The 72089-nt window shown below is 39.5% G+C and overlaps 1 protein-coding gene across 4 annotated transcripts; it reads right to left on the minus strand.

The window, feature by feature from the left end:
- Window positions 1–6566: 6566 nt before the first annotated feature.
- LOC113119442 (protein CBFA2T1) lies at window positions 6567–57667 on the minus strand. Of its 4 annotated transcripts, none has more exons than XM_026288947.1 (11): window positions 57225–57667; window positions 26015–26152; window positions 23559–23800; window positions 21563–21652; window positions 18163–18344; window positions 14150–14400; window positions 13382–13470; window positions 12623–12824; window positions 12334–12402; window positions 9438–9628; window positions 6567–8425 (listed from the first exon to the last, which is right to left on the minus strand). In XM_026288947.1, the coding sequence occupies exons 1-11, from the start codon at window positions 57250–57252 to the stop codon at window positions 8147–8149; spliced, it is 1761 nt and encodes a 586-aa protein (XP_026144732.1). In that variant the 5' UTR covers window positions 57253–57667; the 3' UTR covers window positions 6567–8146. The 4 variants fall into 4 exon arrangements, with proteins under 4 accessions (XP_026144732.1, XP_026144731.1, XP_026144730.1 ...); XM_026288946.1 differs by having other exon boundaries at window positions 9438–9625; window positions 13373–13470; XM_026288945.1 differs by having other exon boundaries at window positions 13373–13470.
- Window positions 57668–72089: the final 14422 nt, after the last annotated feature.

A 72089-nucleotide genomic window follows, 5' to 3' on the forward strand; every position in this document is an offset into this window, starting at 1 on the left:
TTATTAAAAAGATTTACATTTACATATTATATATATATTGTCACGCCCCTGGACTTCCCTCCATGTGTTCAGTGTCCCATGTTTATTGTGTTATTCCTAGGACCTGTGTTTTCCCAATTATCCTGTGTTCATAAGCCCCCGTCCTTTCAGTTTGTGTTGGTCGGAGATTGTATATATTTATATACATATATGAATCTTCAAAATAAGACACTGAGTACCTTTACATGGACAACAATACTCTGATTTTAATACGATTAAGACAATACTCTGAATAAGAATCTACCATGTAAACAGAGATGTTTGATTACCTTAATCCGGCTAAAGTCATAATCGAAGTAAACACTAATCGAATTAAGACATGTGGAGTATTCCTTTTTGAGTCGCATTATTAAAGTGCTGAATAGACATCTACTGAAAATATCATAATCACATTACTACCATCGTTTAAGACTTCGCCTCATTTGGTACAGGATACACACACGGCGGTGGTCAATCGTTTGAGGGTAAATAAAAGAGCTTCAACACCATCCGCCATCATCTGAATGCATGTACAAATAATGTAGTTTTTCCAACATTTAAAATAAAACACCCATGGCATCATCACGAAGACGGACTATATGTTTGTATGTGAAATTACGTGGGGATGAAATGACGTGTGGTATCATCACGAAGACGAACTATATGTTTGTATGTGAAATTACGTGGGGATGAAATGACGTGTGGTATCATCACGAAGACGAACTATATGTTTGTATGTGAAATGACGTGGGGATGAAATGACGTGTGCCATTAATCGAACTATGTACTATTTCACGAGTTCACGCTTACATTTAATTAGCTGAGGTATGGTATGCATATTTGGCGTGCTGTCCGGGGAAGGGCTCCGAGCTCGGGAATGGCCCGAACCTAGAGTACCCCCCCCTTCCCCGTCTTTTTATAAAGTGAACTCAAAGTGATGAAATGGGGTGGAGGAGGGATGCTGATAAACCGTTGATGGATAGAGGTAAGTCAGCGATATTTATACTATGGGATTGATTACTTGATTATGGTCCACCTGTGTTGATTAGGCTAAGTATCTGATGCGCTCCTCCCGAATCTTGTTAATAAAACATCATAACAAGAAAAACAGGAACATGAAAGGAATATTCTAAAAACAATGTAGACGTTGTTTGATTTCGTTGTGACTCGTATACATACCTTCCTATAGCCTAAATTTAAAATGTAAATTACCCGACCTAGATCCTAGGTTGAAATGGATGATTTTAGTTGAGATTTTATGTCCACCACGAACTGGATTACACATTTTCTCAATGTGGCAGATTTTAAGACAGTGTGAGAAAGAGCAGTGTTGTTTTATTTTTCACCGGATAAATATAGGCTTGAGCTCTTCAGCCCCTGGAGATAAACGATAGATATATTTCTGCTCTTTTTTTTCCTTCCTTTCTCGCCCTGTTCATCAGCAGGGTGCTGTGGAACCATTAGCTGACATTTAAGCAGTGCTTTTGTCACTGTCAGGCAGCCTTTTTCTCCTTCTCTCTCCATCTCGGCCCACTTCCTCTGTCTAGGATGATGAAGGGTCGGCTACATGCATCATTCAGGCCTGGGTGGAGATGCAGTACTCCACTTCCTTAATAATGTCATTTTGCTTGAATGGTATTAACAGATTATCCAGGCCCGGGGCAGTGAGGCATGTGCTGGGGAAAGATAACCTTGTGTTCTGTAATTTAATCAAAAATGTTTTCTCCATGGAGTCACTTTGCCCCCACCATAACAGGCCTAATATGCTCTCGTACCCCCTAGTTGTATTCCTCTGTAGTTGCAGGAAAAAAAAAACCTATTACAAGAGAGTTTTGCGAAGCTTTTTCAACGAGGTGTTTCGAATCACTCAGCGCCTCATCCGTGGACATGGGACTATAAACAGGCTTAGATGAAATCAGATTTAAAACCTCAAATTTAGCTGGGCTGCATATCAAAGAGACACTCTCGCTCGACTCTCAAAGGCAGAGTGTTATTTTCTCCTCCGTCACTGTGGGCATACTACAGTAATATTCCTCGCCGCATATCGGGTTCAAAAAAGCACGGTGAAATTCTGCGACACAGTTTGATTTAGAGGCAAAAAATGTAAACCATTTAGAGCCGAACTCTTTATGGAGTTTAATCCTGCGTTCTACCCCTGGAAGCCAAATTTATATCCCGCATTAGCTATCGTCTCGTCAGAGTATTGCTCTTCTTCGTGCGATCGTCTCGGAGGCAGACGGCGGCCCTATCGCTCATGAGCACATGCACACATGGGCATTATGGGCTTATCTCATCTCGCGCAGCCCGCGCTAGGCCGCGGCTTGGTCCTCCGGGCTACTTTACTAATAACCTTTTTCTTATCAGGCACTCTGCACCTCTGCCTGTGATCAAAGACCCAATTAATCGAGCGGGGAAAGGTGAAGCATTCAAATAATAGAGACAGCTGTTTTTCTCTGTTTGAAAGAATCCATTTGTATTGTTATCGGTTGAGAACAGTTCTCTAGGCCTCGCTTAATTGAGGGTCTGTCAGTTCCCGCCACTTGATAAAAAACGAGAGTTGAAACGCGAAAGGTGGTAAGTGACAGGAATATCGCAGTGTTTCAACTCATCCTCGGCTTTATGATCTCTTAAACGGTAATAAACGCAGATAAGAGGCACGAGAGCTTCACAAAGGCATAGACCTCTCGGAAGATTTGTGCGATTCTCTGAAGGTTTTGTCACGGCTGAGCAAACGACGAATCCCGGGGTTCATTTTGGTGTGGGGTGGGGGGCGGTCGCATTTATAAAGGCTTTCGGTCCGGGACGAAGGTAATTGCTGGACTAAATGTGTTGCCTTGTCAATGTTGCTGTCACATTTCTGGACAAAGTGGGCTGAATATTGGACGTATTAACATTTCGACATTAGGTAAAATGTAAAATGGGGGACATGGGAATTAAGTGACACTTTAAATACAGACCTTCCACGCTAATAGCTTCCCTTCAGAGAGCATTTACTCTTCAATTCCCAAGGCCACTTATGTTGGGTGTAGCCGGCATTTCAAAGGGCTTTTCAAAGCCTAATTTCACCTCAAGCTTTTCTCCATTCACGTATACATATATACTGAAGTACAATTTACTCACTCTTTAACTGTAGGTCTCTTACTTGAAGTAAAGTTTTAGGTTTGGACACATTTGTTGTAAAAAGGCCATTTGAATTGAGCTTAGAAGTGCTTTAAGGTATATAATTTCCACATATTTTGACCAGTTCCATCACATTTGTAGTCCTTTGAGGTTTCTGTAGAGATTACACATGAAAAAAAATAAAATAATGCTTGGTAAAACTAATAATAATTTGATATTAAGACATAAATCAAAAAAATAATTAAAATTAATTAAATTAATCAAAATTTAAAACTGGCAAGCAATTATAGGATAAAAGGACAACAAAATTGGTTAAGATGAAAAGTCATAATTATGACAAAAACAATTATAAAAAAAAGGTTGAAATTATGACAAAGTCAGTTCTGACTTGGCAAAACTCAAAATTCTGAGATAAAAGGTCACAATTGTGTTATTATGTATACTTTATATGTCATAATAACTATGATTTACCAAAGTGCAAATAGGCTGGCATAATGGTGAAATTTGTAGCCTGTGGCATATCTAATATATCTGAATATTCAATAATGCAGAAAATTTAAAAAAAAAATGTTTTTAAGATTTATCCAAATGCATCTTGGAAATCACAATGATAACACTCTTACATATTTTCCTGCTTCACAGATACCATAGGAACATACTTTTACTGGTGCTTACTTTCTTACTTTACCATTTCGAACAATCTGGAAACTTTGTATTATAGCACTTCTCAGGTTCCTGCTGCTTTAGAACTAATTTCTGTTGTTATTTATAAGTTGCTTAACGAATGAATGCAAACGATGCATCTGAACAGAATGTACTGTATGCATGTAGAGTATTTAAAACAAATACAAAAAGAAATCTTGAATGCAGGTATGAACATATTTATTACACAGTAAAGAGTACAACAATACCAGAATCATACTGCAAAGATTCACAGACTGACAGACCATGTACTACAGCCCCCAAAAATGAGACAATAAAATAAAGAAAACAGATTAAACAAGAAACCACAGTTCTAACAGTAGACTCAAAAACCATATTTGGAAAAGGTGTGAGAGAGTCCACACCCTCCCAGCCCACCTGTAACCTGTGGTTCATGTTTACATTAAGTATTGCACAACAACTTTTTAATGAGCTTTTTTTCACAATAAAGATTTTCGAAGAATCCTACGACTGCCCATCCTGAACCCACCCGACCAATTCATTACACTTAATGTTTCCACTGTCCCTTTATTATCCCAAAGTTTAATTCACTTTACAAACTGGAGAAAAAAAATCAAGGTAACACCTGGCAAACAAGGCTTGCGCGAATTCACCAGCCGTTACTTTTCGCTCACGTTTGGTGTGAATCCCCCATAAACACGAACCTAAACGACACTGACGAGCGGCCAAGCGTGTCTCACAATAGAAGACAGAAATGGGGGGAAAGGGGGTGCAGGAGAAGAGGAGGGCAATAGGAATATATCACTTTTCTCATCTTTGACCATGGATTGAATTAAAGTGTATATCAAATGGGGTCAACACTCTGAAACTTTTTTTTTTTTACTTTGAGTTGACTCAAAGCGATTTGTACACGTGACAAACTTAAAATGAACAAAACATTTTTTTTTTACGTATTCTATTAATAATTTTTTTTTTTTTCATGAGGTCTGCATTGTTACCAAGTAGTGATATGGTTTGCAGCTATATGAGCTTTTAACTTTGGGTTTAAGTCCTGCTCTCATGTGCCCATTTGGTTTGACTAGACCAGTGTCCGCTCAGCGACTGGTGCTCCTAACGTGCTGTCAGAGGTAGAGTGAGACTTTTTGCCACCGAGGAAAAAAGGTTGTAGCAAAACAGACGTACTAGATTGGGAAGGAGAAGGAGGAGTTACTTAACGCTTTGTCCACGCATATTTTATTCAGGTCACCCTGATCGAACTCACTGCACTAACTATATGTGTTTTTCAAAAATAGTGTTTCAAGACAGCTTAGCTGGCAGGTTCTCTACCGATGTGGACAGGTGTCTTACACCCATGTTTTTTTGGATTATTTAACCGTAGCATGCTGGAGTAGGCCCCGAGTGCATTCAGAGCCAGCCGCTCCTCGTAAGAGGTCAAATGCACAGCATTTAGCACCATGGGATGTGAGCCATCAGATTGCAGTTAAAGGGTTAGTTCAGCCAAAAATGAAAATTAAGCCATAAATTACTCACCCTGAAATCATCCAAGGTGTATATGACTTTCTTCTTTCAGACAAATCCAGTCGGAGTTATGAAAAAAAAAATGTCTTTGATCTTTCAAGCTGTTTTATGCCACTCAGCGGGTGTTACACTCAATCGGTACATGAGAAGTTTAATAAAAAGCTCATCCATTTAAAAAATGTGTCTCACACGGCTCCGGGGGTGTAAAAAGGCCTTCTGTAGTGAATCGATGCATAAGTAAAATATCCATATTAAAAACATAATAATCACTTTAATCTAGCTTGCGCTCACTGTTGTAAACGAAGCAACAATTTTAAAAATAACTCCAACTAAATTTGTCTGAAAGGAGAAAGTCATATACACCTAGGATGACTTCAGGGTGAGTAATTTATGGCCTAATTTCCATTTTTGGGCTGAACTAACCCTTTAAGTGCCCGTTTAGACCCCTCTTCCTCTTAAGCCATTGACGAGGTTGTTTAGTTTTAGATTCTCACATGGCTTTTAATCTTGAGCTGAAACACTTGAAGGTTTGGTTATGTGCCGTTCATGAACAAGAAGAGCTTCAGTTCGGTTGGTCTGGTTGCCTTTTGGAGCGGCGTTCTTATGACCAATCTGTTTCGAGGAATGATACGGAAAGAAAAACGACGACAATGACACTCGCCCTGTAGGATCTACAATATGGGATCTGCCTATTCGATTATTGCTCGATCACTCAGACCGCCTCATCCACATGTGAAACCCTCTTTTCTTGCTACATGGTTTGAGTGGCTGCTCCTCCCTATGAGCTGAATAGGGCTGGTCTTGGCTCTGAACAGGGGAGAGTTAAAGGTTTTCGAATGGAAACATTGCTCTGTGTGGCTTCCCCTGATAAACACGTGGAGAAAACAAGAATGCATTGGAGTGAGTCATTTTTGTCATGTTTAAATCTTGGATAAAATCAGGTTTTGGTCCTTCATGTCTGTCTTTGGCTGTCTTCCATGTTAATTCCTTTGTAATACTGTGTATCCTGGTGCTCTGCAGTGTTAAAGCTGTCTGTTTTTCACCTCTGCATTTGGAAAGTTAGTCTCTTTTTGTACATTTTATCTTTTTTTTTGTAGAAAACAAAAACAACATATACCATAGCATTCAGTATGCATGTGCATGCACTGTCCTTAACTATTCAAAGCAAAAATGTTTAGAAAAAAATGTTAACAAAAGCAGATTGTGATACTTCTGTTTTCTTTTTTTTCTGTTTTCTTTTTTTTCCCCTTTTTTTTCATAGATTTTTCTTCATTTTTTAACAAGAAAAGGAAATCACAGATATGTAACGAAGCACTCCAAAGATAACCTATGAAGATTTTCCCTATGGAAAAAAAAAAAAACTGCCAAAAGAAGCATGCCGAGAGAAACCGTGACAGTGCAAATACATTTATGTACGTCCCATGTACAAAAACATTTATGTTAGCATTCCATGTAACATGCTAGTTCTCAGAAAAAAAAACATCTGAATGAGACTGGAGTAGCAGCTTTGAGAGATAGCATATGTCTTTTGAGGACAATGGGAAAAGTGTTTTTTCTTAGAGAACTACAAGAGGGACTAGCACAAACACATACGAATAGAAAAGCAGCTTGCGAGAGAGAAAGAGAGAGCGAGAGAGAGAAAAAAGAGAAAATATGTTCTTCCTTTCTGCACCTAGAAAGACTAAAAAGTTGTGACCGTGATTTCAACTATTAATGCGTCGTCACAATTGTCCATCACATGTACAATAAATAACCATTGGAGACGGCACAGGACACAAGTGTTTAACACAATGAGATCTAGAAGGGCAAAAAGAAGCCGAACGAGGACGGGTGACGGGGTTAGAGATAGGCAGGACAGGAGAGGGCTCCAACAGCCAGTGATTTATGGGTAATTTCTCAGCCCTTTGTTTCCCAGCGGCTGTCACATTGAGGTTCTGACAGTCCTGCTCTGGTGGGCCGATGACTTCACTTCCTGTTTTGGGAGCTGATGGAGTGCATTTGGGATCAGGGCTCAGAGCGCATCCTTCATTACGCTGTGCGGTACTCAACATCCAGCACGGGCCCTTCTCGTCCCTACATTCCTCAGTGAAACAGCTTTTTATTTCTTAGACCAATGACCTGGATATAATCCTGCAGAAAAGGGACGAACATCTGCGTTCCTTCACAATCTGCTGCACATCTGCAGAGTTCAGCGCGCGGGCCAGAAACGCCATCCGCCGTCTACTCCACCACGTCCAATGCAGATGCCCTTCATGGGCGTGTTTTGTTCTCATCAACATTGTGTTGTCTTCTTTACAAGGAACGCTGTTTTTTTGTCTTAATAATATTCAGTCTTTGCTTACATCAGCTATGAAGTATATCCTTGGTTTTTGTCATTTAAAGTGTCTTTTAATGAGGTCAAATAGTTTCATATCCCAGCTACTGGATAAAGAGCTTTGAAAACGGAACGAAGGAGGAAAAAAAACGACAAACAAACATAACAAAGGGCAGGTCAGATATACTCATCAAGAGGTCCCGGCTGTCTACTCCACTTGTCTTCTTATTTACAAGAATGTAAGAGAGCCACAACAACAATAAATGACATTATCAACAGTAAGCGATAATAGCTGTAGTAACAATAAAGAACAATGAGAATTTCGAACAAAGAATATCTTTGCGTTCTCTATCATGGCAAGTCAATATGACCCGAAATGGACCTCCTGGGGGGTGATCGCCCTAAGTACAGTCTCTTCTTTGTTAGTGCGCTAGATTTAGCGTTTTGCAGCGAGTGAGGCAGGTGAGTCAGTCCCCGGCCGGCTGAGGCATCAGGACCGGCCCGCTCGGGGCTCTAGCGCGGCGTGGTCTCTATGGTGGAGGGCGTGCCGGGCGTGGCCGAGCGAGGGGTAGCGGCGGATGGTGTGTCCGCAGGGCTGCCGGCGCCGCTGCTGGGGGTGGCAGAGGAGCTGACGGTGGCGGGGGTCTCGCCCTGCTGCTGAGCCTGCAGAGTCTGGCCACATACGTGGTGGTGCTTTTCCCAGTCCTTGTGCTGGCAGAAGGAACCGCAGTAACGCGCCGTGTTGCAGCCGCTGCAGGTCTCGCTCGCCTTGCGCCCGCAATTCCAGCAGCTCTGCACGAAAGAGAGGGGGAAGGAGGTTTAAGCTGTGATATATATATATATATATATATATAAAAACATGCATTTCTTTCCATGGGTATTATCCCAATTAGGAAATAATGGATCCACAGACCTTTGAGAAAAACGAGCGAAAGTCTCGGCTCATTAGCAGCAAACATTTCCCATTTGACTTTAAGTCTAAATAGAGAATTCTGCTTTATTTTTCTTTGGATCTCCCTGCTTTGAAAACACGGAAATAATGAGCTAGCTAGGGAAAAACGCAGTCATTTTACCCAGTTCCACATGGCACTGTGTGAAGACACATTTGTAACAGGTTAACTACAAAACGCTCAAAGATCACACAGAAACTCAGGTTACCACTGTGGCCTCTTTGTGTTTGTCTCCAGGCCAAATAGGAGCAATTATCACAAAGTCTCGAATGCGTCCCAGAGACAAGAATCCAGAGTTATAAATGGCTACCGACGCAATCCTCCAGGGGGAGGTGCATAAACATGGCTCGTGCAATTAAACTCAGATGCGTGCCACCTTTCTCTGCTAACTGATTAAACGAGCCGTACCCCCGCTGTGCGCAGACACTCGGCGCTCCCTTCCCAATTTCCCTCATCCAAATCAGTACCACCTTAACTGTCCACATGTTTCATTTAGAGGAGGAAAAGTGCCGCTCTGCCTGCAGTGATAAATGCAATGTTATATTCCTCAGCTCTGCATGACACCGGGCTGCATGAGGAATTATCTGGGACACTTTCTTTTCCCCCTGTGCTTTTCATATGATATCCATGTTTTCTAAAGATTTCCACACTAAAGAGAACGAATGTAAGCAATGGGACTAAAACAGCCTAGCCAAGTGAATCAGGCATGTACATATTACATAAAATAAAATAAAATCCCCAAGATGATATATAATGCAAAATATAATCAATTATGGAATGTATTACCATCCTAATGAATCATTCAGCTGTTCGCTAACACAATAACAATGTGCAGTAGGCACTCAAGCTGTTACCTCACTAGAGTCCTCCTGCTGGTTGATGACTGACAGCGCGTCCTCTGCCGCTTGTCGCTTGGCTTCGGCCACAGTGCGCTCCATCTTGGCTCGCTCGGTGCTGATCATCTCATGGGCCTTGCGCTCGGCCTCTGACACGGCTTTCTGCAACTCAGACATGGCCTGCCTCTTCACCTCATTCACAGCCTCTTCTGAAAGAAAGAGCACAGTGCTTTTAAGTGTCCGGGGCACAGCAACAGAAACCCAGCAAAGAGTTCAGAGAGAATAACTGATGTTAACATAGCTTTATCTGTCTGCTGTTCATTGCAAATCAGATTTTTCCATCGAAACTACAACATCTTAATTAACTGGTTTTACTGAAGTCCAAAATATTGTTTGATATGACTTAATCAACCTGACTAGATTGTTTTACATCAAGTAGATTTTAAGGGTCAGACCATGTAGAATTACATAGCTGCACATGCACTTGATATCTCACAACAACAGCCAAAGATGTATGTATATATGTATGCATGCCAGGGCTAAAAAAAAAACTATAGAAAACCACACTAATGCACATTCAATAAATTGAAAGTGCTCATGCCAAGAACGTCTCTCTATATATACAGGACATACACACAATCACCCAACATTAGTATCTGACATTTTAATTCATTTGAAAACGATTTTTATGTTGTTTAATTGATCCTGTTGGCTTGTTTTGTTCAAAAGCAGCTGAACGATTAATCTGGGGATTAATTAGAAACATCAATTTTTATTTGAATGGGCTCAGATGACTTTCTGTGTTTGCTGAACACAAATAAACAACAAAAAGTGCTTTAGTTTTGCCTCAAAACAAAGACTTGACTGTAGTGCACAAGGCAGATTACAGGTAATCCTTGATATTCTTCCCTCTGAAGTATAAATGTATTTCCTTGAACTCGTACTTTATCTGTACTTTTACATTGTTATCCCATTAACCGTAAATACTTCTGGCTGGAAAACTCATCTGAAGAGCAGACTAGGCTTTTTTGTGTGTGTGTGTGTGTGTGTGTATTTGTTTGTTTTCATTGTTCAAGGCTGCAGCCTGACTAATTGCATATGCAAATCGGGCAATTTATATTTAAATTATGCATTTCAATTGCACCCCCAAAGGCCCATACAGATCAGGATATGGCACGGTGTGAGAAAGGGCTTGAATATTCATCACATACTGTACATAATCTTTCTAAAAAAAAAAAAAAAAGGACATTCACCCCTTATTACACTGTGGCAACTTGTGAAGACCGCTTTAAGGCAGTTTTGACTCTTAAACACTTTTAGCTTGGGTTGTGTAACCATCACTAGAGGCGTACAATGGTTTTGAAAAAGCCATGCTGATCTTGAGGAGTTTTAATAGACTAAACTGTCGTGGCAGTCTCTTGTTCTGCAGAAATGGATGGCTGCGGTTGCACAGACCCTCCTCCCCAGTCTTAAATATGAAGGATTACAGAGCCAGGGACATTTTCATCAAGACTGGACTGAATTGTGAAACCATGGTGGTTTGGTGCACAAAGTCATCCCTTTTGATGGGCTGAGGTCACGGAAAATGCACCACATTCCCTGATACATTTTACTGCATTTATATATTACTATTCAGATGGAATTTCAATCTGTGGTGATTTGTTTAGGGTGTTACTACCGCCGTTGTGATGTAAAGGCAACGTATTAGCTAAAACGAGCAGACTTAGACTGTGTTTTGTAACGTCACTTTCATGGAAAGGCTTGTTTGCTTTTATAAAGCCTTTGGTAAGACCACACAGCAAAGACAAACTGCTTTAGCAGATGCCTTTATTGTGTATGAGGCCAAGATAAACAATCTGCTATTACAGAACCCATCACTTGTCATATTTCGCACAGATCAACTGCTCTTTAAACAAAGCCTTTTAATATCTTTATCCGTCTTTTAACCAGCTCCTCTGCTGTGATAAAACAGAGAGCCGTGGAGAGCTGAGAGCCTGTTGCACAGCTAATGGCCGTAGTGCTGAAGTGCTGTAAAGGCTGGGAGCACTTATGTGTCCTGTTCAGCCAGAGCAATAAAAGAGCTTTATGATCTGACATCACTGTTGGAATGTGTAGAGGTGCTTCCAGTGAAGCCAATCACTGAACTGCCCAACACACGACTCAGGGAACATTACAGGAGTCAGACAAAACGCCACAAAAACCCACTAAACCTTCCAAGTGTTTTATCAGCTTCTAAAGATTTTTCATAGTGTTTGCTTCAAATAATGTTTTAAATAAAATGCATAATGACTTAACCTTCCAAGTGTTATATCTGCTTCTCAAGATTTTTGTTAATGATTTTAAAATAAATGCATGATGACTAAATCTCTTTTTTGTCTATAAAAGATAGTTTTTTTCTATTGTCATTTTGTTGCAAATATGCATGAAAAGAAAAAAAAAACAGTAGCTTAAAAATCATTACAGGAATTCAATCTGTGAAACTGTTTATTTTTATTTATTAAATATATCCTTTATTTATTTATAAATATGCATTCATTTTTTCCCCTTTTTTTTTTACTAAGATATTAATATTTGTACTATTTTTTGTAGTGTTCCAACATCATTATATATGCATCCCTTCTTGTGCATATAATTTGAATTCCACCCCCCCTGATTTTACACAAGAACAACCGCAATCTCTGGAAAACAACTGTAATGTCGAGATCACACCCGAGTTTGGTGTGACACCGACCAAGTTCCCACCTGACTCCGCAGTTCTGCATACAAATAACTGACTGATTGAATTTCAGAGAGCTTTTAAATCACTGACAGTCTTTGAAAGAGCTCTGCCTGAATAATTTAGCTTTGATTTTCCACCTGCGCTTATGAGAGTGTGTGCACGTTCAAAAAAAAAGAAAAAAGATGGCATGCTAACCAGCTTTCTTCCAGATTTCTTCAGGTACGTATCCAGACACTGGCCTGTGAAGGAGCTCCCTATGGACATCTGGAAGAGAGAGCAAAAAGGACACTTCATTTACAATACATGGTACAACCATTTTCCCTTTCAAAATAACTGATAGATCATTACAACTGACATTAAATCTGTTCTTTTTAAGATCAGACATATCAGTTTTAAATAAACTAACTGATGTATGAAATAGAACATAAACTTTTCAGGTGATACAGACATCTCAGACGAACATCTTGAGATGAATAAGTGTTACCTAAAGCATTGGTGTCTTGGCTGGCAGGGCTCTGCTGTCTGGACTGACTGCTGCTGGAGCTGCTGGTCTTTTTAAGATCTTCAGCATCACTGTAACGACGGATCCAGTAGTTGAGCTCCTCCCGGTCGGCCTCCTGGCACCGACGCAACACCGTCAGAGAGCGGCGTGTCTTCTCCACCATATCCATAATGCAGTTCAGGAGCTGCGGGGGACAAGCAGGAAGAATGTTACCAACACAACATCTGCTCTAAATAGAAATAGATATAAAAACACAATGTTAAAGGCTGGCACTGAATGATGTCTCACACCTCTATATGTTTACAGTCACTAAAGCACTAATGCCAACCCCTGACAAAAAGGCAATGCTCTGAAGTTGCTCTTTTATAGCCCAGGAGACCTTACAGCTTAAATAACAACTGATGTGTCTCCTAAAACTTATTAGACAAAACTGTACACAAGTTAATATAGGTAATCATAAAAAAATAAAAAAAAACTTTGAAATAAATGTTTGCATTATAAAACAGGAGACTTAAAGCTAAAATCTCCAGTTGAGCTTAATATATTCTCTTGTTGTCTAGAAGATTGCCCCCAACCCCCCCCCCCAAAAAAAAACATGCAAACACAGAATCGTATCAGCAAACACACTTCTTATGTCATATTCTCTCTCTCTCTCTCTCTCTCTCTCTCTCTCTCTCTCTCTCACACACACACACACACACATACTTTGGATAGTAATAAAAATGTTATTACTTTTCTTACATGGTCAAGGTGCTTCCACTCTTCTGCCCATTCTCTGTCTGTAAGTCTGTGATCTATGACTTCCTCCTGGCGCGTACTCCCGTGCATCCCTGACACAGAACGAGAGAAAAAGAGAGAGTGAATGTTAAACGTGTTACTATTTGGGCCTCGGTTTTCCATTTCTCTTGCTTGCCCTCAGCGGCATGTCGTGGCCGTCTGTTTCACAGCCATAGCTCACCCGCTTCCTGACATCCTCCATCGCTCACACACTCTTCATTCCTCACACGCTCTCATCCCTCAGTCCTCTCTCCCATGCAGCCTGTGGGCATGCTCTCTCACTCTCTCCACACAGCACCAGAGCTGCCAGGCTTATGCATATCTCCTACATATATCACTGGCTAACGTGCTTGAATATTTTTAGCACACTTAAACCTGATATGGAGAGTTGGTTTCATGTAAACCTCAAATCATAAAAAAAAAAAAAAAAGTTTATGTTCCTATATATATTTGTAATTATTTTTAATTTAATTGACATTTTATTACCAGTTATTATTTATTTAAATAAGAACCTTTTCCTTTTACTGTGACTTTCTATATTTCCGGTGTCTATTAACTGAATTTGAGCCTCATTTTATTTGAAACTTGTTTTTACCCTCAACATTTATAGGAGTCTTGCATCAAAATGGAATATGTTATTTACAAAGTTTGAGGATTGGAGGCATTGGTGACCGCAGCCATGGAGCCACGTCTCAGACTCATTATTAATGACTGCTGTAATCTCTCTCTTACCCAGAGGCCGAGGGCGGTCGCGGAGCTCGCGGTGGTTGGGGTGGCGGTAGGAATCTCTGTAGTGGTGTGCGATGGCCATGTCGTCCAGACGGTAGTGCTGTGGTGGGGGCGGGGTGGGGTGCGGCAGGCCGTTGGGCTGGTAGGAGATCCCGTTGGAGGGGCTGAAGCGCTGGCCAGGGCTGATAGTGCAGGGCCTCTTGTTGGGGTGCTCGGGATGGAGCGGCTCCCGATCAAAGCCGTTCTCTTTGGTTCTGGAAGGAGATGGAAGAATCCAGAGTGAGGAACAGGAACATAGGAGCAGAAGTGAGACTGATATAAACTGATAGATAGAACAGTAGAATGATATAACGAACGAACGAACGAACGAACGATAGATAGATAGACAGATAGATAGATAGATAGATAGAATTAATGTACGTTAGAACAAACAATAGAATGATAGAAAGATAGAATGATAGATAGAAAGAAAGAGAATAAACAAATGAATGATAGAATGATACAGATAGACCGTTTGATAGAATGATCGATAAACAATAGTCAAGTCACCTTTATACAGTGCTTTTAACAAAACAGATTGTGTCGAATGACAGAAGGATAGATAGAACTATAGATAGATAGAACGATAGATAGAACAATAGATAGATAGATAAAAAGAAAGATAGAATGAACAAATAATAGATAGATAGAAAGAAAGAGAATGAACAATATATAGAACAACAACGATAGAAAAGACGATATATAATAGAAAGAATGAACGAACAACAGAAAGAACAACAGATAGATAGAACGACAATGGTAGAATGATGATTGATAGATAGTAAGATAGAATGAACGTATGATAAAACGAACAATAGAATGATAGACAGAAAAATAGAAGGAACGAACAATAGAATGAATGACAGAGGGATACATAGAAAGAAAGAGAATGAATGAATGAATGATAGAATGAACAATAAAATGATAGAACAGATAGACAGATAGAACGATAGATAGAACGATAGAACGATCGAATGATAGAACGATAGATAGATAGATAGATAGATATAGATAGATAGATAGATAGATAGATAGATAGATAGATAGATAGATAGATAGATAGATAGATAGATAGATTCTTCTAAACAACTGGTTGTCTTTCCAGACATGGTCAGGGAAAATGATGACTCCATCATTAGTGTCTTTTATTTTTGTGTTTTACCACTCCAACAAGACACTGAGATGTCTTCTGAGGACAGTGTGTTCTTTGATGTAATGTACTTTCCTCTGCTGTGGGTCGAGGGACAATGTCAAACTGCCCCTAAGGCAGCAGAAGTCTGACATTTAATGTGCTAAGTAGAAAAGCAGCTTCTATGCTTCTGTCGAGTACTTTGTTGTCAGTAAAAGGAGGTCTTGACAGAGCACACGAGAACAGTAAGAGATGTGCACTTACAGGACTCGCTCTGCGCACCTAAACCCTAGGGCTTTCACATTGCTCTGCCCTTCACTTTCATGTGTCACGGGTCCAGGTGTTCGCAGATGCTGGTACTTGTATGAGTCGCTGTGTGTGTGTTGTGAGGGGGTCGTCCCTCAGTTACCTCTGAAAACACTGAACTTCCTAATGAGCTGCTTTTATGAGCTGCTAATGTGCATCCATCACCGTCCATATGCTCCTCAAAGCCACCTCTCTCCTCCACCCACACCTCCAAAACACAGCTGCCTTTATTTTGCCCCTGTCTCATACATTTTAATACCAATTCTAATTCTATCTATTCTTCATGAACTTGTGTCTCTGATTCAGGTACGTTATGTGGTTTCCATGTGCTCATGTCTACCATGTCTTTTTTTCATCCACAAAATGACTTTTTTTTAACTATTAATTTATTTACTTTGCAATTTATTTATTGTATTTTATTACAAACGTCTGAAATTCCCAATATTAATTAGTAAAATTCATTTTTCGACTTTATATTTTCAATTGCGTAATTTAATTAAAACGTATTTAAAACTGGGTACTGTTCTTTTGACCTTTCTGTTCCTCAAAGGAACCTGAAAAAAATATCACATTTGCAAAAAAATATTAATCACCACAACTGTTTTCAACATTGATAGCAATAAGAAATGTATATAAATAAAAAATATAAAAATTCTCTACGTCAGTATATAGTGCATTATTTAATTTTGTGTTTTTCTTATATTAGCGTTATATTCCATCTCTACAGTGTTATGCCTAAGTATGTCTGGACTTTCATATATGTTACACTGTCTGTACTTTCTTCTGCACTGGAAGCTCCTGTCGTCAAGTCAAATGCCTTGTGTGTTGTGTGTAAACACTTGCTAATAAAGCTCTTTTTTGACTTCTGACTTATATTTTATATATATATATATATATATATATATATATATATATATATATATATATATATATATATATATATATATATATATATATATATATCAAAGAGAAAGCAGCTGTTTTATACCGCATTGTTGATCAAACAAATGGACCCTTGATGAATTTAAAGAGACTTCTTTCTAATGCATTAAATAAATGTTTTTTACTGTATACAACTAAGATCTCATTGACAGGCCTTGTGTGCAAGCATTTTAAAATCTAATGTAACATCTTAAAATGCCTTAGTTTACAAGACTGTGGGGATCACTGAAAGCAGTGAACTAAATCCGAACCTATTATTATTATTATTATTTTTTTTTTGAATTTTAAATATATAGTGGTTGTGCAGCACAATGGAATATTTTATTCAAATAAGTCTCGACACACATTTCTCTTCTAAATGAGGTGAGTCCTACTAAGAATGCATTGTGGGGTGCGCTGTTCTCCGTAGCCGTAGTTTCCCGATTCCTTTGATATTAATCAGACTGAAGTGACCGTACATTGTGCTCTGTGATTAAGGACGGCATTGCTCCCTTTCAAATTCCAATATTGCTTTCTCTTTATTTTGCACCTCCTCATTCTAAAGGCAGAGAGTTGAGTCGAGCTGAGCCGAGCTAAGCAGAAACAGAAGCGCTTAGCCAGCCGTATCTGAGCTGAGTCTCATCTGTATGTGTTATCAGCCATGTCCCCAGGCTCACCTAACGATACATAAGAGCTCATGCAAAAATGCAGGTATTACATAAAAAGAGACAGATATAAAGAAAGAGAAAAATAGAGAGCTGTATATTCTTCTCTAATAACCATAAGGGCCTGAGCTGATATGTATTCTTATAAGATAGCATATTAAAAATCATATTTCCTCACTGAAAAGAAGAAATAATTCTGAGCTCCGGGGAGTGAACTGATATATAAAAGCTTTTATATCTTTTCTCTCAGGCCGCAACAGACATGTAGCCTTGCTCTAGTTTTATACAGTAGTGCAAATTCTCACTCATGTTCATCTCAACAGGAAGCCTTCACAGAATCTGCATTCTCCAGATGTGTCTGGTTCCTCCTGGTTCTGCTCCATTAAAGGACGAGAATCCAAATGGTGCATGACAATATAGACACTCATAACCTGCTGCAACATTTCTACAGCCCTCCAGCTGTTTTACAAGCTTGCATTCCTAGTCTATAGTTGTGTGTGGCTGCCTAAAGTCCACTTGCTAACAAATGAATGCTTAAATAAACATTTATCGACAACTCCTCCCAAAAAATATTTATTATGAGCTTTTATGAGAGATTGTTCACTCACTTTCGTTGATTTTGGATTTTTTTTATACCTTGATAACTTTTCCAAACATTTGGTTTAGTGGTTTTGTGATAAATTGAACATGTTGTTGTGAATTTAAATTGGCATGAAATGTCATAATGACTTGTGATATTCTTCTTGTAAATTTGCGGTCTTTTTGTAAAGAAAACATAATATTAAATAAAAAAAGAAATGCATTTATTGCTATACTTATAAATTACAGAAAAATAAATGGTTTGTATTTTTTGTATTTTTTTTTTGTTATGGCAAGTGAAAATATAGTGTGACTCTTAGAATACCAACAACACTACATGACCGATTGATAATGATGTCCATTCACAGTTGGCTCACCTGTCAGGCGTTCTCCTCTTGCCGTTCTCGTTGACGTCCATCAAGAGTTCAGACGAGTCGACAGGTGACGTGGTGCTTGTGTCCAGCAGGAGTTGCTCATGTTGGGCGAGATACTGAGCCGGGTTCTGCTTGGCCAGCCGTGCACAGTGCACCAGCTCCCTCTGCAGTAGCGGCAGGTTGGCCTGTAGGGGGAGAAAGCGGTCAGGACGTGCTGAACAGATGTAGCACTATGAAACTGTCCACAGCCAGAGGCTCTAAACACCGTTTTTTGTTTACTCATTATTATCATTACAGGTACATTCTTCCAAAATAAAGACACTCTCGCACCGTTTCGAGCAGCACTCTATTGTGACCTGAAACATGCATTAGTGCCCTGCGCCCTTGATATGGGCAATCATGGTCAACATAGAAAGTGACATCTTCAAAGCAGATGGTTTGGGAGGGAGAGGGGGGCAACGTTCGCTTTCTTTCTGTCTCATTTCCTCTGCATCTCCGTCATGATTACTAGCTGGCTTGGCTTTCTCCGAAAGCACTTGGAGGCCTCGCCACTTCAAAGACACACTGAGGAGCATTTTCACGGCAGATGAAAGGTTTTTGTGAATCCCCATCCAGCAACAGTCAGACTATTGCAGCATCTAAACAGCACAAGGTGTTAGTTGGAGGATGATGTCTATTTTCTCTCTTTCTGTGCTTACTTCATCTCTGTTTTCTTTCTTTTCTTTCTCTACGGCCTGTGACTCTGATCTAAGACTACAATCAAACATCTTTTCAGCTCTGGAATATTCTTCAGTGTACTCCCACTGTGCGCCTTTTCAGTGATGTAATGGCTAAAATTAGGAGCGGTGCGTTGATTGAATATTGAACGAAGCACAACGAAAGCACAGATTTTAAGAAAGTGTGGCCAAAATTTTGCTGCTGGTCATGAAGCAGATTAAATGGCAAAAATAAAAAATAAATCTAAAAATGTAAATAAATAAAAGTCATTCTGATATATTTTAATGATGATAATGATTGGGGGTTGTTTATAAAGGACTGCCTGGTCGCCAGCTGTATGAGGTAATGGTCTGTTAGTAGTTTATGCTGATAATTACCAGAGGCTAGTGAAATTGCTTTGACCCTCAGTGACCTCAGACTTTCATTAAATGGAGGTCCTCATAGTTAGTGACAGTTCACATACACCATGTACACTGCAAAAATGATTTTGTCTTGCTTCCCAACATTTACTTAAGAAGCAAAATGACTTAAGAATTTCAAAAAAATTAACTTTATAAATAAGAAATACAATATCTGCCAATAGGGTAAAAAAATACAACTTTTTAGATTTTACACTATAGGCATATCTATTTTTTTGTTTAAACTCACCTAATTTTGACACATTGTATAGAAAACAAGACTTCATATCACTAGTAATTTTGCTTTTAATCTTAATTTCGTCTTGTTTTTAGAATGTTTAGATCTTTTACTGGAAAACAAGACAAAAAACTGAGGAAGAAAGTCGTTATTGCAGTGTATTTCAAGACAATGAATAAAAAAGCTTATTCGTCCATAAAAGTTAGAGCAGTCTAATTTGCAATTTTATTGTTTATCATCATCGATTTTTTTTAATTCAATCCAGTAAGACTACAAACACGCAAAGATTTGACATTTGCTATGATTATGTCTAAGTGTGTTCTCCAGCTCCTGTGTGGTCCATTAGCACACAGCTAGTTGGAAACCAGCATATCAAACACAAGCCGCAAAGCAGTTTGCCACGTATATGTAATCCTCACTTCCTCTGCACCGCTAGCATGTGGTGAAGCGCCGACTATGTCATGCTGAGTACGTCTCTGAGCAATGAGGCACAGAGCCGCAGAGGAACACATGTGCTTACAGGCTTTATGGAGCCTGCCGAACGAAACGGCGGCTAAATATTACAAATTTATCAGACGAGGAATCCATTTAGAGGAATCATAAACAAAAGCCATCAGCACAAAGGCCGTCAGCTGGCGTCGAATTTGGATTACATTATTAGAGTGATGCACGCTGCCCTTCCTGTAAACACTTCCCCGCAAAACCCAACTCTGACGGGAGGGTCGCTAGACAACATTAGCCTAATGAAAAAACGCTGCTAATGCACATTGTTGCAGCTGCGCTTCTGCACACTTATAAAAGCCCCTGTTCCCACAGCCATATGGTATTTGTCATTAAAGGCTCCTTTGAGGAAAACCACTAAAATTAGACGAAAGGGAGAGAGGAAGCGAAAAAAAAAAAAAAAAGATAACACAAGTTGCATCTTTGATACCACCCCTCCTGACTAGATGATACAGTAACCATATGGTTTAGTGCTGCGCGAGAGCGAGCGAGTCAGGGAAAGTGTCCCTGTATGCTTCTCTGCATCCGTCAGCGACCTGAGCAACCTCTAATGGGACCAATTTCTGTGCGACAGAGCCAGCCAGGACAAGCAGTGGACAAGATGAAATGCCTCCGAACGGTGCGCTGCGAAAACCGACGGCCTCTTTTCCATCATAGTCTAATGGAGTAAACAACACAGATTTGATCCATCTCCACTGGTCGCTTATTTCATTATTATGGAAAGGAAGATGGAAGAAAACAAAGCACGAGAGAAAGATGGGAAACGGGGAGGGGGGGTGAAGGTTAGACAAAGAGGGAGGGAACGGTTAGGTTGGAGCGCCGTGCGTAATAGCTGTCACTTACAAGCAGATGAAAACGAATGGCTAACGATTGAGGGTGGATGGATACAGCAGTCACCATATGCTCATGAGAATTTAATCTCTATCAAGCGCTGATGTCTATTTTGCAACAATATTTGCAACATATGTCATAAATTAACAAATTATACATTCGCTTTGCAGGCTACAGTCATTTATCTCGAACACGATAATGTGATACAATGTATGGCATGTGTAACTCAAATACTTCCCATGGTCGAAAGAATAATATGCAGAGTGTTTATTTGAATGGTTCGTGTTAAGTGCTCCAACATAAACAGGCCCTGAGACACATTTAACTGTAATGAAATAAGGGCCGCAGTGACAAATGGGCAGCAGAAAGGGCAAAGGTTGATATTCTCCCAGACAACAGATCATCTTACCGTGGTAATAGTTTCAGATGTGCCCTGCCCTTCAAAACTCGGAGTGTGAGAAAAGCGATGGCCGAACAAGGGTGTCCGTTGGAACGTATTAATAAATAGAGACAGTGTGTAGTGGGACAGGCCCGTATGGTGCTGTTATTCTGATTAATGTGGGTTCACATCATGACATATTAAAAAATAGCTCCCAGTGATCAAGAAACCTGATACTTCTTTGCTCATGAGGAAACCAGGATGAAAAAAATGGCTGGGAGAAATATGTACATCTGTGCCTCAGTTGTTTAAATGTTTTCCAGATTGCTTGTGCAATACCTTCAAAAAGGGGATGACAAAAGGTCGAAGTGGGAAGTTGGTCGCTTCTTGCAGTTTGGAGTGGAATTCCTCAATGGTGAGAGTGGAGTTCTGCAGGGAGAGAGGAAAAAAGATGGTGCACGCATGAATACATGTGGAAAGCATTATGTGATAATATTACTTATTGGAGGCAAAACTATATCCTGCTGAAGATTGAATGATTTGAAGACTGTAATGGGAGGCATATGGATGGCTGTGGTGAAAGGCCTTGTAAGGGGAAGTTTGATCTGGAGGCTTTTACGTGTGTATGATCCAACCGCATCAACAAGCACATGCACAAACATGTATGCAAACAAAACTACAGATGCAGTATCACACTGCGCAGCTTGCTCTGCAAGATAAAACATGGTATAAACATCGTAACACACACAGAAGATATGCAAAAATGTGTCATGTTCCCTACTGAACTGAAATATATCTTACCCCTTTTAAAAAAAGTGAAATGACTCATTTCAATCTTTCCTGCTCTCTGCTCTATCATCTTTTAACAGACTGATACAACTGATAGGGCACCATTTTCAATTTTCTCCATGTTTTTTTTCCAAGAGAGCTAGCGGAAGGAAAGATGGGAAAGAGAGCGGGGAGTCATACATTTGAGAAAAATACACCGCCTTTTTTTCTCCCCTCATTTCCCAGACCTGAATTTTGTTACATTAGGCTTACATCTGTTCGGCCAGATTGCAGCGGCCTGTTTTGACAGCCAGAAAGCCTCCTGAGCTTTTCTCCAGCATCGGTGGTGCTAATTAAGTGTGTCACTCTTTTCAATAAGGCAGAGTGGGGAGCGAATTAAAAAGAGCCATGGAAGCCAAGGGGACACAAGGAAGCCTCTGCGTGTAGACACAGCAAAAAATAAACAAATGCCCGCTGAAAAAAAGAGCTTTCCTTTGGAATGGCTAATTAAAGCAGCCCTCCTTTAGTACAGGCTGCTAATTCACCATTGTTTATTCCATAACTACATATTAACGAAAATAACACTGTGGTACAGCTTATGGTGCACATCTTGTCAACTTGATTTTTTTTTTTCTTTCTTCAGTTATGTTGCTATACTTAGCTACAGATGTGTTCTATTTGATTTATTGTTGTTGGACTAACCGTTATTTTCTATGATGGAAGCCAAACAAGATTTGGTGGCAAAACCTTTTTGGTGGCAAGAAAGCAAAACAAATCAATTTCCACTGTCTGTAAACTTTTCAGGAGACACAATAATTACTAGTATCTTGTCAGAGACAACTGTTTTTTTCTTAAAGACTATGAGTCAAAATATACACTTTATGCTATGCTAGAAAATCCTTTCCCATTAGTCTTGAAGAAATGGAAGTAGTGACAGATGTTTTCTTCCACATTGTGACATACATTAGAGTGAAACAGATTATCTAAAAGAATAAAATGTACTGTAGGGTGGGGACTTGGTTCAATTCATTGGTTGTTGTGTAAATTAAGGTAATTTGTAGATTGAAATACTTTCTAACATTATCATTGCTCACAGTTGTCAGCACTGTTTCATCTGGCTTTAAAGTAGTTGAAATCAGAGAGTCATTTGTGTTCTTTTCTGAATTCAAGCATTTCACACTGGATTTTACAGCATTGTTTAGTGCTAATGTGACCAAGATTAATCTGTGAATAAACGCATCTGTGCATCATAGTGGATAATGAATAAACAGTCCGTGTGGTTCAAATGAATAGTGCTGTTTCATTCCACTTTTGCTGCATAAACATTACATCGAACATTTAGCGTTTTGTCGAAGAAAATTAAATTGCAGTAATTATCGCTTTATCACCCAGCCCTATTTCAGAGATAGGTGAATGCAAACTTGCAAGGGTGAGGTTTAAGCTATCTGAATGATCAGAGAAGTCCTGCATATGTCACCAGAAAGAGGTTTATCATTTCACACAAGGATTAAGTTATGACAAAAAATGAAAACATGTAAGTGCCAAACACTTGTGACTGCAGACTTACCACAAGCCCCAACACCAGGGTACGCACACGTTCTCCGATCTCAGGTGAGATGTCATTGCCGAACTGCTGTAGTGTCGTGAGAAAGCGTTTGAGCTTGCTGAGCTGTCTTGCACCACAGGCCGGCGGCAGCTGTTGATTGGCCAGCGAGGATGAAGATGATGATGAAGGCCCATTGCTGAAACCATTGGGTGGAGATGGAGCTCCATTCAGTGCAGTGGGAGAGTGACTGGTGCCATTCGTTACTGGAAAACAGAAAGTTTATTATTTCTACACACCACAACTTTGGCATTTATTTTTAAGCCAAGCATTATGGAATGATCTAAACCCAAAAGATTCACATTAAACATTGCCAGGAACATTCCTTAAAAAGCAGCATCAAAAATGACACTGGCGTATGAATGCCTGTGACTGACGGTGCTTGAATGAGGCTCTTTTGACAGTGGAACATTTGTTTTGAATCAGCCACGGCAGCTTTGAGAAGGAAGCTGTTCGTTCTTGCTTCCATACATCAGACATATTAAGTCCAGAGGAGGAGAATACATGTGGTCGAGTGCCCCCCGTGCCACAATGAGAAACATACGCGGCGGAGGGATGCAGCTTGGAATCAACGTCTCTCTAATGAGATTAGGCTGCGTGATAGCCTCGTTTGCCTGGCCTCCCTCCAACAGAACAGAAACGAGATACTTGAGCTGCATCTGGTAACAATTACATGGAGGGGAAATCAAAGCAGTTGCTTTGTTAAACCTTCAGAATGTATAATTAGAGTCTGCCTTTAAAAAGGCTCCGGATTGCTTCAGACCCGGCTTGCTTTTCGTCTCTTTTTTTTCATAAGCGCTAATTGCAGAGTCCAACTGATCTGTTTTTAGGGATGTAACATCAGAGAGAGGAATGTGTTACTGCTGTTGACAGCACACCACTGCTCAATTACACTGACATGGTGCTGGGATGCTGTGGCACGGACGGCTTTGATAGAGAGCCGCTCTAGCGCTCCCCTGAGCTGGCATGTGTGATGCTCTTTGTGGCATCAGCCAGCGGGCAGAAGCAAAAATCTGCAGGTCAGAAGACAAGGGGAAATCCTGTCGACTGTAATGAGGGAAGCGCAAAACTGCATATTCTTTAAAAACATAAAAGTTGACTGATTATCTGAATGACTTGTCAACTAGTTGGCCCTAAACAGTATAATTTTACTACTTTACTTTAAATTTTTTATTTATTTTGTTTCTGTAATTGTTTTGCATTGTCATTTTCTGATCTGTTCTGTCATTCTTTGTGTTTGTAAAGTAACTTTGAGCATTAGAAAGGAGCTATTAGTAGTAGTAGTAGTAGTAGTAGTAACCATTAGGATAATTTATGACGCCTTTCATCTATCTCTGACATTTAATGATTGCTGTATTTCAGTAAGCAACCGTTAACCTGCAACTATTGACCATGGTAAAATGAGAGAATAAAACAAAACAAAACAAAGCAAAATAGAGTATGTAAAAAAAGTATATAATCATTTTGGGTATAATTATTAATAATCACCCATTTTACAGAACTAGTATTTAAAGAATAACATTTGACAACGAGACATAATATCCAGTTTAGCAGTCGTTTAGTCATGAAAATTCTAATATTTTAATGCAGTTGACCCTTTGCAGAGAGTTTGATTGACAGGCGATTTTTGAACACCATTTTTGTCCGACAAACATACCAGACAGGACAGTAGATTAATGTCAGTGTACTTGAACTTGAAAAATGGTGTACTGATATCTTTGCCCATTTGAAACGAGATACTGTTTGAACTGTGGCACTATAGCGATCTGTCACGTCACGACACATTAAAGAGCCATAAAATGGTATTTATTGTTTGAATTTCTTACAAAACGACTCAATTTGAAAGCTGAGATTTAGTTTTATACCAAAAGTAACCTACTCTGTCTTGTCTGTCAATCGAAGCTCAAATTAGATCCGAAAATTCAACTGGAACTACACACAGCTTTCGTACTACTCTCTATTGGACAGAAACATAACTGATTTAATATTTGAAGCACATTTCCTTCAAACCAACTTACTAGTCAACAATAATGACACTTCAAGAACTGTAAAAAGCTGGAAGATGGATTGGAAATCCGGGTTTCGGCATGAAAGTCCAATTTTTCAGCATGACAGAAATATGTAGCTCAATTTTTAAATGAAACATTGCATCTCCTTTAACTCCCTTTTTAATGAACCAAATGTAAAAATCTGTACTGCAATGATCTGGCTAGGCAGACTTGGTTAAAATAGTTTAGATTCTGGAAATTTATTCAGATATCCCCTCTTTTCAAGGAACAACAAAAACAGAACTGGCCTCATTTTAAGAAAGGTACTTCAGGTATTTTAGGACTGTTTTATACTTTCATGTCATTCAAATGCATTGGTCTTCTGTTGAGGTGTGCATGTACAGGCTGAGTACAGTGTGTGCTAGTACTCACATGCAGTGGGGGTGAAGGAGCTGGTCCTGGGAGCTCCCTGTGTGGTGGGGGGAGGAGGCATGGTGGGCGGAGTTAACCTGGACTGTGTTTTCACATCAGCAGGTGAGTCGGGCATGGTGGAGCGCTTCTCAGTGCGATCTGCAGAAGAAAAAGTGGAACAGTTCTTGTGAGACCCCAGTGATATCCCAACAGCTGCCTCTCCACAGCACCTGAGCTCTTGTAAGATATACACACACAGCTACATACACGGTACATGCCTTTAGAGAGTTCATAGATAGTAACACCAGTCAAATTCCAGCTGTCATCCCCATTTCCCTAATGATCAAAGACACCGGCAATACTCTCATTAAAATGTTTCAGAAATCTGGAGGAGCCCCACAGAGGTCTTCAGCATCTACAACAGACATGTAATGTCTAAAGTACCCCGTTTCAATGCAATGTCCTTATTTGCCAGGCCAAACCAAAAGATTCAATGTATATACAGAAAAACAAAAAGCAAAATATTCTGGCCACTTCTGTCTAACTGCATACAGGGTTAGAACCAGTGTTGTTATTGTTAACACACACAAAAAAAAATAAAGGAAAATAAAAATGACGGTTCGCTGAAAAAAATGTAACTGTTCGGTTCTCCACACTCATTTCGGCACGCGCTGGGACCACGGTTCAACTTAAATCTGACAAAACATTTGTAAAATGGGTTGCTATAAATAACACATAAAACAAACAGGGTTCAGCTAATATATATTTCTGTTGATGGATGCGCATTGTGGCTTCCCAGTTGATTACAGCAACAGTGATGAAAAAAAAAAAAAACCTGGACAAACCATTCTCTCTTGTTCAGTGCGAACGTACGCAAATTGTGTTTAAATGGACAAATACTGAATTTTCCGGACTATAAGTCACACTTTTTTTTATAGATTGACTGGTCCTGCGACTTATAGTCAGGTGCGACTTATTTATCAAAATTAATTTGACATGAACCAAGAGAAATTAACTAAGACAAGTGAACCAAGAGAAAACATTACCGTCTCCAGCCGCGAGAGGGCGCTCTATGCTGCTCAATACTCTTGTAGCCTACACGAGCAGCATAGAGCGCCCTCTCGCGGCTGTAGACGGTAATGTTTTCTCTTGGTTCTTGGCTCTTAATAAATGCGACTTATAGTCCAGTGCGACTTATATATGTTTTTTTCCTCATCATGACGTATTTTTGGACTGATGTGACTTATACTCAGGTGCGACTTATAGTCCGAAAAATATGGTACACAAAAAAATTATGTCAACATGCCTGTCCTTGTTAAGTATCCTACAGCAGACATAGACGGCTGAATGTAAGCCTACTGTATCAGTGCACTGGATCATTTTCTTAAAGTGACAGTCTTCATATTAAATGAACAGCAACAACAAAGAAATCTCTCACTGCTCTTGATAGAAAAGCTTTTTAATTTAAAGAATAATCTTTAATTTTTTCATAAACATAGCACATCCCAAACTGTAGCGAAACCGTGACTCTAAAACCGTGAAACAAACCAAACCGTGAAAAAGTTGAACCATTCTGCCCTTATTCACAACTAAAGATGTTAAACAGCTATTGTTTTGCTTGCTATGTACACATTGCAGTATGATCTGAAAAAAGGTGGGTGCTTTTAGATAACCACAGTCAGACCATGAAAGCACAAAAAAGGTGGGAATTTCAGCTCTGTATGGCTCCCATTCCCTAGGAACCTCTGTGGCTATGTGTGCACCAGATCCTAAACATATGTGCCTGTGTAGGCTTAATCTGCCCCATACTTGCTCCCCATGCACCTTCAATCCTTACCCCAATTGAGAACAGAGTCGTCCATACTAAAAACAAAGCTTAAACTTTATATATTACACATGCACGGATCCATCTATTCCCTCCGACCCTAACAGTTTATTTGTTCTGATAAAGAAATGACAGAATAATCAGCAGGGGTCTTTAGTCTCACACCTACACATGTGGTGATTAACTAAATGGTGATTTAATAATTTTTTTATGTTTTTTTATATGTTTTGTCAAAAAAAAAAAGAATGAAGATATAATGGACAGGCTACTGTGAAAAATCACTGCTGGTAATGTCAAATGTGACATATAATTATTTCTAATAAGGCAACTCTGCATTTGTTCCATGATATTCATTCAAAAACATGATAGAAATGAAAGATTCTTGAGTCAGTAAAAGGGATGAGGCAAAAGCAAGTGGCTTGATTCAACATTAAAATCTCAGTATGGGGCCAGTTATTACATTGAAATGTTAACAACGTGACAAGTCCAGGTACTATAATTCACAAGAGCCACAGCACAAGTCTGAAATGAATGAATAAAATAGCCCAAGCACTAGTGTGAAAGCTATTCTAAGTCAATATGCCTGTCAGATCGCTGTAATTGGAAAATATCACATAAAATAGTGAAAAATTATATTAATTGTCCAAAACAGATAAGGTCTACGGGAAATACTTTTATTCAGCTATGGTCTCAGAAAGAGCCCAGGGCCATATAAAAAGCAGCTTGTGGATCTACATGTGTAATTGAGGATTAACATCTGGGTCAAAGTTGGGATTGGATTGGGAATCGGGAAAAGAGAAACAACCCCGAAGCGTCTAAACCTCATCTTCTTTCCTTACCTGTCGGACAGAAATTGATGATAGGAGGTAAAAAAATAGGTTGTAATCTGTGAGCACACATACATGTGTGTTTTCACAGGCGTGCACAGCATACACAATGAGATTCTGACCCTCGAAAAAAAAAGTGGTGTAAATGTGTAATGTCCTCCATTTAGATGTGTCAGCACAACACATCCATTATGCTTCATATTTCCTTCACTGTTTCTTCTGAAATATTAGACATCAGACAACTAAAAAGCCTTGCACTTCCATAGTGTGCGTCATCCCATGTTCAAGTGAAATAATAATCACCATAATACATCTCAGTTTTATACTAGTGAATTCCACACAAAGAACAATCAATGAGTGTAAAAACCCATCTGAAGAAAAGGAAAAACAAAAACATTTAGATAAAAGCATTCTCTACTTTTTATATTCTATCCTCACTATTTCCATTAGACCAAGAGTGTCTGGAAAAACTAGGTATTACATACATGGTATGGAGTGTGGGGTGCATATGCACAATATTTATATATTTTATCTCCTATTAGTTAAAGTAAAAAGGACTGCTAATGAAACTGCATTGTACAAGAGCAGCATTAAACCCACCTAAAAGAGGTAGACTGCGCAAATATCTTATGGAAAAAAGGGATGCATAACTCAATTCAAATGAGCTCCCACTTCGAGTGGAAAAGAAGCAATTTTGCATTTTAAACAGGCTCAAAAACATACCAGAGTGCACATCCATCCTGCCCTGATTTCATAAAGTTAATCTGAGCAGTTAACGCACAGAGTGCATTTGTTTGGCAGTTACCTTGCCTTTCAAAACGAGAAATTGGCGGACGAGCAGCACAGATGACTATTAGGCGGGCCACCACGGATATTGATGCAGCAAGAGATTTAATGTGGCTCCCAGGAAGGACGATGAAGTGCTTTCCATTTTCCTGTTCGGCAAGGTCTTTTATTGCTTTTCAAAAGAGCTCTCGAGTAATATGGATCGCCATTAAACGGCACGCCAAACTGAGCATTAGAAAGCACCGACTCGCTCATCTTCATTCCACGCCTGGTCATTTTTCATGACCCAACAGTGGCAGTGAACACGTGACTGGCTCTTCTAGCTGCTCCCCTTATAAACCCTTATATAAAAACACACACAGAAGTCAAAAAAAGAATAAAAAGTTTTCACACTATTTTATGAGACCACTACTAAAGACCAGCCAGATTTGGTGCAGAACTGAGTCACATCCTTCAGATTCAGTTAGTTAGTTTGCCTCTAAGATCTAAACAGTCAGCTGTGCTTGCTGTCTCTTTCTACAGTCGTCCATGAAGTTGAATTTTTGCTTCAATTTTGCTTCCTGGAGACAATTATACTAAATAGTACATAATCTACATAGAGCATTACTTAGAAATCCAAAACAAACCAACCAAACAGCTAACCAACTATGGTCTGGTCAATGTGCTGGAACGGTCTGGCCAGCAATACCACCACTGAGGTGCCCTTGAGCAAGGCACCGAACCCCCAACTGCTCCCCGGGCACAGCAGCATACAGTATAATGGCTGCCCACTGCTCCGGGTGTGTGTTCACGGTGTGTGTGTGCACTTTGGATGGGTTAAATGCAGAGCACGAATTCTGAGTATGGGTCACCATACTTGGCTGTATGTCACATGTGTCACAATTTGTCTGGTTTAGCATATTATAAGCTTTAACCTGTTAGCCAGCACCCCCCATTATGGTACTCAAAGCTGAAAGTGCTCTACTTAACTTAGAATTGTAACAGTTTCATACTTCAGTGTGTTACAAACATAATTTTGGTGTCTTTGAAAAGAAGACCCTTTGGGCTTTACTGTTTATCAACCAGATTTGATAATGCTCAAAAATATTAAAAGTTATAGACACTGTAGTGCCTTGAATTTTTTTTTTACCACACTTAAATATGTTTTTATTTGATATCGTGGAGCAATCTAGAAAAGTAATGGGTTAAAAGTCACATGTCTCATAAGTTTCTATTTCAAATCTGAATAAGATATCATGAAAAATGAGACTCCAGCAAATAATTTTTATGAGACTATGTCTAGACCCCCCACCCCTCCAAATATATAAAAAAATATTTACCAAATGTATTGAAGGCCTCTAAAATCTATTTAAACATAGCACTGTATAGTTTTTTTCAATTATAAAACACTAGACAGAAACTTAGACATCATATGAGTGATTTATTTGAGCCCTAGAAAAATACAATAAGAATAATTTGAGTAAGAAAAACAAGAATAATACCAAAAAGAAAAAAAGAAAACAAGAGAGCACCAGAATTCAAATATACTATCTTCAGGTGAATGTATTTTTTTTTTTTTTTGTGGATCATCTCATTCTGTTTGTGACACTGTACGCTGCAAAACCATTCCGTTTTTTTACTACCAAGACGCAGTTTCGTGAGTTATCGTGAGTTATTCCATAATGGACACAAACAGTATTGTCGCTGAAGAACTGAAACGTAAACAAAGGAATTATGATCCGTATTACAATGTTATTGCTTCGTTGGACTAACGTGCTTCATGATATGTCGTTCAGTGGACCCTTACCTTTCTAACTAAACCGGGATTTACAGCTGTGGATGTGTTTTTGACTCGTTATTACGACAAATCTTGTATGTACGGCATTTCTAATGTTCATGTTTTTATGTGTACTGCTTACACAAATGTAGTAATTACAGTGTTTATAAGCTTTCCATTGAAAAACAGCGATCTGTCATCGATGCTTGAGGCTTAGATCTTTATAATGATACATAGTTTGTCAAGATTAATTTGTCCCGTTTCATTTAATCTATTCCTAAACACTGACACGTGCGAGTTGCAGGTTTTAAACTAATAGTCTCTACTTTTGTATCCTAGATATCAACATCACTCTTTAAAAATCCCATGTTATTTATCCATTAGTCTAGTTTGCTCCTTTCATACATGCACCCTGTGTTAGATCTTTTCGTCAGATAACATAACTAGAAAAAAACATAAGACCGTTGGTATATTTGACGCACACAGCTCGACTTACATGTCTCTTACATCACTCGCACAAAAAGTACTGTTCAGCTCATTCCACAGTGGGTAAAACAGACATCTGTGTGCACAATGCAGTTCATGAGGAAAAAGAGGGTCACGAATAATCTCGTTTTCTTCTTGTGTATTAAAAATCCTCCCTGTGTGCAAACACGTTATGAATTTAAGAATCAGACCAATGCATCTCTGCTTTTGTATCATTGTGAAAAACAGTAAAGCTGCAGCTACATTCATCCTCCCACACACCAGCTAAAGTTGCTTATTCACTTAGCGAGTTAGTATAGAAGCTTTCTGAAACCTAATCGGCTGTGATGATTCAGCCTTATATTTCTGTAGTGCCCGCAGCAATTCAGAAATCCACACGTTTATGTGTTTGCAGGAAGTTCAGGGAGCGTTTCTCCCCATAGGAACATTGTTTTCGCTCCTTGGAGAAAAGCTGTGCCCACTAACATTAAGCAAGATGTGCCAAAGCCACAGGAAGCCAGTCAGCTGCATACTAATGCCAACAAGATGTCTGCTTATAACGGACTCACACTCATCATATCAGGGTCACGAGGTATGGGAGGCAAAGACAGAGAACACCTTTCATGGGAGATGTCTCATGGGACAGATAGCGCCGTGAAAGTAGATGACGAAGGTGGCATTACAACCAGCTGCTGTGCTTCAGAGCCGCCGTGCATTAAAGATGAAGAAGTCAGTAATGTGGTTAGATCGAGAGAGAGAGAGAGAGAGAACATTGACTTCAGATAATTGGAATTCAGATGCGGTCTCAGGTATCCGAGGCCGAGGGTGAACTGAGAGAGCATGTTGCGCTGGTATGAATACATTATGAACTTGTGCACGCCTATGCACCATGCAATCATCTCGGCCAGATGGAACGGCGCACAGAGCGTGGCCCATCAAACCCTGCCGGCTTGTCAGGGAAGATGTATGGATGCCCCCACCCTTCGTGGAACTCATTCCCAACACTTATTCCGCTCATTCTCCTTGCAACAAAGCCTGTCCCTTTGGATCTCCATCTTCCTCTCTGTCTCGTTCTCTCTCTCCCTGAGCCCTCACTTTTCAAGGCTTCTCCCCAGGCGCAATTGTTTTCCTGAGCCCCACTTGGCCGGCGCCAGGTGGTGTGCCAACGTTCCATTCCATCCCATCAAATGGCGCGCACGCTGAAGGGACCTGCATCAGTCTGTGCTCACTCAAGAGTTACCAACCCACCCAACCACAAACCACAGCGCACAGCAACCTGTGCACTCCGATATTTAAAGAGATTGCACTCTTCCGTCGGGCTCTTTCCACAGCACGCCCAATCGAGATGTTATTTCTGGATTACAACAGATGTATGAATCATTCCACCTCTTAAACGCACCGTAAATGCCATCATCGGTTACCGATGGCAGTAACCTTTAAAAGAAAGTGATTTCACACTATAGCTACCCACTTTGATGCCAGTCGTGCCGACTTAAGTGGACACTGACGAGTGGGCACTGTTAGTTTTACAGTGTGGCTATAATGTGAGATAATGTGTTCCTGGAGCATTTCTCCAGTAAATAGGAAAGACCGGGAGCCATCTGCTGATCCAATTCAAAATATGGTCTTGCGTCAAAGAAAAAAAGACTGACCAATAAAACAGATGCAGCGTTTATAGTGGAAGTCACTCTTTTTTCCTTCGTCTTCTTCTTCGAAACGGATTTATCTTAACGTCTGTTTTAACCATCTGTTGAAATAAGGCCCCGTTGGCATGAAGCGCAGAGGAAGAAAACAAGTGTTGAGGAACAATAAAAGTGATTCACGGTTGCTGTTACGCATCCGTTGAAATCGCTGAGATTTGTGCAGTATCTTGTTGCCAGACTTTTATAAAAAGAGGAAAAGGATCATTCCTTAAAGGCTGTGAGAGTGCAAGACCTCACGGGGGAACTTGCATAGAAAGCACTTGTAATCTTCTCTCGTGCCTCATCTACAAACAGACAATCATAATTGAATTGGGAACAATGAAGGTTCTGCAATTACACTATATGCACAACTGCAATTTTCAGCATCTTTTGAACATACAGTAAATAATTATTTACTGACTTCTTATCCAGAGAGGCAGAATTAGAGCATTTTTCAATAAAAGGCCTTTCATACTGAGATTAGTGCTCTCAAACGCTAGTATGAAGCTCGTCCAACTCTCAAGTCAATGACTCACTCAGCTTCCTGGCATGAGCAGATGCCAGCTGAAAAGTGGGGAGAAAGAGAGAGAAACAGAGAAAAACGGCACGTGCAATATGGCTCAGCACCTAGACACATGGCTTTAAACTGGCTATCCACCAACACTGCTGTTTTTCACGGTGTCCCACATTAGCAGCGTGTAGGTTAAAGTCACACACATCCTCGTGGGATTTGCACTTGGTCCACAAGCAACACTGTCATTGGAAAAATTTTGTTTGGTGTAAACAACATCACATAAACAGAACATCGCATGGCCAGAAAAAGTAGACATTAACAACTTGTGTTAGACTGATACTGAGCAATACTGGGTCATTTTGAGATTATAACTGTGCCGCTTGTCAGATTAATACAGTGGCACTTTCCCCTTGTTCTCCTTGCTCCTTGTCCGTTCCAGCATCTAAAATCAGACTCATCAACATTTTGTTGTTTTTTAATGTTTCCGTAACATGAAAACAGACATGAAAATAAAGTCAAACATATATCTTTTTTTCTCCTAGACAGCAATGTGATGACGGAAAGAAAATAACTTTCTAGGTCTCATCCAAACCCTTTTTTATTCTGAGATAAAGCCTTATAATCCTCTAGATTCAGATTTCAACAAAGTCTTAAAACTGTGCTCAGATTTGCCAAGATACCAAAGACTGATGAAAAAAGGAGAAATATTAATATGACCTCAATTCTCATTAGGTTCTCCCAAGAATAATTACATCAGATTTCTCTTCAGTCTTTGGTATCCTGGCAAATCACAGTTTGAGGTATTCTTGAGAACTTTTCAGAATCTCTAAAGGATTGTTATAGTTCAAGTTTTCATTCTGAGGTTAATGAGACACACAAAAGTCTTCTGCTCTCCATTTAAACTCATCTGCTGTCACTCATTTCAACACTTTAAAATAATTTAACTGATCAAAACATCACTTTTGATCAAACTATGAAATCAAGTTTAATTGTGTAAAGAAAATAACATGTAAGCACAAATTGTATTTGTCTATAAAACCTATGTTGAACATTTAAGCATAAGCTTTTGTATAATACGTTTTTTTTTTTATTATTATTAAAGAGAAATATCAAATCTGTCCAAAGCTTTGACTGGTGGTTGCATAAGTGGTCATATCATTTGATCAGTTGTAAGTATATTTCTGTACACTGTTATTAAATCATATTATGAATACAATATTAGCCACTGAATAACCAATATTGAACAACAACATGCAACTGCTGACAGCCTAACAGAAGTCTAGACTGAAAGAAGCTAGAGAAGTTCATGAGGTTCCCACAGAGAGCCCTGGAGGTTCTCAGAACGCTAAGAGAACACACGTCAGATGTTTCATCCATATCCATATACAGCTCCTGTCCTCTCCTGCAGCTCGAGCAGTCTGCAATTACCTCTGCACTCTGCTCATTGCCCTCAGCACCACTCAAACCTGCAAATTGCAGCCCTTTACCCACTTATTCACTTTATTCATTTCAGCCACTTATTCTCACTGGCTGTGTCAGCTACGAACGGACGTCTCTCCACGCTTGGCAACAAAAGCATGGCAAAGTCTCTGATGCTAGGATGAGTCGGGCCCACGGCGGTGGATGCCAAATCAATTTTCGACAGATAATAAAGAGGCTCATGTTTTACATTAACAAAGCACTATTTTACTGCACTCAAAAATGTGAGCTAATAATATATTGCTCTCGCTAACTGAAAACACAGCTATGTGATAAAAGAATAACGGACAGGCATAGAGGAGGTGGGGGGGGGAGGCGATTTGTGAGAAAAAAGAAAGACCCTGGCGGCAGAATGACGGTTTATTTCTGCTGGGACCTCTGTCTGCAAGTGTTTTGAAAATATCACATGACAGAAGCCATGTGTTCAAAATTAGAGTGAGTTAAGTCCGCTGTGCAGAAAAATATGTCGACAATTTATGAAAAGCAGTCCTGGATGGAGATTTACTAAGTAGAACCAGATTCAGAAAACAACTAACCCCCTCCCCGCCCAATTACTGTGTGCACACACACAAACTGTCTCTTTCTCTGTCTCTGTCTCTCTCTCCCTCCTCCTCTTCCCCTCCATGAGACCTTAAAAATGGTTCGAGTCACATCTGGCAGGCAGGAGATGCAGGAGATGGTGGAGTATGACCTAACGTCAGGGCACTTCCACCCGGAGCGCTTTTCTGTGTGTGTGCGTGCATGATTGTGGCACTGGCCACAGTTTGCTAATGGCTTTCAGTACAAGGAACTGAGGCATATCTCCAGGCAATGACTGCCCCTCAACCGATTGGCTGCCATCACTGAGTGCCTTCTTAATGACTAAATATACTCCAGAGAGCCTGTCTTTAACGCTTAAACTCGGGTCAAAAGCCACAAAAAGCCACAAAAAAAATTGCATGGGAAACATCTTATACAACAGTCACAAAGCTAGAGGTAGAGGTTATTTTTCTGCATCAGAAAATGCACCGATTTAAAAAAAAAAAAAAAAAAATTGACAAGACTAAGAGGAGGAGAGCTTGTTTCCATATTACCCAAGAGAACGACCTTTTTCTTGTTATAGTATCGGAATGCACCATCAATATATTGAGAACAGAGAAAGTGTGATACAAATGTATTGCAAAAATCCCTCTGGCTAACAAATATCAAGCATAAAATACAAGCACTTGGTGTGGGTTTTGTACAAAAATAACTAGTTTGTGGTGATAGCCTCGTGGGCAGTGCACCAATATATAGCGCAACTGTGCTTCGGGTGTCCCAAGTTGAATCACACCTTGCAGACCTTTCCCAATCTCATCTCCCTCTATCTCTCCCACTCATTTCCTGTCAAATTTCCACTGTCCCATCAAGAATTGAGGTCACATTTGTTTGGGGAGTCCCCCCCCCAAAACATACAAAACTACAAACACCTAAGCTTTGTGTTTATACTGCCCAAGAAAACATTTTGTTATAGTTAAGAGCGAAATATCCAAATCTAATAAAATGCACTGAAAACACATTATATGAAAATTGCTGACTTTTAATTTGTAAAATAACTTGCAACCAAATACTGCAAACTAAGAGCCTGTTAAACACGATGAAAACACTTTTACAGGACCTTCACCATGTTTCCATTATCAAAAAGAATTACCTTTATCATATTACAGTAGCATATTATCACAAACCGAGAACATGCGTTAAAACACGCTGTACGAAAACACTCTTGCTAACAAAAAAAAGCTATAAAACTACAGGCGGAGAGGAAGGAGCCAAGCTCTGCTCAGCACTGAGAGCTTCAGTCCCTGCCACAGATGGACGGCACTGTGTTTGGCACCCTGCCAGCGAGTGAACAGATTGTCCGTGGCGGCGGCCTGGAGGAACGGTAGCTCCAGTGCAGATGGGTGTCCGAAATAACCCAGTGTCAGTTCTGCTCAAGTGTCCCTGACCTGGCACACGCGCCTGCTTACAGCTGCTTCCTCCAGTGCTTCCAGAACAATTCTACACATGCACACACAATTCATAAACACACGCTTCACACAAAGGCCAATGTTAACAAACACATTTTAAGTGGCCGTTTGAAAAGAACAAATCGAAAGCCCAGATCTGCAACAATTAGTAAGAAACAGACATCTTAAAGAAAAGAATAAAGCCATGCTTTGCTTCATATACTGTTCCCAATAAAGCACAAATGTAGAAATGCAACCATCTATAACTCATGAAAGACTTCAATACGTTATTAACTCAACCATAGAATTTCATCATTCAAACTCCAGTTTAAAAAGCCACCACAGTCACACTGAGCCAAAAACACAGCCAACAATGTTACACTTGCAAGTTCAGAAAGAGAAACAAACAGAAAGAGAAGTCGAGGGTGGGTAGATGGAGAGGGGGAGTCGGAGAGGTGGGCACCAGACGGGTTGGCTGGCAGAGAGGTAGTGGCCACGGCACACAGGAGAGCAGCAGTGCCAACAGAGCTTGTCTCACAACACCATCTGTGAAGAGCAGCACTGAGATCTCCCTGCAGCCTGCACACACACAGCACGCCAGCTGCCCTCTGCAACTCTCCTCTCTCATTTTCTTCCTCTCAGTCTGCTTTCTGTACTTGCATGCTCCTGTACATGAACATTTACTCTTTCTAGAACAGATTTCTGATTTTCCTGAACAGGGCTCAGTAATGAGGATGTGAGAGAGATCGGATGGACTATCAGGCCATTGCATTGTTTCTACTGGTCTTGTATTTGAACGGTTATATATTGTGAACATAATGTTTGGATTTTCTGTGATAAATGAAACGTTCTCAATTGTGCCCAAAGTGACTAAGGTGAAGTTAAAAGGCTAATGAATTTGTGGTAGTCTAGGAAAGCTTGTGTGGATGGATTTAGCTATCATGAAGTTACATCATAGCTGCAGAATTGGCAGCTATAATTACAAATTAAAAATATTTAGCATCAAAAAATTTACATTTAATGTAAAATAATAAATTATTAGTGTATATATATATATATATATATATATATATATATATATATATATATATATATATATATATATATAGTATAAATGATCTAGTTTACCAGTATTCCCTTGCACAGGCAGATATACCATTTATCTATGCTTATCAGAAAAAGACATAGTGTATAAAAAAGTATCAGCTGAGATCTTAAATAATAAATAAATACATTAATAAAAATATATATTATTTGAGTAACGTACTTCCAAAAGCAGTCAATAAAGTAAAAAAGCAATACAAATTGTCTTATACAGTCCACTTCTGTATTTTAAGATACTTACATTAAAAAAACCACATGCACAATTTCCCACCGACAAAGTCACACACATTGAAAGCTTCCCAATCTCACCTGGCATCATGGATGATGGAGACAAACTGTATCTCAAAGAATCCAGAGTAATCTTAATCTCTTTGCGTCTTTCTGTGCTTTGCGAGGGACAGGGGGGAGGCACAGGTCCCTGAGGCCGGTATACCAGGTCTGGGCGAGAGTCGAGCAGTCTGTCCTCCTGCTTTCAGATCCTGAGAGGGACAGATGGAGACCTGCCTCTTGTTCTGCTCTGCTTCCAGGGATGCCCTGCACTAACAAGGGCACGTGTGGCCGCTGGGGCCTCGCGTTATCCTGCACACGCTTGCTCCCTGAGCCTCCAGACTGAGACAATGACAGCTAGAGCGCACGCAAATGTGCACACACACACACACACACACACACACACGCTCTCCGCCTCCTCCACTGACCCCTCCCAACTGATGAGCAGCAGCCACAGAAAACACAGCACGCATAAGAGAGAGTGAGAGAGAGAGACACGACAGACAGACAGACAAACAGACTGAGACAGACAGAAATACAGATAGATATATAGACAGATAGATATATAAATAGATAGATAGATAGATAGATAGATAGATAGATAGATAGATAGATAGATAGATAGATAGATAGATAGATAGATAGATAGATAGATAGATAGATATGTGTGCTGTTTGATGATATAGAGATTTGCTGTGAATCTGTCCTCTCATATGCTCTGAATTAACAGCACTCTTGCAAAAACAACCTTCTTCTGGTCCAACCAACCAATCTTAGTTGAGTCACATCTGCTTCTGCTTAACCAGATTCACTTCATACTGCACTACTGCACTCGTATCAGATGAAAAAATATAGAAGTAAGGTTAACAGCATGTTTGCCAGTTTGTCCAGACTATCAGATTCAGTTATTAACCTCCTGATTCATGAGTCTAAACATTCACTGTGTGGAGGCCTTAATGCTTCAGACTCATCCAAAATAGTGGCATGTGGCCGTCCTGTCTGTATCAATAAGCCCCCCCTCCACCATTTTTTCCAAGCAGGAACAACCTCATTAAAACCAAGAAAAATCAATTTGGAGAGTCCAAACAAAGGCATGCATCTGCCACCACTGCTGTGTTTTAAGTCTCTATAGTGGCTCTCTTCCTCCTCCTCTCTCTCTCTCTCTCTCTCTCTCCCCCCACCCCCACCCCCCGAACTCATTCTTTTTCTGCTTTCTTTCTCAGATTTGCTGTTTCTCTCTCTGCCCTCCCAGACTGCCATCACTGCATGTGATTAACATATGTCTGGGCTTTCAGCCCCTGTCAGCTTGAAGGCATTTCTCCCAGCCGCCTTAAACAGCAGATGAGCTCCATGTGGAGGAAGCGCTCAGGAGAGAGAGCGAGAGGAAAGGATGGAGAGGCGAGGGGTGGAGAGACGGATCTTTCCTTCTCGCACATTTAGTGGCACATTTCTCTCTCTTCATCAGCATCCAACCTGTCTCTCCAGACTGGGGGTTGAACAGAGTGTGACTTTGAGATAAACAGCACTGGCAAAGACACATTTTGATGTTCCTGAGATTCACCAGCCCAACCGTTTCACAGAGATGGGTAATAATACAATACTTGGGATAATTATACCTTAAATGTTCAATCACTGGCAAAAAAGAAAAACAACTTTTCTGGAAGTTCCAGAAGTTTATTTGTTTTAATTGGCAGTGGATGCATTCACTTGTAAATTATGAACATTACCAACACTCCAACAATGCTAGATTTCCTCATTTGCTTTTTCCTGCAGCTTTAAATAGTGAAGTAAAATGAAGTGTAGTTATCAAAGTCATAAAAGGCAAAGTGTGCTACAAGGCACAAGAAAAATAGACTGCTACTGACAGATACGCTTTCAAACACCTCTTCATTGACGTCTGAAAATGTAAACATAATTGAACAATTCTAGGATGATCACTTACCATGAGGTAAAAAACAAACCCTTGCTGCACTTATATCCTGCAATGAGGTGTGTGTGAGAAAATGTCCTTTCAACTTCCTTTCGTCAGTGCTTACACACCTTTACGCCCACTCAGCACAAAGCCAAATCCGTCAATTCCCCTTGCCTCTAACCTAGTACATTTCTCATAAGTCACTACATTCAGAATTTTATTGAGGGGCAACGTAGAAAACTAAATATTCAGGCTTTTCTGTGGCTTGCTCCCATCCCCTCCCTCCCCTTAAACCAATCTGACAACCCTTTCAGAGCCGGTGGGAAGAGAATATAATTCCAGGCTGGCTTGATAAAGGCCTGCTTTAAGAGTTGGCTGCATTAACAGACTGAAAGAGCAGGAAGGAGACAATGCGAGTTGAGGAAACTGTGAGATGAAGGGATTCCACTTCGTTCGTTTTCCAAGGACCAATAGCGCCAGATTTTTCATGATGGGCTTAAGAGCTTCGTGTAAAGCCTGCAAGCATACAAATACCTTTTCTGCAGGGTCTATTCGTTCAAGGTGAAGGTCTCAACTTGAAAAGTGGGACAGAGTTGCACACATGTGGTGTCCCCACACACTCTGCCCCTTGACCTGTGCAGCACATTGACACCAAGGGTATGGTGTCTTTTGTTGTCTGTTGGTGCTGAAAAAGGGCCTAAATTAGTTCAGTTTTTCTTGTGCATTGTCTGCTTCTCGACCCAACCCAAAGGGCTTGATTTTCCACACAGCTGGAAGCCATTAGAGCTCTCTGATGATCTGCTTGTACGATGGCTTAGCTGCAGAGGCTGCAATGAGACAGAAAAAGAGAAGCAGAGGAGGAACTATGGAAGTAGAGATGGTCATTAGATCAGCCAGTATGATGCTCACAGAAGAAACCCCCAAGGGCAAGAGCGTCCAATAAGAGGGTATGAATCACAGTGTAAATATTTCTCAGACAGCAGAAACCATAAGAAGATGCTCCTTGCAGGAGCAAAACACTAGAAATAAGCAGCGAAGTGCTTATTCTGCCTCTTATGTAGAATCGCTACGGATATGAACAAGTAGGCATCAATGAAAACTCAAACAGGCCAGAAATGCCTCTGTCGCGCTTTTAAACTGTAATAAAGCCATAGTGAAAGAGTTTGTATAATGGTGCAAATATAAATATGAATGGATGACCAATGACATCACCTGATCTTAATAACCCTCTCATTTTATGCAAACAACATGTGTTTGGTTGAAATACTGAGACTCAACATGAAGAGTTCAGTTAACCTAATTGAATTACCAAAACTTGAAAACAGTTTTGGTGTTTCAGTAAAAAATCTGTTTTGGTGCATCACTGCTAGTTTTCATATGTAACTTGTGTTGTGGGTCTGCATGCAAAAAAGAAGAGAAAAAGCATAAGTAAGTGTATGTGTGTGTGTGTGTCCAGTCCCGAGCCATCTGTCCGTTCTGCTGTCCCTGAGTCCCAGAGCAAGCTGTGGCTGAGGGCTGGGGCCAGATCTGTGTTCCACAGCTATTCATGACTTTCCCACTCCACCTTTTCAGCATGACTGCGGCACACAGTGCACGCCAATCAAGCTCAACTACGGTCACCAGGTCCAAAGAGACCCCTCACCCCCCCAACTCCAGTGACTGCAGAATGATCCCGCTTTCCAGTTTGTATAATGTGTGCAAGTAACATCTGAATGTGTGTCTCACACTAGAAAGTGACACAGGCAGTTGTGCTGATTCATGAAAAGCATGTAACAAAATCAGCCCCCTCATTTGGACCGGAGCCAGACTCTGCTCTCAGCCCAGTCCAGTAACTGTCTGACAGCTGAGCCGCTCTTCCTTGCTGCAGAAAACAGAGCATGTTTCATTAGGCGGTGGAGTTTGATGTTAATCTGAAGTCTGTTTATTCTCTTAACATGTAAAGAGGTAGAGATGCCTTCGTGGCTCATCCCATTAGTGCTTGCACACTAGGTGGTGCTAGTAAGACACACTTCAGATATTAAATCTTTACACATACACGCACACACCAACATGTACAGAGTGACAGATTCATTGTCTGCTTCTGCAGTTAGGTAACAAACAAAAACACCTACATCTCATTTCTAAATACTGATCATGAGCCGTTCGGTTTGCAGAGGCGAGTCCAGATGCACATTGACAGATTCACCAGCAAATACTGAGGAGAGAAAGAAAAAAAGATGTTCCTGCTTTAGAACGTTTTTGTCAACGTTTTTTTGAAACTGAGGATGCCAGCTGTCCCATCTTATGTTTAGATTATGTAATGCAAACATACTGTGGCAAGAGGACAGAAGCTGCTCAATGCAGGCTCTCCTTAGTCCTGTTATTACTTTCGGTATCCTCACGAGTGACTAACACAAAAAGAGAGAGAGCAAAACAAAACAGGAGGAATCTGTCAGTGGGACCGGAGTTGGCCGAGCGAGAGATTGAGCCTAACAGGAACCAGTCATTCCTGGCCCAGCCCTTCTCCACACAATGGCCTTTAGAATGGAAGGAACCACGGGTCCGGCAGAGATAGCCCACTGTCAGGAACCAGGACGGACAGGGCCCGGCCTCCCCGGGCAGGATGTCGCTGCTGCAGGACTGCGCGGCCCGATATCCCTTGTTCACACACTCTTCCTCCACCGGCAAGCAGGGATGTTTTGCTCCTCAGGTAATTAAAGTCGGAAGCCCCGAGGGCGGGCGAGCTCACAGACTGACCTCCACTGTCCTGGTCGAGAGGTTGGTCCTGCTATCATGCTTCCGCAAGCCATGACTGGGGCATCAACAAGCTGCTGTTATCCACCCCACTCTTGCCCTTCTTGAGGAACACCCAGGAGGCAAATTAATGAAAGAAAGTTCCACAGATTTCCACAGAAATCGAATGCCTGCCTTTCATAAATTCACAAATGCTCCTGCACCCTTGTATGATAATAGTTCACCCAAAATCATAAGTTGTACACCCTCATGTTGTTTCAAACCTGTATGTCTTTCTTTATTCTGGATAGCACAAAAGAAGATATTTAAAATAATATTTCAGCTGTTTCTTCCCATACAATGAAAGTCAATGGAGACTTCAATTTTTTATTACTTTTTCATTATTTCCTTTAAATATTTTTGCTTATTTGAAAATGCTTCTAGTTACCAATAATAGTGTTTTACTCCATTTTACCACAGAAAATGTGGCACACATTTCTATTCACAGGCGTGAGAATACAGGAAATCCACTTATTTCTTCTAAACAATACACAGTCCCTCGAGGAGGAGCTGAGGCATGGATTTCACAAATGTCCACACTCTATACTCACAGATTAGGATAAAACACTTCCAGCATCCTCATGAAATATTCACTAGCCTCGGTGGGGTGAGGACGGACTGTGACACGCTGACCCCGGGTGTCCCAGGCAGACCCGAGCATCCCTCTGGTCAGTACTGCTCTACTTCAGCACACCCCTGACCACAGAGTACCGCCAGCAGCACGCTGCAGTCGCCATGACAACAGGCACTGCAGATATGTTGTGAGGTGAGCAGCCTGTCAACCTGCAGAGGGGTTTCTGTGTGTGTACTACATGCCAAATAAAGTTACCGCCACTACTAGAAAGATACATATTAAAAAAATGAGAAACAGATACAGAGGAAATAAAATGAGAAACTCATTGCTGTTAATAAAATATATGTTGACCGGTGCTGCAGTGGATGAGTTATGGTCGGCCTCGCTCAAATCAAAACAGTCTCATGTCAGAGCCATAAAACTAAAACAGTCCTCTGGCATATGTGTGCTATTAACATCACTTGTCCATTGCTCAGAAAGCCTCTTAGCCACTAAATCAAACCCACAGATGGCATGAAGACTGAGGTGGGAGAGGACAGGGGACTACACAACTGCTCAATTCAATGAGTTTACATTCGTCCATTAGCTGAGGAAAGCCAGGGGCACAACAGCTTCACCACATGACAAAGGAAATTAAAAATAATAAAAAGGGAAAGTGGTTTTCTCACTTTTCCAACTTTACAAATACTATTATTAATGTAAAAAATACCACGTAAAAATAATGACTAATTTTGTGCATGTCTGTGATTTAAATATATTTATTATGATAATAAGAATATCAATATCACTTTAGATGCTATAACACTAATAACTTTTAAAGGTAGTTTAACTAAAACTATTAAAGGTAATTGCCATTACAAGCTTTAGGCTGTGATTAAATGGTGATAAGAAATAAAAATATATACATTTTAAATAATTAAATAATTTTTTATTTTTAATTACACTTACATTTAGTCATTTAGCAGATGATTTTATCCAAAGCGACTTACAAATGAGGAAGCAATCAAAACCAAGAAAAGAACGATAATATATAAGTCTCGGTTAGCCTAATGCAATACACATAGAAAGGTTTATATATATATATATATATATATATATATATATATATATATATATACATATAACAAAAAATATATAAAATAAATAAATAAATAAAACAAGTAGATAGAATAGAAAAAGAATAGAGAATGCTAGTGTTGGAGGGACTTTTTTTCTTTTAAAAGAAAACAATTAGAATATAAATAGAATAGAGAGTGCAAGCCTAAGCGGGTCAAGTGTTTTTTTTTATTTATTTTTTTTTAATAAAAAATAAAATAAAATAGGTGGTAGAGGTATAGGGTCAAACTATGATGGAAGAGATGCGTTTTTAACCGCTTGATTGTATTTATATTTATTTAAAGTTTATGTTATTATTTATTTATAGTTGAAAGTAACTTTTTTTGTAAAAAAAAATAATAAAGACAACTGGCAAATAATTTTATGACTCTAAGTAAATTTCGAGCGCAGCGTAGACAAAAATCCCTTAGGGCAGTAAACAGACACGTGCAATGTGGAATACGTGTGCAGTAACAAATATGATTCCACTTCAACACAACACTACGTGCTATTAAAAGGGTTTTAGAAAACAACAACTACAAAAACACAATCCCTTTGCACACACTCTGCTGAAACTCCAGAGATCAAGATGCAGAGAGCAGATCAATGGCACTGTCAGGCACTCCAAAGTCAGAGACTGAAATGAATGGCATGAACAGAGGCAGACGTCTTTGAGCGAGTGAGATCTGTGAGAATGAGGACAGCGGGAGTTAATTGAACCCTCTATAGCCTCCAGCTACACGCTTCTACTACAAATGCAACCCTTCTACCACAAATGTTCAGTTCTACTGAAATACTTTGCGTTGGTTTGCACCACCACCCTAATGAAAAAGACATGAATCTGCAAAGTTATGTTGCCCTGTACAACGTATAACATAACAGCCTGCATTATCCATAAACGAGGCAATCTGATTCTAACATTATTCCAGAGCCCATCATAAATAAAGCTAGTGATTATGGGCGAACAAGCACAGCTTGCAAGCGTGATTCAAATCTGCACATTAAAATATGATACTATATGATGCTTCTGAATGTGCTGCTGTTCAGACCATCTCCTCCTGTTTCATTCCTCCTTCTCCTCCCTCACTTCTTCCTGCTTCTATATTTTGTGGCATCTGGCACAGCGACTATACGTCTGTTCAATCGTTCTGCGCTCCACTCTCAATCTTCCTTCTCTCTCTCTTGTCTCTAACAGGGTTGCCTGATCTTCTCCTCCCTCCGGTTTCCTCTGACTAGTTCTGCTCGGTGCTGATACTGTCCTGGCCTGCAGCCCTGTCCATCAATCTCCAGCCTGTGGCATCGGTGAATACGGGAAGGCCCCACCCTGACAAAAGCCTGTGAAAACTTTATTCCATCCAGTCCTTCTTTCTTTATCTTTGTGGTTTCTCGTGTCCTATGAACAGCTCACCCTGAGGTCAGTTGTGGCCTTGTCTTTCCCATCCGTTTTCGTGAGATCAGTGCCTCAGGGAGACGGCAGGCATGAGCCGAGGTATATCCAATAATCACGCTGATCTGGAATTCTAGTCCATTCTCATTCCATTTCACTGTCCGCTCATCATCGACCCTCTGCGTTACCCATAATCCACTCTTTGGCTTTACTCCATTTTCATCTCATCATGTCTGATAGCAAATTCCCAGAGGCCCTCTCACAAAATCACTTTTCTTTTCATGGTTCTGGATAACCCTCCACCCTCCCTCTGCGACAGACACCCACCTACGCCTCCCCCTTTCCCCCCCTCCCAGAATGTGGATAAATAATTGAAAACAAGTGCAGGGATTTGCCAGACTGTAAGCTTCCTTTCATATGTTAATTACTCACAAACAGTTGTTTTGAATAAAGGCATTCTCTTCTCTCTCCTCCTCTTCGGGCATCAAATCCTGCGTGGAGAAAAACGTGGTGCCAATTGCAGATAAATCCAACTCTCTGTTTATAGCATTAATCCATCTTGTGCACACACACACACACACACACACAGAGATACAGGCGCCTCCAGCGCTCAGCTGATGCAAGGGGCCTTTTAAGAGAGTCATGTTTGGTGCGGAGTGACAGGGAGCACCAGACGGGAGCCAAAAGTGAGATCTGAATAAACATGCTGTGCATGCACGCTCTCTAATCAGCCACCGACTTTTCCATTTACGCTGTCATTAAAAGCAATAGCCTAAGGCCGTGCATGACAAATCATCTCTTTGGCAATAAGTGCTTGGGGAGGCTTAGTCCAAAAGGACCCCCTTGTCAGTGACGGGTGCTGTCTTCCTTGCTGTTCATGATGATGGTGGCGAATCACCCCAGGATCACTCTGGATACCGTATTAAAAATAGGATGGATCACAATGGTTGATTAGTTGCCTAAATGCTGACCAGTCGATCTTAAAGTCTATTTTTTTTTTCTATTTGTTGTTTTAGCAATGGTTTTATTATTAGTATGCTATTTCCTAATATTTCCTAATACATGAAATTACTAAAACTTATTAGTAATATATAAAATTATATAAAAAGATGTATATATGTCATTATAGTTGGGTTAATATATTATGTTTTGCATTCCCATTTGCTCAAATGGCAAAAGAAAAACTTAACGATATTGTTTTCATGACTTTCAATAAAAAGAAATAAATTGAGAGAGACTGATAACGGCAGTCAGAAGAGAGAACAATGACTGAATTTTTATTTTTTTGTGGACTACTCCTAATAAACTGATTCCTCAACTATTCATTCAGACTAATAGCTCCCTGACTACTTGATTAAAAAATATACAGGTTTGCACATCGCAACAAAAAATACCGCAGGGGTAGATTTAAGTAGCTATAAAAGGGTGAGCAGTCAGACCGTGACCTGGCCAACGCAAATTATAGATGCGATTAGGTCTCCGGAGGACGGAAATGTTTGGAATCAAGTGTCTCAGGGTGAATGAAACCATGACAAGCTCCTAATCCCTCTATTGAGAGCACACGCTACACCGCGCGCAACTGCAACACAATCTAACCATCAAGGTGCTTCAGCTGCACATGACTCACATACCACATCCAAGGCACAAACCCCCTTCATTTGACTGTAGCAGCATCTCCCATATGGTGCCGGGAGGAGGCGGGGCTGGAGGGAGACGTTGAGACAGAAAGAAAGAACAGTTAAAATTCGCAAACATAAAATTGCAGCTGCACCATTATATTTGATCCCAGTGCAGCTGTGAATTATTATGTGGACAATTTAATACTGCCAAAGAGGAAATAGCAGATTAAGATCATATCTTTGCATCGCTGCCAAAGTGTGCGCATGTTCCTGAGCCCAGAGCCTCAGAGCACGGGATGGGTTCATTAGACACATCTCCTTTCATGCTCCAAACAAGACGGCTGGAAGATGTCTTTCTCGCTTTCTGTGTTGGTAAGGTACACGGGGAGGTGCAGACAGGGCTGTGCTTGAAGGGATGAACCATTCACGTTTCACTCATGCAGCCCCGAATGTCCTGTGAGCCAGTAATTTGTCCAGTCACCGGGGGAACATTAAAACCAGACCAAAATAATTCTTTACAGTTATGGAAAAAGTGAAGAGAAGAAGAAAAACAGGCACATGCACACATCTTTCCCCTAAAAAGTTATTACATTTTGTGAATGGTATGGAGTAATGGCAAGCATATGTGGCGCTGCATTCGGAGCAGTAGTCAAGGCTAGGCTAATCGTGCTAGCAGGACTGGGAACCCTTGACACATGATACTTGTTACTGAAGTATAGCTTACAAAACCAGATGTTGATAAAGACACATTAAGACAGATGGGGGAACAATTACTGGCACACACAACTGTCCTGAAACAACTTAAAACATTTCTGACCTTATAAGGCAAGATGGATTTATATGCACTGCCATTTTATTGCTCCACGAGACCCCTTCCCATTGGGAGAGGGGTCTCAACTTTGCCATAGCTGCGCCACTCGCCGCAACGTGCAACTATTTAAAACACTGGCACTGAAGTGTATTTTGAAAGGAATGAATCAGAGAGACCACAGTGCAGTTAAATACCACATAATGCCATTCCAATCCATACGTAGCCCTATACCGTATATGCTTGGATACATTGTTCAGGAACTTTTCTGCCAAACTGAAAATCACCATTTCATCATTTCTTTGGGACTCATGCAAACTCATGCAATTAAGTCTTAAAGTCAACATAAAATGACATGCGCCATACAATTTCCCAACGAAAAACTGCAAAAACTAAGTTGGGTGGGACTCAAACATTGCCTAAATTGCTTCTAATGGTTAAAGTTATCCGACAGCCAACACGGCCGTGGTGATGTCAGCAGAAAATATGCACGGATGAATCACATTAAAACCAGGAATATCCAGAAATCCAAATCCAATGCATTAGACTTTTTTTATTTATCCACATCAGTCAGTAACAAGTTAATCTTTAAAACAGTAATAATTTAGACTATTAAATGTAATCTTAAGCAAGTCTTAAAAGGGATATTAGTTTCTTGTACTAAACATTACAATGTTGTGATGCAGCATTTAAAATGATTGATTTTAGTTTTTAGTGCATTTCTTTTCAATTTATTTACACATAATAATAGTGAATTCTAAGATCAGACATAACATGAAAATAATCATCAACAGTATTTCACATTGAAGCATCCTTAATACAAATGTCTCCAAATTGTTTTTGCAGGCAGAATCTCAGATCTTTAGAGGCTGAGCCACTCACATAAAGGTTAATTAAACCCAAATTAAAGTGGTACGGATCACTGCCCTTCTCTCCCGACCCCCTCAACTCAGACCCTATTGATCCAAAAAGATCCACTCCACAATACCACACACAAGTCACGTAATAACCATGAGTGCTACATCACTTTGCTGGACTTGATCTGCTTTGTTGATCTTCTTCAGTATCTTCTTTTGGAGGGGTCTGAAACATGACTGGCGTGTCGAAGGTCTGCGGCAGCCGAGGCCAGTGCCCATCTGTGGGTTCATTCTGTGGTCATGTGCGTGCAGTGGAGCCGTGCTGCTAATGGCGGAAGTCCTGAGTGACCAGGAATGGCTCTTGGCAGGATGAATTCCTTCCCAGCTGTTTAAAAAAAACATGCTCACATCCATCCAGCCATAAACAGGATCTGAGACAAGGTTCATTCCCTTTCCACGGTTTCTACGAAGTCTGCATATGAGAGTCTTATCAGAGGAACCGCGTTTGTCAGGAAAAGTCCAGCGGTACTTCCTTAGCTGCCATAATTCAGAGCATTATGTTTAAATAAGCGATTGAGTAATCAATGCATTATCGTCTTGGTCTATGGTGTTTCATATATTGTTATATTTTGACTTTTGTGTTAAAACGGCTCTTTTAGTCTTTCCAATAGTGATGATGGTAACATGGGGAGATAATGTCAAGTAATTCAGCGCAATTCTCCATTCGTTCTGCAGCTACAAACACTTTTTAATGCGCCAGGGGTGCCCCCTCCATTCATGCCAAACAAAAGCTTAGATGCAATGGACGTTTAACAAAATGACTCTTTTATGCGAAGCCGCATTGAAAACGAAGAGGTTCATCCACCCGGGCGCATGCTCCTCTTTACCTGCTCCCCCACGCTCTGTCTTCCTCTACTTCTACACTTCAGCCCCCTCTTATGAATCACCTCTTCTAGAAATAATTGACACGGAGCGTTTATCTCGAAGGCACCTGCTGATCATTCAACTACAACACAATCTTCTAGTGTGCTACACCACAGAGCTATTGTCCCACCACAGTGTCTGTGACACTAACTGCCAACAACAGGAAAGCCCAAACTATAGCCTCAATACAATTTGGACTAATCCAGAGACAAGAAAACACACACACACACACAAATTCTTTTCGAAGAAGTCTGTATACTGAAGCTTTTGAATACCAGGTGTTATTTTCTCTAGCGGTGTAAGAATCTATAGACATTATAATGAATGCACACCATATGGCATTGTGAGCTTTGGAAAATCACTGCGTTACACAATTGCATACTACCTTATTTTTCATTTATTCAGACCGTCGAGCAGTGAGTACAATTTTACCGATCCGTCTTGTTCTCGCCGTCTTTCTGCTTGCTTGCTCTCTGCTTTCTCGGGAGCTCTAATTGACTGAGCGTGTCAATATGTGTAGTGAACACACAGGGGTCTACTGTCTCTGCCTATTGATCCATAGCTCTTGAAGGAGTTGAGCCTCTAGGCTCAAAACAAATCTTAATTACACTCCTCTTTACTGGGCCACAGAGGCTGCAATCGAGTGGGTGCCCTTTTCATAAATACATATCAGAATCCATAAATCAAAATTAATGGGCGTGAGCGGCCCATGAATCAAACATTAGTGACTGAACAGATACGGCCGACAGATTCTGACTCTGATGCCATAAATTACAGAAAAAGGTAGTGCTTAATGCATTTGTGCTCCATGTAAACTGAGAATACAGTGATAGCTGCCAGTAAGGCTGGTTATCGATACAGATTTCCCAATTCAATAAGATTTGATTCGAGTCAAATTTAAATTTCATTTGGATGCATTTCAGGTATAATGCATTTTGCTTTATAACAGTCCAGAACGTGTCCTCTGTTTCGAATCCTTTGCTTATCTCAAGTGTCATTTATTGTGAGTCTATTTCTGCACTGATTCCAAGAACCATTATTAATTTCCTGACAAAAAAGTTTTGGAGGGCCAAAATCATTGACCAAAACAGATGAATAAGCAATTCTTTGATGACATATTTTGACTGTGTCAGTGTCAGTGTCTTTTTTTTATGCACACAACATGAATAAGCTACAATAGGTAAACATGTCAACAAAGTGGACGCACTTCACCATAACCAAAAATTATGGTAGAGAAGCAATACGTAAAATTTGTTGTCTGAAATATTGAGACTGTTCCTTGTCATAAAGAATTCAATTACCCAAATGTAATTATTAAAACTTTATTTTCAGTTTAGATTTTTGGCCCAAAATATACTTGGTTTCTATGCTGCAGTAAGAAAATAATTTGGTGCATTACTATGAATCATATCTTTCAGTTTACATCAAGAAAAATAATCAAAGAAAAGTAATTAAAGGAACACTGTAATCAATCAAATGAAAACCTTTTTTTTTTCTGGTGTGCACTTTATTAATTATTTCAGGCATTATTACATGGTTATTTAATATATAAAGTTTTTTTTTTTTTAATCCAGCGAAATAACTTGACATGAAATGAACAAATATAAGATCCGGTCATACTGCCCACCCCTAGCTATAAGATAGGATAAACGTCACTGAAAGGATGTTTCTGACGTCTTTTTGGCAGTTTGTCACCCTTTTTTATGGAGAAGCTTTATAGACTTCCTGCAAGAGCTGAGTCCATCCCTCAGCAATTGTTACCTCATAAAAAGAAGTAAACCCTAATGAAGCCATTACACAGTCCATATTCTCCATCAATCATGCCTTTACACTGATATGCCAAAGCGTAATGTTGGTCATGTGCCATTCTCACCTTCTCCTTAGCAAAAGCAGCCCCTGAATCCACAGACAAAACCCAATTACAGATAACAATGTGCTAATCTCTGTTCCCACAGAGCAGAGACTCGGTCTGGAGCGAGATAGCGATGCCGCGAGGCTGAAACACAGGCCAGATACAGACTGTATGACAGACCCTGTGTGTTTTTTTTTGTCTTCTTCACTCCTTCCTGCTAAAGTCACACTCCCCTGGACCCCCCCCCCCCCCCAACATATACACACATACACACTCCTCCTGACACCTTCACCACCCTGAATTTTTTACCCTTTTACAGCTAATCTTTAAATGTAAATTCTGTGACGGGAAAATAGAGGAGGCGCAAGATAACAGGTTACATCTTCACTCCTGCGCCGCTATCATCTTCTGCATCGCTGAAAAGCACCTATTCAATAAGATTACCTTCTGGCAGAGTGCACGGCGACACACCGCGGCTTTGTATTCATTAAACACACATCCTCGGCTTATCTGAAATATAAAGGGGCTTGTCAGGATGGCACATTGTGTGTGTGTCTAAGGGGAAGGCAATGTGCATTAGGGCGATTACAATATCAGCCTGGTCCAGATGGAGGCAGGAAAATAAACAGAGGGGGAGAGAGAGAGAGCGAGCGAGAGACAGAGACAGAAGACAGAGCGGTAGTTTAGCGTGCGCGTGACTGCATGTGTGTGAGTGAGTGCGGCTGATGGATGTGAGTGAATAAGACGACGTGTTGGAATAAGAGAGGAAGGGAGAGAAAGAGAAGTTAATTGGCAAGTGAATTTTGGATTAACAGAGAGGGAGACAGTGAAAGAGACAGAGAGAAAGGAAGACAGATAGTGAGCAAGGCTGGGCGGCCTGGACACCTGTCAGCTGGAGCAGCGGTTTGTTTAGTTAACCCCAGTCTGGACCACAATGATGGCTCAGGTTCAAACAGACCCCATTTTCAAGTTAAAATCCTTCTGTTCTTTTAAGCCATCAGAAATTGATCAAGTTTACTATATCAATATTCATGAATTTCAAGAATTAGTTTTGACCTGATCAGAAATATCTGACTTTAAATATTTTATATTGAAATAATATTCTCTATTTTAAATTCTCCACTCTTTATTGTTAAACTTATTAAAATCAATAAACAAAAATGTAATACCTAGGACAAGTTTGTTTTGTACAAACTGTATCAGCTAAAAAAGCCCCTTGTAAATTCTTACACATCCCCCTTTGACTTTATATTGCCTCATTATATTGTACTCTCCAGCCCCACGATACAATAAAAACCACTCATCCTCTTCTCTCACATTATACTTTCATGCTTTATGAAATCCAATAACCACACGCTAAATTCCCCTCGTTGAAAAATTTGTAGCCATTATGCCCCATATCGATCCGAAGTACGGATTCTGGGAGATGAGGGCCGCCTCAATCATTCATGGCCTGCCCTCCATAGAGACTCACGTCGAGTCAAATCTACAGCCCTCGCAAATAAGGGTCCTTTCTCCCCTCTGACAAAGCCCAACATCTCAGGTCGCTTATTTACAGCCAAAGATTGAGTGTGTCAGCAAGTCCAACAGTAGCCCTCGATGAATATAAAGAGCCTCATACATGATATAGCTCAAAGGAAAGAGAAGCGAGTGAAATAACGCTAATGCATTTTGGGAATGTTTCCCTTAAGAGCTGAAACATTAAGACTGCATATAATGCACTTGGCTGATGTCGCGTAACTGAACTCGCTCGTTTTTCTTCCCTTTTGTTATTACAATTTTTATTCATCCAGAGAAATTATATGGTCTGTCAGCTTAGACCTTTTTGCACACATACCGGTTGCTCGCTGCAAAATGTACCGCATGTGTTTCTGTATCCTTATGCTCAAAGAGCATGTTTTTGATTTAAACATGCATGAAAGAGAAATTGTGAAGCAACGAGTCATGCTGCATATTTGTGCAAGTGTCTGGTGAGAATGTCTGCCAGTTTATGTATGGGGTTAATGACATCACTAATGAAATGAGTTACTGCAATGATAACACGCTTGGCTTTCGGCCAGAACGTCTGCTGTTCATCATTTAAAATACACAGTAAGCACTTAACTACAAATGTTTTTACGCTGCTCTGCGTTTAAGGTAAATGAGAAGCACATTTATCAGTGCTGGAACACGCAATGCTCGTCTTTCATGAATGTGACAAAAAACAAAAAAAGATTCACACTGACAGGTTAATTAATTTCTAGTGATGCACGGTGCATATTTATAGATCATCCTTACAGTAAATATGTAGAACATTTACATACAAGCGTAAACCAATATGAGTAAATATCTCTCGGACATACATACAAATAATGGATGAGTATTTCCATTTCTCTATCTCAAACACAGTTGTGTGTGTGTGTTGGTGTGGACAGTCGAGTCATCTCTTCATTATGCTGTGGCAGTGTCTGGTTTCATGCGTTTGACCTGTGTGAGGCCAGTGGGAGTGAAGGAGAGGGGAACAGGTGTGAGGCAGGCAGACTGGTGGCTGTGCAGATGGCCTCAGCCAGAGGATGCTGCTGCCTGCTAATGCTGGCTCCAAACACACACAAACACACACACACACACACACACATGGTGCTTATCACTCACCGAACCCTCACCTCCAGCTACTATACACTGTTTGCCTTTAATCAATGTACACTCACTACCTGCACTGTCCAATGGTCTCCAGTTTGAATCTCGTGTTGACAGGAGCAGTGGGCAAAGACCTTAATGAGGTGATGACCATTTCACAGTGGAGAGTGTCATAGTTACAGCAGTTATTGCTGCCTCTTTTTTTTCCGAATCACAAAAATACAAAGGAATAACATATCTTTAAAAACCTGAACTGCATGACTATTAAAGTAAAAGAAACCTCTTTTGGAAAATAAAATGTAAATCTACTTTAAGATGAGAATTCTCAAGATTACAAAACAACTCTGACTGATAGTTAAATGCAAAAATAAAAAGCATAAATTTGACAACACAAGCTGTGAGAACAAACTAAATTTGTCGAGGAAACAGCAGTTCTTCAAAATCCCTTTGGGTTTTTTTTCCGCCTTAAATACACACGGGCTGCCACAGAGGGCAAGGAAAATAAAATTCTACCCTTTAATTTTCAACTTTTACCCATCCAACCTTTAAAGACTCAACTCTTCAGTCAAGAGAGGATTTAAGCGCTGAGAGCAGACTATTCACATCATGATGGATTGAGAAGATGAGCTTGACAATTGTGACAGGAGCAGCTTTTTAAAAAGCTGGCTAAGTCACAATTGATAAGCACATCTTTTCAATCCATTGTGAAGTCACAGTTGTCAATACAGCTTCTCAATCAACTGTGATATCACAATTGGCAGACTCATTTTGTCAATAATGTCACAGTTGTCAACAGATCAGTTCATCAAATTTGATATCACAATTGTTAAACACACCTTTGTGAAATCACACTTCTCAGATGCATCTTATTCCAAAGTTGTCTTGGATCTTCTTAAAAAATATATATCTGTTGTCAAAAAAAAAAAAAAAACTATTCTGAATTGTGATGTCACGAGTGTGACTGATTGTTCTGTCACAATTAAACATAGCTTTTTAATCCACTGTCATATCCCAGTTGTCAAACGCTTCCTTTAAAACGTTATTTATTAACATTTTATAAAGCACCTTCTAAATGCATCATGCTGTCACAATTTTCTTCCTGTCTCACACCAGATGTTTACCTGTGCTTGCAATCAAACATTTGATTTGATCAAATTTGCAACGCGTGAGAAGCTCGCAGACTGGCCAACAACAATTCAAGCTTATTAGAGACCGTTAATGTGTTTATAGACGGAGGTGATTTTACATTCGGCCAACAGATGACATGCTGATCGCCAGTTAATGTTGGTGGTTAATGGTTTACTTCATACATTAGTATGAATGTTACGATGAATTAATGTAGAAATATGTTAAATGTATGTTATATCATTCTTATTGAATAGGCTGTAATATATTTAATAAGTAGCCTATATTATATATTTGATAAAAAATAAAATACATTTACGAATTCTAAACAAATCTAGAAACGGCATTAAAATTCGTACATCAAGACCTAAGTTTTGTTTTTGGTTTGCAGAACTATAGAATATAAGATAAAGAATTTACGGAGCACGTGAGATGACAGAACATATCCATCTTCACATACAAATATTATAGTTAGTCTATATAAGTATTGCAATTTACAACGAGAATTATACATTCTCTTGCACAATATTTTGCTTTAGTTGCGGGGGAAACCCGATCAAACATATTTCAAAGCGATAAAGAAGATATAAAATACGCCATAAAATCCATTAATGAGCGTAAAACGAAAGAAAGATAGTATTGCGATGTTTTTCATTGTTTACAAATAGAGGTAAATGCGTACAACGTTAATTTTGTTAAAATCTTTGGCAGCAAACCATTTCAGAAATGTAAGTGGCCATTCAAAATCATATGGGTAACATCAAAAATGACATTTTTATGTATTGTAGGTGATACTCGCCTTACGTTGAGATTTACACTGAGCAATGTGGGCAATCCGATCATATAATAAACAAATAACTGAATTCTAGGACAGAAAAATAATGAAGTGTTTTTCATTTACCCAAATGTAAAATAAAGCACCGTAATAAATGTATCAAAAGTGGCTAAGGTGTACAGACGGATAATTATTCGTGTGAGGTGACGGGAAATAGAGATAAAGCCAGTAACTGAGGCGACTTACACTGAAAAGAGGTAGAAATTCCCACCATGCGTAACGGCGTCGTGAAAGAAAAAATAATTTCCTGTCCTCGACTTCGGTTGATATATTAGTGATGTTTCTCAGTCTTAAACGTATACTTCCAAGATGAAGCAGACAGTGTGTCCGTCAAACTCCAGTGCTCACAGCTCTAGAGACGCTCCGGTGTGCAGAAGCTCGACCTGGCGAGAGGATGCTGCTGTGTGTGTGTGTCGAACTAAACGCATTTAATGCGCCGTTCTCCTTTAACTGTCCGAATACATAAACACGAAATATACAAAAACGTTTGATCCTAGTGTGCGACAAGAGTCAAAAATATCTGGAGAACAGCGAAGTAGTGAAGAAAACGGTTTCTTCCGAAGAGCCAATAACGCTTGCCCGGCTGTGTGGAGAAGCTGTGGTCCTTTGCCTCTAGTCGGCGAGCTTCGGCGGGAAACCCAGGTGCAGAGCGGGCGGGGCTTTCTCTAGCGGTGGGCGGAGCCTGATACAACAGGCATCTGGACATAAATGTGCACAGGTTTATGGTATAAACTCCATACAGATTGGAAGAAATTAGATTGTATTAGAAACATAGGGCATGATAACGATACGGTTTGTTGTGATATTTTGCTCTCTCTCTCTCTCTCTCTCTCTCTTACACACACACGCGCGCGCGCGCGCACACACACACACACACACACACACACACACACACACAGCTTGCTTTAATTTAAAGCAAACACTGACCCATAGGCCCCATTTAAACCTTGTGTACTGATCTGTTTGGAGAGTGCTACATCTACTAAGGAAGCCGTTTTCACCTCAAAGCAAAATTGCTACAACATTTGAAGGAAGAGATAAAATCACACTGTGAGATAGGCCTATTAAGCTGCTAGTGCAAGATTTAAAGAAGAATATAGAAATAATATTGCATTTTTTGTCATTATTATTTTTTTACTCTGCGATGAAAACTTGCTTCGGAAAAACAGATATAAATAATATATTAAAAAATAAGTATTCTCTGGTTCGTGTTGCACGCAAGAAAATTTCATCATCAGCACTGATTCTAACAGTGCATTTTTTTGTATGCTTAGCTCACACATGTTCCTTGAACATTTATTTTTTTTTGCAGTAATTAGTCCTGGCTGTTGTTTCAAAGTAGAAAAAAAGAGAAGACAGATCAAAACAATGAACCAGAAACCATGATTTTCACTCAGTCCAATGTGAAAATGCACTTTAAAAGAACAACACAGTAGTTTCACTTTTTTTTCAGTATACTGGAGTTGGCAAAAACAATAGATCCCTGTGCTTACAAGTCTGCAAATTGGTTAAGTTGTGCTCTCAAGTTTAGTTTAAATGAGGACTAAGACTTTTTTTATCGCTCATTCATTTAGAGAGAAATGGATGAAACTTTCTTGTGTGCATGTGTTGACTGCCTATGTTTGCGTACGCTATCAAATATAGACCATGGGTTTGACTACATACTTTGAAAAACTAAAGAATACTACAGGTTTAAGTAATAAATGTTCTTCAGGTAGTACAGGTACTGTACTCCTCCTCACAACAAGCTGTAAAGAAAGTGTACAAAGAAGACATGGAAACACATGTTAAACAGCAATATTTCTCAGCTGACAACTTGTGATCAGATCAACGAAGACCTTAATACCAGGTGTAAATAGGGCCATAGATATCCCCAACACCCCAAGCCAAAAAAAAAAAAAAAAAAAACTGATTTGTAGTCAATCAATATGAGCTTTTCAATGACCCTTTCTTCAACTTTTACATTTGGTCCCACCCTAAATCTGGAATATTCGGTTACATCCTTGGGCAAACACTTCCCTGACCATCTGGACTTCATCTCGCCCGCCGAGCCAGGAAAAGCAGAAGCGTCGTTAACAGCCCGATGATAACAGCCTTTTTCACTCAGACGCCGTTCATGAAGTTAGCAGACTCCCTCTCCCAAATCTCACTTTTAACCCCAACTCGACCCATACGTTGCATGGTTCAAGTGAGATATGTATATTCTAGGGGGTGGGGGGGGGTTCTTTTTCAATAAGGGTCTGCAACAAGATTATGAAATCATTCTGGCAACTAACATTAACTTGTTAAATTACTCATGTTAACAATGTTTTTCTCTTGTTACAGCTGCTCAAATGAGGATTTATTCATGCAATTCATGCAAACACTGAGCTTAATGCTTGGTATTTTTTTCTCATTTGACAAGTTATGTTTTCTTAGAGATCATAAAAAGTCTAGAACTCTGACAAAACTTCTCTCACTAATTTGTGATGTGCAGGTTTGACTCTTTGGTCCTTTCAGACAAAGACAACTCAGTGAGATGCCTCTCAATTTGGGAGCCTGCAAGCCGCCAGCTGAATGAAACACGCTCTTGTCAGATCAGCACAAACAGACCCTACCCTCTGTTATCACAAGGACTCAATCCGATCTCTTTTGTGCACAGCGTGCGTTAGAGAAAAGCTTCTTGTGGCAATCACAGGGCAACATCTTGACACCGGAGGCAAAAAGGATGGTGGTTTAGGAAACCTGCAGGGGCACAAGCGGGTGTCGTGTCCACTGATAACAGCACAAGAGACCAGGAAACACACAGTGCTGTTTTTGCCGCTGGGGTTCCTGAAAGTTATCCGCCCTGGGCGACGGGCCGCACACATACAGGATACCTCGCCTCTGCTGAGGGAAAAACATGCTGGGCCTGACAAACACAAACAGCCACACAGACTTCCTGCATTTCCCCACCTACAGGTCAGCCACCTGTGGCATGCATGCAATCAAGCCACTGTCTAGTAGCTCTAAAATAACAGCAAAAGTCACTAATGTGACGCTGATTTATTAATTTACCCAAATGAGTTACAAAACGAATGATTTATCTTAAGAAGGAAGTAACTCAAATAAAGTTATGTTTGCAATTCACATTTATAAAGCACATCCTTTACAGCAAGATAACTAAGAGCCAGATATTACATATTTAAAAGTTCTGAATGATGGAACAAACAGATGTTATATATATATAAACACCATCAAACTCAGTTTCCCACATTCTTCAAAATATTTTATTTTATGTTCAGCAGAAGAAGGAAATTGAACATGTTTTGGGGGTGAGTGAGTGATCACAATTTTTACTTTTGGGTGAACTAGTTCTTTAACAAATGAATTTCAGAGATCCTGCAATTCCTGAAATTTAAAATTGTTTTCTCTATGTAGTATTTATGTTGTAAAGCCTTGAAAAAAAAAAAATATATATATATATATATATATATATATATATATAATATATAGATACCTTCTTAGTCAATAAAGTGCTAAAACTAAATAACGGAGAATAAAGGCAGAGTAAACTCAATGAAATATTGGATTTTTAAAACCTTTAAAACTCCAGAGTGCCTCATGCAGTTTAATCCTCCATCAGAGTTGCTATTATCCTTAATGGAAAATAACGTCAATATCAACTGAAAGTGCACACTTTGCCTTTGTGTCCTGTTTTGCTCATTTAAAGTTCTGATTTGCACTTTCCAATCTTTTGCAAAGCAAATGAAATGGATTTATTATTGACAAGGATGCACAAGTTAACTCTATACGGCTACAAAAATGTTTCTGCAAAAGTCATGACTTACTGTATAAGAGATTTTTCTTTCCATTGCAGCATCTGTATGGCAGACTCATGGTTCACTTGGCATATTATTGAATTCAAATTCCGTCTGGCAGCTCCCACTTCCTGAGAGTGAAGGGGAGAATCTAAGTGGGAAGAAATTGACAAGCACTTCTACCTATGCAATAATGTAATTAGTGGGCCGTTCTCTTGAGCTTCACCATTCTCCAACCATGTTCTTGTCAGAAGGCCATATATTAGTGGATGATTTTTCACACCTTGCCTTTTCTCCTTAAATTAACAAATCACAATTGCCTTTACATTTAATTTAATTTATTTTTTTATTCCTCAGACAATTCCTCAGATAAATCAGCCAACAGACCTCTCTTTGTGTAAATGAAAATATGGAGGGAAGCAATACAGTGCAGTCCTGCTCTTGGGTATCTCATAAGACAGATCAGGCCAAAGTGGCAGATATATGAGTCTCTCAGTGCTGAAGTTTGGGGATCTAGGAGTGTCCTCTGGGTGCCGGGATCTGTACAGTTCTTTTTGAAGTGCACACATGTGAAAAACACATCTCAGTACCTTCAACCAGCCCAGCTCCCATTGGCAATAAAAGTTGACAGACAAGATATATGAAGTGTAACGTTGCACTGCCTGTCAGTCACAGATGTATAAACACACATACACACTCACACACAGTCTTCCTGAACCATGCTCCTCGAAATATGTCCCCATCTCTGTGCCATGAGAATGAAAGACGGTGTATTGATTTGCCCAGACCTGCCTTGTTTCAACAACTGGAAGTGCTCTCAGTCAAATGGATTTCCCACACATCAGGAGAAGCCTACTGTCTGTGAAGCAGACAAATTAAGAATCCAGAAAGAGGAAGCATGAACACATTCTGGCATACATTACATATGAAGACACCCCCTACGCAAACACAAACGCATTAGACAAATATGATTTAAGGTAGCCAAGGTCCACTTTAGGCACAGAAGTGTTTGTTTGCACCAGGAGAGGACATCAACATAAATGAACCACCATAGTGGAAAGGGATATCAACAAATAAGTTTTTTAACAAGGGAATATTTTCAGCTTGTGTTTACAGGCTTGGTCTACCTCAATTCACATAAACCAAATGAAGCAAATGCTATGAGGTTCTCAACAGACACAAAACTTAACTCTAAACAGTATTTTCAGCCACATTTTGATTTGATGATCTGATGTATTTAAGATTAAAGTTAGATATTTAAAGCTGAAAAATCCATCAATGGATTGAAAAATGTAAAAATGGTGTTCAGGGATTGGAGTGGAGGGGTTTGAAAAGTAATGGGAATTGGTGACAACAGTCAAAATTAAGTTATTACATTGTTGCTGTTCAATGGTTAGCACTGTCTTACTGTTGGATAATGCATCATTGTGTGTTCAAAAAGCACCTTTCTCCTTTGATGGCCAATTCAAAGTAAGTGTTTTTTTTAATGTAATAATTGTCATAATCAATCATTCAAATTATTTGATCATTATGTAAGCTGCAAACTTCTATATCAGATATCACCAATTTTGTAACACTATTTGAAGGCACTTTAAAGCATGAAATGGACATTTAGCCGAGTCTTCTGTCATTGACACCCCAGCCATTCATGCGTAGTCACATGGCATTAATGCCTCAGTATTGATGGGTTTTTGCATCTGTGTGGCCATAACCAAATATGGCAAAGTTTTGGAAAAAAAAAAACAAGGTACTGTAATGCTATCAGCTGTTATAGACCTCCGTGGTTTTAAGGCTCTGTGAGTCTGATTCTGAGTGCAATACTTGTAAGTTGCTTTGCTAAGAAAATGTCTGCTAAGAACATAAATGGTAATTTAATATAAGTTTTTAGGCGGAACTGAACTTGGCTGATTCTAACGTGATGGTTGCTACACAGTAGCCACTTGAACCAAATTAGCTCTGCAGACAATTCATGTGGAAAGCACATCTGACTCTCAAGCTGACTACCCGAGTCTAGAGACTTCCCACACTCTACAATTAATGGAATAGTTGAAAATAGTGAAAATACTGTTATTATTTATTCACCCTTATGACGTTCCAAAGCCATATAACTTTCATTTCTTCCATGGAACACAAGGTACTTTTTTGAAGAATAGCCACTCCTGGACACTCAGTATAATGAAAGTAAATGAGGACTGGGGCTGTCAAACTTCAAAAAAGGCACCATAAAAGTATCATTAAAGTATCTTAAATCTACCCTAAATGAATTGTGTACTATATTCCAAGTTTTCTAAAGTCATTCAATAGCTTTGTGTGAAGAACAGACTAAAATCATTATTCTCAGATAATTTTTCACTTCTGTAGGGCTGTTAACTGCTGCTTCAGAGCTATTGAGTGAGTGAGTAAACAAATCATTCAGACAGATTTTGTGAACTGGATCAACCAAGTCAAATTTTTTTGGTGTTTTTTTTTTGTTTTGTTTTTTTCACTGAATTTTAAAGAGTGGCCAAGACATTCATCATACATTGTTCCATAGAAGAAAGTTGTTCAAGTCTGGGTCAACATGAGGGTGAGAAAATTATGATAGAATCGTTTCGGGGTGAACTATCCAACTCACCATGACACTTTCCACTAGTAGACAGGAGAAACAGAAAAAGAGAAGCAGAGAAAACAGACTTTGTAAGGGAGGAGAGAGCTGTCTCTGGCTGAGGAAAAGAGAAGAGAAAAGACAGACAGCAGAGGAGCGACACTGCCAAAGGTAGGCCTGATTGGCAGCATCACTTCTCACCATTCATCACACAGGAACTCCAGACTTCCCAAATCCTTCAACAGATGGAGCGGCCACTCGGTTTAAACACCTGATATGAAGCCATCCGTCATGCTGTAATGCAGCAGTTGGGTCTGCAGCTGGGCCCCCGATACAGTGCGGCGCGGCTCTGGCGGGCTTGGAAAGTAGCCTGAGTGCACCCCTGATGGACTAGAGCCAGGCAGCCTGCACCGCACCATGCTTTCCCCTGATAGCATTCACAGCCCTCCACTGGACCATGGAACAGGTGGATGCAAGAGAGAGAGAGAAAGACGGAGTGACTTCATGCGTAGTGGAGTGGGGGCAAGGTTGAAGCAGAGTGGAGGATAGAAAAATGCACACAGCTTCCTGTGCTGAATACCAATGATTTCAAACCCCCAAGAGCTGTATACCAACCTCACACAAATAAATAATCATTACTGTCCTTTAGACAAGCACAGAAAAGGTGCAGTTTATTTCAGCAAAATAAACCAGGCACAGATGCCCTGTTCGAAAACTTAGTTAGCCGCCTATACCGAGGCAGCATTTTAAGGCAACATATGTAAAAGCTGTTCCAAGAGGTAGGAAACTTAATTATGCTGCCCACTAAGATACCTTTTTTACACAAGTTCTAAAGCAACATCATACATTTTAAACAACATCACAAACACTCAATGCATTCAAACATTCATTTAAAATGTCATTTTTACCTGATATTACACAGCGGAATTTTCAGCATCATTACTCGATTCTTCAGTGTCACATGATCGTTTAGAGTTAATGTTTTTTTAACATATAATTTTTTTTTTCAGGATTCTTTAATAAATAGAACATTTAAAGGAACTGTAGTTCATTCATTCAGTCATTTATTCATTCATTTTTATATTTATAAGAGTATCGTGCGGTTAGCTTAGCAACATGCTAATAGCAAACTCTATTTAAATTGAACTTGCATACAAAGTGCTCCCAAACTCTCACCTAAGATATTCCATCACAATTAAGATGCTTCCTTACACCGCGTGTACACCGGACACGAGCAGCTCAGCGCTATGCGACAAAATACCCATTATAATCAATGATGCTTTCTACACAGAAGCAGCATGGCGCTATACGACACAACAAATCCCAGACAATGAAACTATTCGATTTACTGACACAAAGTTCAAATTATTTGCAAAAGTTGCTTTGTCGTGTCGATATACAGTAGACAGCCTCATCAAGCTGTTGCGGTGTGAAGTGACCACTGACACATTCACTGTAAACATGGGCTGCAACTGAAAACTGGGAAATACTGCCTGGACACATTTCAAGGTAGGAAGGCATCAAGGAACGTTCAAATCTAATGTTAGCTTGACTTCCTGCCTCCTGAGATACCTTCATCTGGTCGAGCTTTGATGGCCGCATACTGTAGACGTATCCTTCACTGCCTTTGATATACCACAATCCTGTGCATTCCATTCGCCAATGGTTGAGCAAAAAAAAAAAAATTAACAACAAGTCAGCTACCTAGGTTTTCGGATACAGCAAGGTGTTTGAAGGCAGCTGGCAATTTAGGCAGTGAATCAGCTTTCTAGATTTTGTAACAGAGCTAGAAGAGTCTATTTTTCTGTATCTCTCTCTCTCTCTCTCTCTCTCTCTCTCTTTCTCTCTCTCTCTCTCTCTCACACACACACACACACACACACACACATACACACACAGTATATCCTCACACACAGTGGATCTCTCATTAGCTGGAGCTCTGCTGCAGGCTCTGTGGAAGCCTTGAGTCTGAGGTCTAATTTGTCAACAAAAACAATTAGGGGAATGATCCGTTTCACTGGTTTTAATGAGTACAGTCAGGTCACAACACTTAAAAGTGACAATGGAAAGGTCAACACAGCACCACTCAGATACCCACCCACCCACGCACACCCACCCATATCACAACTGCTTATGTAAACCTTAATTGTTCAAGACTTAAACACAGCATGAACATGCATGTTTAAGTGTTCATAAAGACATCATTTCAGCGATGGATTCCACTAATAAAAAGAATCTACACTGCTATCTGCAGTTTTTCATTACTGAGTAATCACAAACATTTTATGTGAGAGCTTTGTTTATTTCTATGACCTCGGCGAGGCCTTAGTGGATATCTGATAGAGACAGTGGTTGCTGTAACTATGGTAACCACGGAGGATTCTAACTTTTGTTTGATTTGAATGGGAATGTCTTTACCCAGTTAAGCTTGGCATTGCTTCAAGTATTCGAAAAGCAGAAATTTCTACAAATCAAATGAGTGTCTTAACTACAATTAGTAACTACAGTTAATTAAAAACTCCAATTAAAAGCATGTGTATGCCTACATGCACAGCAACCTTTTTAGTAAATGTGAATTGCTTCGCATAATAGCATATTTGATCAGCTTTGGTCTGCTTCTTTGAACACAATATCATTAATGTTTTAATCTATTAGCTAACAAACTCATCTAACATCAAAGTGCCAACTGAAGTTGATCAATAGTGCATTAATTACAGCAGCGGACAAATTGGTTTCAGCCTGTGTAATTGTACAGATACCCTGTTTTTAATAACTTTTTTTTTTCATTTTAACATTTAAAGCTAATTTTGCTCTCAGAAACGAGGACACTTCCCACAGCTGCTTGTTCCTCCCTGTCCTTGCGCCTCCATTATCTTTAACTATGTCACGGATCACTGCTTAACCTTTATAAATGCTTCATCTCCACCTTATCACAGACCTTCGTCGTCTGTCTGCTGTCTGCTGGAGGAAATGGCTCACATTTGTGGACTCAATACCTTCCCCCCACTTGTAGGAAATGCATTTGAAAGCATGTAAAGAAGAGTGCAGATGGGCTGCAGGTATGCTACAAACAGCATTACAGTAGTAGTCATATTTTGACCTCTGGGTGTTGTTTATAGTATGATGTCAACAAAATGCTTCTAAAAAGCACATGATGACTTTGTTCAAAAAATCATTGTACTTTCTTGCTACTGTGAAAGTATATATGGAAATTGTACATTTTTACATGGAATACTGTATCTTACAATGCAATGCATTCAAACTGACAGTCGATTTCCAATGTGAAAGATGAAACAGAAATAATATCAGTTGTGAATTCAATTTGTCTTATATATATATATATATATATATATATATATATATATATATATATATATATATATATATATATATATATATATATATATATATATATATATATCCGAACATATTTGTTCAGATTGCTAAATGTTAAGGCATTTTTTAATAAAAAGCAAAATAGCTTTTTTTATTGTCAAAACGATGACTGAATCAGGGAAAAACTTTAATAAAAATAAACTGAAAATAAATGAATCAAAATAATATTGACATGGCAACATTTCTTCATTTTATTTAGTTTAACAACTAAATTATTACATTGAAAATACTTTAAAATTAAAAGGAAAATGGCAAAATAAAAAAAACTCAAAATATGAATAAAAAAAATTTTTCTGACTGATTGATTTATTTTTCAGTGTAGTTAGGTCATTTGATAAAAATCTTAAATAATAATGTATTATACAATAATGCCTTCTCATTTCCAGTTTTAAAAACATACAGTTTATACAGCACTGTATCCAGTAAATATTAAGCTAGTATTGCAATCCCAACATATGCTCCTGATCTGAAAACACTTGCGTGGTATCACTGGTGGAGTTACTGGTGTTGTAGTGTGGTTGTGTCAGAATGATGGTGTTGCAATTAAGGCATGGCTGATTTGTCTGATCAGGCATGTGAGCAGAGAGACTGGAGCTGTCAAAGACAGCCAGAGCAATTTCTGGAGGTGCAGCCGCCTATGAAAGGAAATGTCATCAGAATCGGTGAAAAGCCATTACGTTAGAAAGGTGGAAAATGCTTTGAAGGTAATAATGCACTCAGTAATTAAATGAATATGAATGCCAAGTGTCCGTGCCACTTCGAGAGAGTCATTTTCACAAAGAGATCATTCTCTTATTGTCCAATCAATTGGGGGAGGGCAGAAAAGACTGAAAAAATGAACTCTTCACGCCATCAAGTGTGTTTCGTTGAGCGTAGCCTTTCATATTTGACGATGGGCCAAGGTTAAGACGCTGCTGCAAACATAACGCACAGCTGACCATACGCACGCAGCCACACGTGGAGTGTGTGAAACAATGAAGGCAAACATTGCTGCAAAGGTTGAAGGAATTGACAGAGAAGCATTCTGCCTCTTATCAGATAGCTTTTATTCTCTGGTCTGGTGGATCAGGCCGTTTCATGCAGCGAGAGCTGTGCAGTAGGGAGATAAGGAGAGAGCTTCTACAAAGAGTTCAATTTATGAATGCGGTCAATATCCGAGGCATGCAACACTTAGTCACATCATCATGCTTTTCCAGCTGGATGTTATCAGAGTCTGACTAGGACAAAACACGAGAAAGAAAGAGGGAGCGCAGAGCGAGAAGAGAGAGAGAGAGAGATTGTATTAATGTGAACAGTACTCACAGTTGGACAATGCCACCCCCCCAGTGAGATAATTTCCTCTTAAAATTGCAATCAAAGCTGCCGAAACACTTCAGCAACAATATTAACTCAACGGCTCCTAGGGGGGAACTTTTTATCCCTCTGGTTTTTGCAAACCCATCCTTTCTTTTATTCTGTCATGCAAAATGCCCTGTCAATATCCTCAACATTAACGTTTAATCATAAATTTGAAGGATGCTGAACAGAGGGCGTTTTTCATTTTGGGAACAATAAACGTCCTTCAAAGCCTCGATCTTAGCATAAAAAATAACATTGTGCATCAAAAGTATTGAGAAGACCCTTGAATCCTTATTCTGATTACAGAGAAGCTCGTCTAGACTTTTTTAATGTAGGATCTGTGAGTTTCAGATGTTACTATTTCATGGCCCATGAGACTTATGGGAGATCTGAGTTATGCTTTCTTTGTCTGCATTTTACAACCGTTTTAATGCAGGAGACTGGAAACACAAGCTCATGTTTAGAAATCTTTCATTTCCCTGAATTCTAAAGTTCAAGTTTAGTGACCTTTGACCTGAGAATTTGTATCACACGAATACAAGTGACCAATACACTGTAAAAAAATTAATAAATAAAAAATCTGTAGTTTTAATTACAAAACAATTGTGGCAGCTGTGGTTGCCAGAATATTTTTTTTTTAAATAGAAAAACTGTACAGTATTACAGAAATAAACAAAATTTAAGAAATAAAAATTAATTCCATATGGCACATTCCTACTAAAATACTAAACACACATGATACTTAAATAATGCAATAAATATTCATTAAACAGCAGAATATGTGGTATAAAACCCAAAAGCACATAACTAATATATAGAAATATTAATATATTATTTACTATCATGATTATTTAAACAAAATAGACTACTTTCAAATGTGAAGTGGCACAGTTTACAGTTTTCTGTCTAAATTATATTGATTTGTTGTTTTTACTTCAAACACTGTACAATTAAGAGCATTTTACTGTAAAATTACGATATGTGTGGTAAGATCTGTTACAGTTTTTCTCTGTATATACTGCAGTGCAGTTTTTTCCATTACATTTTTACTATATTTTACAGTTAAAATTGCACTCAGTTTTTCATTGTAGAAGATGGATACAGCAAAGCATGACCTTTTAGAAATATATATATAAAAAGGAAACTCAGAGAATGACATCAAATAATCTCTGTTGCAATGTCCAAAAAATCTTTGCATGCTAAAAGTCAAGTCCATGACCGTGACTTTAACACAGCAGTGTTTCGGCATTAGCAACTAGCATAACCAAACTATGTTTATATAGTAAAACAATTGCTAAATATTGCAGTGAAAGTGCGTCATTCCAAACCTTTAGGCCTGTGATGAAGCTTGAGCTTTTTTCTTAAAAAAGCAGTGTTAAAAAAGTAATAGAGGCCCATCTAGTACATGTCTACATAGAAAACTATTACAATTCACTAGTTCACGCTTGCATATAATTAGCTGAGGTATGGTATGCGTATTTGGCGTGCTGTCCGGGGAAGGGCTCCGAGCTCGGGAATTGCCCGAACCTAGAGTACCCCCCCCTTCCCCGTATATGGTAAAGTGAACTTGAAGTGAGGAGATGGGGTGGAGGAGGGATGCTGATAAACCGTCAATGGATAGAGGTAAGTCAGTGATATTTATACTGTGGGATTGATTACTTGATTGTGGTCCACCTGTGATGATTAGGCTAAGTATCTGACGCGCTCCTCCCGAATCTTCATTGATAATTACATAACAGTGCAGAGGAAGTGTAAACTTCATTTCAAAACCATAAGTGGCCATGCACACAGAACATGTGCTTGCATTGAACAATGTATCAAGACATGATTTGTAACTTGGGCGCCATGTTTTTAGAACGGTGTCATGCGAGTGATGCTGAAAAAGACATGAGCGCAACAGTAAAAGATGCCCGTGCAATATTACATAAACTTCTATTACTACAATCAAAATATGTAATAATCTGTTTCCCTTCAAGCGTTATTGTATGTTTTGTTTTAAATGCCACATAACTTTCAACATTTTTCTTTTACTAGGTAAATTCCATATTCATAAAGCTAAATTTTCCAAATCAAGACCATGTTTTAAATTTTTCCAAATTGAAATTGATATATATTTTGAGTCTCTTAAATTTGGAAAAAATAAGAAAGCTGTGTCAGTAATTGATATATACTCAAAACCTTTTAATTGAAAATAGAAATTTATTTTATGCATTTTTATTAAAAAATGAAGTCTGTAAGTCTTTTTTTTCTATTTATTTTATTTATTTATTTATTTTTTATATTTTTGTGTAATATTTGTTTACGAACTGTGATGCCTGTATTTTTGTAATTTGAATTACTGTGATCTTTGTATGATTGTTAATTGAACTTCAATAATAAAAAAAAAAAAAAAAAAAAAAAAAGATGCCCGTGCATGGTTACATAGAAAAACAATCAAAACGCAGCTCAGTAAAATGCTAAAATGCATTCAACACCTCCTTAGACCTGCAGTGAAGCTGGTGCTCTTTTCTCTCTTACACTAAACGGCTGCAAGATTTCCATTATGTGACGTGCTTGTCTGGCTGTCTCTTCTGCAGTGGCACAAGTTGACACCAGGGCTATTCTGTTAGTAGAAGAGAAGGCCTCAGACCCAGAGTTTGTACCAGCTCCTCTATTTGTCATAATTACTTGATTGTGGGGGACGTCTAGGAAAGGTCTAATCAATCTGATTTAATTAAGTGCAGTCAGACAGTTGAAATGAGCAGAATGGAAGTAATAAGCACATTTAAATCTGCATATTTGAGCTCGACTAACAACGCCAATTCAAGGCACTTACTCGTTTAACATTCTTTTGTCTCCAGATGAAAAAGAAAAGAAAGAAGAAAGCTAAAAAAAGTGTCTCTCGCTTGGAAAAATTGGAAAATTAGGGCATTTAGTTCTCAAGATACATTAGAAAAATCTCATTAAAACAAAGTTTTCAGTTTGGTTCAGTCTGAAGGATGTAAACAAACAGTGTTGCTTCTAATGCAATGTGCTATTATCTATTACTGAACTGATCTGAACTGCCATGTTTTTCAAGGGCACAAGGAGGCCAGGCGAATTTGCAGCATTACAGCTGGAAATGGTGCAGGGAAAGCTTTGGTTTCTGGTGAAGCTAGGGAGGGCTGTAGACAACATGACAAACCAGAAGAGACAAAGGATCATTAGGTTTCCCTCAGGCCAAGCATATGCACTCATGGAGAAAGGAAATGCTCACTAGCTCTTGGAAGAAAAGACAAGGTGACTTGTCCTGTGCATGACAGCCCCTCATACCAGAGACCACCCCTCTGTTATGGGCTTCAGCGAAAGGTGACATTCATGCGGCAGCAGAGCTGAAACACAGGCCTGTCTGTGCATCTGACAACACTGGTTGGACAACAACAGTCTCCTTATTCTGACAAAATTACCTTTTCAGTGAAAAAAAAAAAAAAACAATAATAGAGGACTTAATGGTGGATTTGCTTCTTACAAACACACAGCTTTTCTCTCTACAAGATGTTAATTGATGGACTGGAGTGGTGATTATACTTGTGGATTATTGTGATGTTTTTATTAGCTATTAGGACTCTCATTTTGACGGCACCCATTTACGGTAAGCAAATGATGTAATGCTAAAATTCTCAAAATCTGTTCCAATGAAGAAACAAACTTATGTATGTCATGGTCATGGATGGCGTGAGGGTATATGAGTGTAAAATAAGATATAAAATGTGTCTCTTGCAAACTCTGAGGCAAAAACAAAGGTTTAGAGAAAACACTAAAATGATTAGTGACTCGAGGCATTTCTTCAAAGAAATCCTTTTGTACCACAATTAAATCTTGTTTAATAATGCTAATACTGGGTTTTGCATCTGATAATCGTGGTCTTTATAATGATGTACTGTAAACTGGAGTTTAGTAATGTGTTTTAGCAGATAGCAGGTGTTTCTTAACATT

Source organism: Carassius auratus, chromosome 19 (genome assembly GCF_003368295.1).
Source record: "Carassius auratus strain Wakin chromosome 19, ASM336829v1, whole genome shotgun sequence".
In the NCBI taxonomy this organism is placed as follows: Eukaryota; Metazoa; Chordata; class Actinopteri; order Cypriniformes; family Cyprinidae; genus Carassius; species Carassius auratus.

Excerpts from the sequence above, each read along its gene's own strand:
- LOC113119442 (XM_026288945.1), bottom strand. The coding sequence starts at position 57,252 with ATGGTGGGAATTTCTACCTCTTTTCAGT. Across the intron at positions 14,401-18,162 it reads AAGAGGAGAACGCCTGACAG|AACCAAAGAGAACGGCTTTG; the intron begins GTGAGCCAACTG and ends ATCTCCTTCCAG. Across the intron at positions 9,629-12,333 it reads AGAAATCTGGAAGAAAGCTG|AAGAGGCTGTGAATGAGGTG; the intron begins GTTAGCATGCCA and ends TCTTTCTTTCAG.